The sequence below is a fragment of the Chiloscyllium plagiosum genome, unplaced genomic scaffold, assembly GCF_037043375.1.
Source record: "Chiloscyllium plagiosum isolate Xiang-an unplaced genomic scaffold, Cpla_swu_hap1 HiC_scaffold_45, whole genome shotgun sequence".
Classification (NCBI taxonomy): domain Eukaryota; kingdom Metazoa; phylum Chordata; class Chondrichthyes; order Orectolobiformes; family Hemiscylliidae; genus Chiloscyllium; species Chiloscyllium plagiosum.
In genome coordinates this window covers 10,355,259-10,427,347 of record NW_028270183.1, presented here as the reverse complement: position 1 = coordinate 10,427,347, position 72,089 = coordinate 10,355,259, and the positions used below count along the sequence as shown (strand labels likewise).

The 72,089-nt window shown below is 40.8% G+C and overlaps 3 protein-coding genes across 5 annotated transcripts in view; 2 read left to right on the top strand and 1 right to left on the bottom strand.

Moving 5' to 3' along the window:
* rnf11a (ring finger protein 11a) overlaps positions 1–10,583 on the top strand; it is a 21,459-nt gene extending 10,876 nt beyond the window's left edge. Inside the window, exon 3 of the mRNA XM_043694896.2 lies at positions 5,615–10,583. Within this exon, the coding sequence (XP_043550831.1) occupies positions 5,615–5,786 (172 nt within the window). The 3' untranslated portion in view covers positions 5,787–10,583. The remainder of the gene's footprint in view (positions 1–5,614) is intronic.
* An 8,777-nt stretch (positions 10,584–19,360) lies between these two features.
* trir (telomerase RNA component interacting RNase) lies at positions 19,361–33,092 on the bottom strand. The gene is made up of 3 exons (XM_043695120.2): positions 32,798–33,092; positions 25,878–25,955; positions 19,361–22,766 (listed from the first exon to the last, which is right to left on the bottom strand). Exons 1-3 carry the CDS (start codon positions 33,071–33,073, stop codon positions 22,659–22,661), a joined length of 462 nt encoding a protein of 153 aa, XP_043551055.1. The 5' UTR covers positions 33,074–33,092; the 3' UTR covers positions 19,361–22,658.
* Positions 33,093–33,645: 553 nt separating this feature from the next.
* Positions 33,646–54,000, top strand: get3 (guided entry of tail-anchored proteins factor 3, ATPase). Of its 3 annotated transcripts, XR_006312333.2 has the most exons (8): positions 33,646–33,928; positions 37,424–37,571; positions 38,818–38,966; positions 41,857–42,007; positions 43,337–43,444; positions 44,573–44,773; positions 46,395–50,532; positions 51,001–54,000. XR_006312333.2 is itself a non-coding variant. In XM_087983388.1 (7 exons), exons 1-7 carry the CDS (start codon positions 33,783–33,785, stop codon positions 51,016–51,018), a joined length of 921 nt encoding a protein of 306 aa, XP_087839514.1. In that variant the 5' UTR covers positions 33,646–33,782; the 3' UTR covers positions 51,019–54,000. The 3 variants fall into 3 exon arrangements, 2 of the variants coding, with proteins under 2 accessions (XP_087839514.1, XP_043550833.2); XM_087983388.1 differs by lacking the exon at positions 46,395–50,532; XM_043694898.2 differs by having other exon boundaries at positions 46,395–54,000.
* Positions 54,001–72,089: the final 18,089 nt, after the last annotated feature.

Sequence of the window (72,089 nt, the reverse complement as noted above, 5' to 3'; positions counted from 1 at the left end):
AGCGCAGCAGGTCAGGCAGCATCCAAGGAGCAGGAGAATCGACGTTTCGGGCATGAGCCCTCCTGAAGAATGTCGATTGAGCCCCAAATGTCGATTCTCCTGCTCCTTGGATGCTGCCTGACCTGCTGCACTTTTCCAGCAACACATTTTCAGCTCTACCACCTGGCTGGCAGCATGTTCCAGGTATCTACCAACCTCTATGCCTTTCACATAGAGTCATAGAAATGTACAGCATGGAATCAGACCCTTCGGTCCAACCTGTCCATGCCGACCAGATATCGCAACCCAATCTAGTCCCACCTGTCAGCACCTGGCCCATATCCCTCCAAACCTTTCCTATTCATCTCCTTTAAACTTCCTCCTCTCACCTCACCTCAACTATGCCCCCCTAATATTTGACATTTTCAGCCTGAGAAAAAGGCCCTTGACTATCTACTCTATCCGCACCTCTCATCATTTTATGTACTTGTGTCGGGTCTCCCCTCAATCACTGACACTCTAGTGAAAACAATCAAGTTTGTTCAATCTCTGCTTATAGCTGATATAATCCAAACCAGACAACATTCTGGCAAGTTTGTAAAAAAAAAAGATTGCACCGGCTCCAAAGTTGCTACATTCTTCCTATAGTGTGGTAACCAAAACTGCATACAACATTCCAAATGTGACCTAACTACAAGTTTTATAAAGCCTTAAATTGACTTGCCAACTTGTGTACTTAGTGCCCTAACCGATGAAGGCAAGCATGATGTGTGCTGTCTTTACCACCTTATCCACTTGTGTACCCCCTTTCAGTGAGATAAAGACTTGCACACCAAGTTCCCTCTCTATCAATTTCACTCTGGGTCCTGCCATTTACTGTATACTTTCCTCTTGTATTTGACCTCCCAAAATATATCACCGCATACTTGCCCGGATTAAACTCCATCTGCCATTTCTCTGTCCAACTGATCTATATCCTGCTGTATCCTTTGACAACCTTCCTCATTATACATAATTCCAATTTTTGTGTCATCACCACCCACGTTATCATCCAAATTATAATATATATATATTACGAACAGCAAAGGTTCCAATACTGAGCCGAGCAGAACACTACTAGCCGTGGATCTCAGTCAGAAAAATTTCCCTCCTCAACTACTCTGTCAGCTATGCTGAAGCCAATTTTGTATCCGACTTATTAACTCACCATAGATCCCATGTGATTTAATCTTCTGGACCAGCCTATGAGAGGGATCTTGTCAAGTGCTTTAGTAAAGCCGATGTAGACTATGTCCACTGCCCTGCCCTCACCAATTCACTTCCTCAAAAACCTTATCAGATTTGTGAGACAAGACTTTCCCTGCCCAAAGCCATGCTTGATTAACCCTAGAGGTCCATTCTATCCCAGTCGTAAGTAAATCCTGTCCCTAAGAATCTTCTCCAATAGTTTCCCTACCACTGAGGTAATTTCCTGCATTATCCATGTTGCCCTTAAACAACAGAACAACATTGGCTATTCTCCAGTTTTCTGAGAGCTCACCTGAGGCTAAAGAGGGTACAAAGATCTCTGTTAAGATCCTAGTAATTTCCTCCATGCCTTTGGGTATCTGGGGAGAAATCCCATCAATCTGCCATCATCTTTTTCAGGACACCCAGCACTTACGACTCCATAATATCAACATGCCCGAGAATATCAGCATATCCAACCCTAACCTTACCATCGTGTGTCTGGCTCCACACATTTATATTCAAAAAGGAGAAATTTGTAAGGCTGGAGAAGGAGAGTGGGATTAACCAGTTAGCTCTTCCAGAGAGCTAGCAGGAGCACAGTAGACAGAATGGCCTTCTGTGCTATCCCATTCTGTGGTTCAACTTAGGACCTTCTTCAGCTGGTATTAATAGCTTCTTTGGGATGTGGGAGGGTCTCTTCCCAGTGTGACAGTAACTAAAATAGATTCGGTGGATCCCAGGTTCGATGTTCTCTTTGTATCTGATCTGAAGAGGGCTAGCTTTCAGGAGCGGGGAGGGGTTCTTCAGTGTGACCCCATGATAGGAAGAGAACATTCTACCAAGGTAATCCACAGTGTCGAGTGAGGAAAGGATCAGATCTTAGATGCAATATCCTTCATGGCCACATAGTCTGGGCTCGTTTTATATTGAGCATTGACTTGGGTGAGGTCTCTGCTTATTGTCAAGAATGGGAAACAATCAGTTACGTAAGTCTATGCTCTGTAGTTGTTACTGCTGTTTATGGCAGGCTTACTGCAGTTGTGTAGCATCAGTAATATTCTCAAGTGTGCAGAATGGATAAAATCAAAAGCCAGTCAGGATGCTTGGTGCATTAAGTAAAGATTTTATGTACTTACTGATACTCTCCACTCCCCTTTTTTCACTGTTGAGGAGGGTGGATTTTTCCATGGATGCTCCGTTCCTTGGTACTATGCCCCACTGATAACTATTCACGTGTATGTTAACAGGCTCGCTATCCACTGAGTGAGGTTTACTACATTTCTGCCCTATACTGTAACTAGCATTGCATGAAAACAGAGGAGGTTTGCTTGAGCCTAGCAGTGTTGTTTTGGTCTCCATTCTGAGTAGTTGCTTTCCGTCATGCTATCTAACTCTAACTTTTCACAAGACAGCACAGATATTTCCTTTGGCTGCTAAATCTTTGGTCTGATGGGCAGTCATTACAAGAAACTCCTTTCCAAAATAAATTCAACACAGTCATCTAGTACAGAAGGAGACTATGCAGCTTATCATTCCTATCAGAGGGTTATACAATTAACCATGCTCTCTCAAATTTTCTCTGTAACACTGCACCTTTTTTTAGAACATAGTACTATAAAGCACAGGAACAGGCCCTTTGGGCCACGATATTGTCCAAATTAAACTTAAATCCTTCTGCCTGCCCTTGGTCCATATCCCTCCATCCTTACATATTCATGAGCTTATCTAACATTCTCTTATGCACCGATATCGTATCTGCGTTCCTTTGGCAGCGTGTTCCTTCCATCGCTACCCTCTGCCTTTTATGGGCAAGCCAATTCTGAATCCACGCAGCGAAGCCACCCTGAATTCCATGCATTTTAATCTTCTCCCATGAGAGATCTTGTCGAAAGCCTTACTAAGATCCATGTAGGCACCATCCATTGCTGTACCCTCACCTTTGTCACCTTCTCAAAAAATGCAACCAAGTTAAGACACATCCTGCCCTGCATAAAGCCATGCTGGCTGTTCTAATTAGGCCATGCTTTTCCGAATGCGCATAAATCCTATCCCTAAGAATTCTCTCCAATAGCTTCCCAACCACCGATGTCAGACTCACTGCTCTATAGTTTCCTGAATTATCCCTTTTTCCTTTAAGTATTTATCTACTTCTCTTTTGGAAGTTACAATTGAATCTGACTGTGTGACTTCGTAGTCGACCATTCAAGCCTCCTCCAGCATTCATTGAGATCATGGCTGATATGATCATGCCTTGTTCCCGACTACTCTAATAAACTTTTACCCCCTTGTTATGACTAACGTCTCCACCTCTGCCTTAAAACTATTTAAAAACTCCTCCTACTGCTTCTGCAGAAGACAATTACGAAGATTCTCAAACCTCTGTAAGAAAACAAAATTAATGTGTTTTACATGAGGCTAATTGTTGTTTTGAAAAATTGATTCCCTAGTTCTAGATTTTTCCACAATAGGAAACATTCTCTCCACATCTATCCTATCAAGACCCCTCAGGATCTTTTGTTTCAGTCAAGTTGCCTCTTACTCTTGTAAACTCCAGAGAGTAGGAATATAGCCAACCTTTTCTCATAAGCTGACCCATATTTTCCAGGTGTAGGTCTGAAATGCTTTTTCATCCTTCCTTGAATAAGGTGACTGATACTCTGCACAACTCTCTAGATAAAGTCTTTAAAATACTCTGTATAACTGAAACATAAGGTCCCTGCTGTTGTATTTAACTCCTTCCAATAAACAATACTTTTAATTACTTGCTGTAGTTACATTCTCACCTTGTGATTTGTGCACGGGGAAGCCAAAAACCCTCTATTTTTGAGCTTTACAACATCTGACTATTTTACAATTTCTGACTATTTCCCAATGACATGGACATTTACACATTTTCCCACATTATATTACAGTTGCCAAATTCCAATTCACTTAACCTTCCTTTGTAGCCTCCTAGTATCATCCTAATGCATTTCATCTTGCCAACCAGAAAATAATACATGAGGCTAATTGTTTCCTGTTAGCTAGCCATGTCAATATGTTACTCCTTACAACACGAGCTGACACAGTAACATCAACATAGCCCTTAACAAAGTACATTGATTTCCAGGAGACAGTAGATCCACCTGTTCCCTTTTATTGACAGCATTTACTTAATAGAAGCCTATGTTCACTCTGCCAAATTACCTTGAAATTTCCTAAGTGCTGTGCTTAATAGTATCTTCTAACATCTTCCCTATGAAAGATGTTACACTTACTGGCCTGTAGATGACTGTTTTCTGTCTCCCTATTTTCAATTCTAATGGAACCTTCCCTGAATCTTTGGAACTAAAGTTAAAACCAAAACGTCAACTAACTTTCTAGCTAATTCTTCTAACACCCTAGGATGGAGTACATCAGGGCCTGAGGACTTGTCAGCTCCCAGCTTTGACTATGTGCTCAGTGTCTGGTCAATGTAGTTTTCTTGTTCCTCTCACCATTCCCTATCCTGATTTATTGGACTCTGTATCCCTTTCTACCATAATCTGTTTATTGTTTCTCACATTATTACCTCTTTTGCGTTGATTTACCAAACTTTCCACATTTGGTTTCTTGTCCTCCTTTAAAACCGTCTCCCTAGTTATGCAACTCGGTTAGTGCACTTCGAATGGAGTTTATCTTTATGGTACAGCTCCCATTTTCCCCAGTTTTGTTGCTGGTTCTTCATGAAGCAGGACTCGGTTCTGCTGCGCCAGTCTTTGAACTTTATGCTTATTTCTCTAGTTTTATTTACCCTGACCCAATTTGAATGAGACTCAGTAGTTCTGCTTAATTTGGTGCTTAGCTCCTCATACTGACTCTACACAATCTCTTGCCTGGTCCCACCCATGACATTGATACCTACATGGATCCCCTCCCTCTCAATTTTTCCTCTGTTATCTTGAATTTGTCTCCATTGGTTACCTACTGTCCTACCACTAGAAACAATTTGTCCCTATCTGCCCTCTCAAAACACCTCATGATTTTGAAAACCTCTATTAAGTATCTCAATCTTAAGTGCTCCAAGGTGAACAACCGTAGCATCTCTAGTCTTCTGCACAACCTAAGTCAATCATAACTGGTCCCATTTTAGCAAGTCTCCTTTGCAACTTCTGCAAGGGTTGGACATCCTTCCTAAAATGAATAGAATGCTATACTCCAGCTGAGGCCTAATCAGTGATTTATAAAGTTTTAGCATATCTTGCCACTGTGACTGTATTTATAAAGCTCAGCTTCTGTATCTCCTGTGCTTTTTAATTTTAAAATGGCATCCTTACCATTTTTACCATCTTCAGAAATCGTACGTGAAACACCTGTTCTTGCCTCTCCCACCCTTTGTAAAATTATGCTTTTTAATTAATTTTTTTTGTTTTGTCTCCACTCCTAGGTGTGTGATCTGTATGATGGACTTTGTATATGGTGACCCAATTCGGTTTCTGCCATGCATGCACATATACCACGTGGATTGTATTGACGAGTGGCTCATGAGGTCCTTCACGTGCCCTTCATGTATGGAACCTGTAGACGCGGCTCTGCTTTCATCCTACGAGACCAACTGACTTAACTGGGCTTCAAGTCCAGTTGCACTTTCGAGTGTCTTGCTGCCAAAGGGAGGGAAAAGTAAGGTGGGGAGGGGCGGGGAAAAGAATCATGCACTCACGCAGACCAAAGAAGTATCCTATTGTCTCACCATAGCTTTTAGGTGGGTACCAGACAGTGCATTTTTTTTCAGCTGGGAAAACAATCGATTGGCCAAATCTTCTACTTAACACTAACTGGCTAAAAGGGAAGTGATTAAAACCAAAGTGGGGGCAGTAGTCCCACTCTAACAGCAAGAAAGCCGTTTTTGGTTTGTCTTTCTGTACCTGTGCAGTCTTAGTCTTCTTCCAACTAGTCACATATGCAATGTGCTCTTTACTAGAAGACCAGAGCAAAAGCTTTGGATTTTACTTTTGCATTGCTCACTGCATGAGGACACTCCCTCGTGCTGAGTTCTAGATGATCATAGCTCACTTACACCTCACCACAGTGGTTATGCTTTTTACTCGCCTCCTGTGCTAATGTAACAGAGTACAGCTTTGGAACTGGAGACAGAGTGGGTCAGAGCAGTGCTTGGAAGAGGCAACTTGTATAGACAGAAGACAGTGGAATGATTTGCCTGTGGAGATAAAGAGCTGGAATGGAATGTTGGCCTTTCTCGTGAAACTCTGCAGTACCCCGAAACTGGAAAGTTATTCACCCATGGGGGAGATGAAGCTGCAGCTTATTTAATTAAATTCATTCATGGCCTGTGCGGCATCACTGGTAAGGCCAGCATTTATAGCCAATCCCTAATTGCCCTTGAGAAGGTTGTGGTGAGTTGTGATTTAAGCCGCTGCTTTTCTGTGTTATAGATGTACCCACAGCACCATTTAAGAAGGGGTTGCAGGATTGGACCCATTGAAGAAAATGCCAATAGATTTCCAGTTTGGGATGGTGTGTCACTTGGAGAAAAAGCTTCAAACTGTTGATTGTTTCTGTGCACCTGCTTGCTTTGTCCTTCCACTGAGTGCCCCCCTGATCGGCAGTTGCTGGGCTAAACTTCCTGTGGTACTGAGGGAGTTTGAAGCAGCCCACTATGATTGAAGTCCCCTTCTGAGGTCAGCTAGCTCAGCGCTTAACAAGGACAACTGAGGTTTTGACACAACTTAGTCTGATATCGTAACTTGCTATATTGAATAAGCAGGACAGCCGCGTGGCAATGTCCCTGATTTGATATATTTTTTAAACTGTTTGGAATGTTCAGAATCCACTGGGTTCAGTGTCGAATCAGTGAGATTGAGTGTCAGTATCCAAGGTTGCTCCCATCTTCCGCGACATTGGAATCCTGATATCGGCCAGCTGGAAGTACTATGTGGAGCCCGTGTGAGAGGGGCAGGGGATATAGTGGAGAGGCTGTCCTTTGAGAAGAACCATGTCATTTCCTGGTGGCAGACTTCTGAATGCCAGAGACCTGGTTAAGTCTTTTTGCTAACAACAGTAATGTGTGAAATGGGGAGTGTGATTTGAGAGCGACTAGCCCGCAAAATTTTTATTTTTGTAGCAATCTGTCAGCACTTTAATATTTACTGTAGAGAGCTTGCTCAAGTATCAATTTAGGAGATTTAGTGCAATCTAATGACCCAAAAAAACTGAGAAATAGCAAAAGAGTAAAATAATCAAATGATAGAGCACTGATGGAGGCCATTCAGTCCCTTGTTTGTGCTGGCTTTGTACACTTCAGTTAGCTTGGGAAAAGAGCAAGGACTTCCTTTTATATCCCGTACAGGTATTAGGAGGATTGTTTTGACACACCTTTTGAACAGTTTAAAGACAATCCTCTGGCAACTCCATTGAATTTGGTGCCACCTGTGAGTATGCTTCCCCATTGCTGCTGCTGCACTACCCTTTTATTATCATTGATCCTGTATAAACTAGGGATTAAAACCAAAATCATCTTGGTCTACCTGGCTCCATACTCTGGAGCAGCCTTATTTGTTTACAAAACTTTGGCCTGAGTCATTGGCTCAGGTAATGCCTCCAAGTTGCCTGACAATTTGGGGTCTTTTATGAACATGGTTGTCAGACCATTCAGGAGTGAAATTAGGTAACACTTCTTCACATACAGGGTGGTGAGAGTTTGGAACTCTCTCCCATGAATGATGATTGATGCAAACTCAGTTTGTTAGTTTTAAATCTGAGATTGATGGATGTTTATTTGCCAGAGGTATTGAGCGGTACGAGCCTTACACAGGTATGTGGAGTTTGCTCATCGTTCACCTGTGATCCTGTAGGTTGTTGGAACAGACTCATAAGGTTGGACGGTCGCCTCCTGTTCCTGCATTACCTGGATAAGAGTGGGACTGAGCAAAATCTGTCTGGATTCAAATTGTACTATACAAGATGTTTATTTAATTTTTTTGTTTTTTAAGGCAAGTATTGAGTCAAAATTAAAAACTGCAGACTGTTATCACATGGTAACATTTACTTCCAAAAAGCTCAAATGTTGAAAGTTGTAAATTCTCAGAGCTATTGGTTAGCATTCAGAAGTCACACATCAACGTTGGTTGGAGTTGATTTCAGTTTTGGAAGACCGGCAGTCTCCTCCTCGCTCCTGAAGCTGACTCAGACTGGGTCGCAATTGCACGGATGTTGGCTGCACACTCTTCTCATAGAGATATGTGCTGATACTGCAACTTTTGAAGTGTTGCATAAGCTCCAAGATGAATCCTCACAGCTGTGTCCAGTTTCACTGGGCGTCTCCATTGTGTGGGATAGAGAAATAGAGGATCTGAGCTTTACTGCAGGCTTTAGGACCCAACAAATGGGATTGAAAGATAGGCTTGAAGCCATCATGTACCAGCGGTGGGGCCAGTTCCTAAAATTGGCTGCTTTTGGAGCCCAAGAGAGCCAGTAGCTGTGAAGACATTTGGAAAAGTACTAGCTGCTGAGATATGTCAGTGATCTCAGGGCACCTCCCAAGTAAGTACAGGGGTGTAAATGTAAAGTATCTAAGGACCAGTAAGTGCAGTCTCAGGAACTTGTCGTCCTTTGGTTAATCATTTCACCCTAGCATGTCTCTGAACTGATTCAATACCAACCAGTAATGAAACCTGTGACGACCTGAGCTCTGGATGATACGTATTACACCTTTACCTGGGGGGAGTCTCGGAAGCGTTCTTCAATCCATATGCTGCCACAAGTCTTGTTGCAGACTAACTCGTCTCCCAAATTGCACTAACTTTAGAGGTTTGTGGCTGTTTGATTTTGGGGTTTAGATATACATGTGGAGTGTTGGCAGTTTATTGGTTTTTAAGTATTATTTTTGCTTTTAGTGTTTACTAATTTTAGTCCTCTTAATTTGGGAGGAAGGAATGCTGGGTTGATATGTCTGTTGGTCAGGGAGAATGATGCCTGGCATGCTGTTTGGAGAGGGGCAGAATGGCATGGAATTAACCTTTCAGACTGTGACTGAAATCTATGTGGGTCAGGTGCGATACTTGAGAACTATAATAGCTGGTTAGTGTTAGAAATTGTTTTCATGTGGAAATGTGTTAAACCCTCACAAATGTAGATGTAAAATTTATCAGAGAAATCTAAAAATATGAATGCGAAGTATGATTTTGAAATGGGAAAGGAATGATGGTTCTGTCCTGCAGTCCAGTGACTCTCTCTAGTAATGTCCCTTTACCTGTATTGTGTAATGTCACAGGAGTTTGCTTTGTTGTACAAATCATAGGCAAAGAACCTCCAGTCATGGAAGCCATTTATCACATTTTCCTGGGAACTGGCAGGAAATAAGGTGCAAACATTTAAGATATTTCTATAATATATTGTGCCCACTGAAAAATAACATATTTCAGAAGCCTTTGGGGACTGTGATCTTACTCTGGGTGAGTGGGTTGTTGATTGTGCTGTTAGGTTAAGAGAAGTACATTGAAGCAGCCAATACACCCCTTGTTTCTACTAATAGAGCATGTCCTTTGTTTTTACAGAATTGACCATTGAGGAAAAGGTTATCATAATTTACAAATGTTGCTGTACCCGAGTTAGAGGGAGGAAGTATCAGACCAATAGAAAACTAACTTGTTTGAGCATATACATGTTAGCTGCACTTTTTGGCATTGTAATTAGCAACATTTTGCTGATATTCTCATATGGGTCACAGAATTAATCCCGAGTGTCAGAGGTTCGAGATTGTTTCAGTGTTAGCCCAAGAATTGCAGTTTTCACAAGTAACTGGCCACAGAGATGACAGAAAAAAATATTAAGTGGCAATATTGATAAAAGTGGGTAAGTGTATAAACACAGCTTCCATTTGTGGTTGGATGCACTTTCTCAGAATCCCTCTTCGTTTATTCTTCCAGTTGCAGTCACTGTATATTCCTAGTGTTACAATGGCAGTTTAGTTTACACACAGAACTTTCTATGTTAACGATGCCTTAAAATCTCCAAGTTTTCTTCTATTCAATCTTACACAAGCATCATCTGCTTCAGCTTGGGCAGTGATATCCTGGATCTGTATTTGAGTGTAAAGGTGTCTTTTTTTTGCCAGTAACTGCAGAGAAGTATGGACATACAATCTCTCAATATTGAGAGGCAATCCCACTGACTGCCACTTTCAGCTCAGACCATAATAATGGATATTATTGTTAATTCATTTTTGTAACCCAGATCTACCTGAACATGTCAGTCAAAATGTTGGAAACCAGAGCTGCCCAATACTCCAGTGATTTTGAGTACAAATGATATCTTTTGTTGGTTTATACTAGCTGCTGATAACAAATTATGTAAAAGTATGTATATTTTTTGAAAAAATAAACTATCAACTCCACAGATTTGTTTTCTATGGCATCATTGATATTATTGGATATGAAGTGTACCCAAAAATAAGCATGTTCCTTCCCCTGCCTTCTGGATCAGTATGTATCTCGATAAGTTCGGCTCAGACAAAACCCAAATAGCTCGTCACCTTCCAGGACAAAGCAGCTCACTTAATTGTTACTTCATTCACAGCCTTTAATGTTCATTCCCCATTCTGCAAAGGAACTGAGGGCATTGTTAAGTTTGCAGATGACACAAACATGGAGGGACAGGTGTTGAGCAAGCTGGGAGGCTGCAGAAGGACTTGGACAAGTTGGGAGACTGGGCAAAGAAGTGATAGGTGGGATACAATGTGGGAAAGTGAGGTTATGTACTTTGGTCGGATGACTAGAGGCATATTCTATTTTGTAAATGGGGAAAGGCTTCAGAAATCTAAAGCATAAAGGACTTAAGTGAATACTTAACTAGGACTCCTAGGGTTAATGTGCAGGTTCCATTGATAGGCAAATGCAAGGTTAGCTGAGGCTGTAGAAGGCTCTAGTCATACGATGTGGAATATTGAGAGCACTTTTAGGCTGTATCTAAGGATATGCTGGCCTTGGAGGGGGTCTAGAGGAGGTTTACTAGAATGATTCCAGGGGAGGAAGGGGTTGTCATGAAGAGTGGTTGAGGGCTCTGGACGTGTACAGTTGGTTCTGCTGTTATGCACGTTTCTTCGGTGCAAATTGGCTTTAACATGATTGAAGAATTTAGACCTTTATTTGTAAAACATGAACTTCCATTACCCATATTGGCTATAATGCAATTCCAGCCCCATTAGTGTAAATGGTGTGGTTATTGCAAGATTTTCTTAGAACGTGAGTCTGCATGAGATTGGAACTTCCGCATATATCAGAACAGACTGTACTTGATGGAATTTAGAAGGATTTTGTTGAAACTTAATTTAATAGTGAGTGTGGATGTGGAGAAGATGTTGCCACTAATAGGAACCAAAGACACAGCCTCAGAGTGATGGGTCAGAGACCAAAACAAACTGCAGATGCTGGAATCCAAAGTTGACAAACAGGAGGGCTGGAAGAACACAGCAAGGCAGGCAGCATCAGGAGGTAGAGAAGTCAACATTTCAGGTATAATCCTTCAGGATTGGAGGAGATGTAGTCCTGAAGAAGGGTTATATCTGAAATGTTGACTTCTGCACCTCCTGATGCTGCCTGCCTTGCTGTGTTCTTCCAGCCTCCTGTTTATCTACTTCAGAGTGAAGGATTGACCTTTTTGAATGGATTTAGGAATTCCTTCAGCTGGAGGGGATGAATCTGTGGAACTCTGCCACAGAAGGCGATGGAGTCTCAAATCATTGTGTATTTAAGACAGTGATGGGTTATTTTTCTCTTCTACCCCTAAGTGTTATTGTGCACAACTGAGTGACTTTCCCACCACCAAACTCTGACTGTTTTTTCAACTAGTAGCCAATTGAATATTTACAAGCAAAGTCTAGATTAGAGTGCTGCTGGAAAAGCACAGCAGTTCAGGCAGCATCTGAGGAGCAGCAAAAGCCATATGGACAATGCAAACCATAAAAGGCAGGGAAGGTGGTTGTGATAGGGAAAGCAGGAAGAGACTAAATCAAAATGGAATTGATAAGTAAGGGGATCAAGAATTTTGGGAGAAGGCAGGAGAAGGAGGTTGAGAAGTATTTAGCCATAATTGAATGGCAGAGCGACCCAGTGGACTGAGTCTATTTCTGCTCATATATCTTATGGTTGACTGCATGACTGAGGTGTGTACCATCTACAAGATGCCCTGCAGTAGCTCACTGTTGCTCCTTCAATAGCATGTTCCAAACAGAAATTTCTACCACCTAGAAGAACTGTGGATTTCAAAACATTGCCTACAACTTCCCCTCTTACGTCGTGCATTATCCTGACTCAGATATGTATAGTTATTGCTTTAGTATTGATGGGTCAAAATCCTAAAACCTTATAAGCACCAAAGAAGTATTTAGAGTGTTTGGGTTGACATGATTCAAGAAGGCAGCCTACCACAACTTTTTCAAGGGCATTTGAAATGAATGACATGCGCTCGCCTCATGAGCAACACCGTTGTCCCAGGACTTTTTCTTTTAAACCCCTAGCTTTTTCTTTGTATCTTTGCATACAAACTCCTCGGAATGAAGTGATGAAATCGATGCTGAAATGAGACCCAAGTTAGGAAATTCTATGTGAATAATATTGATTTTATGTTTATAATTCAAGCATAGTGTGTCTATCTCTGGGGTGAACGGAGAAAGTGAGGATTGCAGATGCTGGAGATCAGAGTTGACAGTGTGGTGCTGGAAAAGCACAGCAGGTCGGGCAGCATCCGAGGAGCAGGAGGATCAATGTTTTGGGCAAGACCCCTTCATCAAGGATGATGCTTGTGAGCTGAGGGGGTGGAGGGAATTTAGCTGAGAGTGCAATAGGTAGATGGAAGTGGGGATAATGGTGATAGGGTTGAGTGAATAGGCAGGGAAGGAAGATGGACAGGTCAGGAGGGTCGTGGTGAGTTGTAAGGTTGGGGGAGGGGAAATGAGGAAACTGGATACAGTAGATGACGTATGGAAGTGCAGGTAAAACTTTGATGGATGTAGAAGGCTCCTTTTGGGGCCTTGGACAGAGGTGAGGGGATAAGCGATTTGGTTTGCAATTCCTGCAGTGGCAGGAGAAGGTGCTAGGAGGAGAAGGTGGGTTGGTAGGGGGCGTGAACCTGACAAGAGAGTCATGGAGAGAATCGTCTTTGCAGAAAGCAAATAGGAGGGAAATATATCTCGTGGTAGGGACTGTTTGTAGGCGGCAGAAATGGTGCATGTGTATGGAGGTTGGTGGGGTGGAAGGTGAAGACCGGGGGGTGGGGTTCTGTCCTTGTTGTGGTTGGAGGGGTGGGGTTCAAGGGTGGAGGTGTGGGAAGTGTTTGAGATGCACTGGAGGGCATCATCGACCACATTGAGGGCAATTGCAGTCTTTGAAGAAGGAGGCCATCTGTATATATTGGGGAGATAGGATGCCTATTTGCAGAGCACTTCAGAGAACATCTCCAGGACACCTGCACCAACCAACCCCACCACCTGTGGTCAAACACTTCAACTTCAACTCCACCCCCCCTCCCCCAACTGCGCCAAGGACATGCAGGTCCTGGGCCACCTCCATTGCCACATTCTAACCATCCAACACCTGAAGGAAGAACACCACATTTTCTGCCTTGGGACCCTCCAACCAGATGGCATCAATGTGGATTTCACCAGTTTCCTCATTTCCACCCCCTGGTCCATCTTATCCCAGTTCCAACTCAGCACTGCCCTTATGACCTGTCCATCTTCCTTCCCACCTATCCCCTCCACCCTCCTCTCCGACTTATCACCATTATTCCACCTATCACACTCTCATCTGCCTTCTCCCCCCCAGCCCCACCACCCTACTGTTTATCTCTCCACCCCCTCGGCTCACAAGCCTCATTCTTGATGAAGGGTGTTTGCCCGAAACATCGATTCTCCTGCTCTTCAGATGCTGCCTGAACTGCTGTGCTTTTCCAGCACCACACTATTGACTCTGGGGTGAAAGGCCTGTGTTCAAGTCCCACTTGCCTCTCGTTGTGTAACATAGCTGAACAAGTTAATTAAAATATCACAAATAGGGCTTCCCTTGTATTCCATGATTGAGCATGTTGGATTTCAGGTACCAATTGCCAGCACAAAACACTTACAGCTCATGTTTAGCATCTTGCTGTCTGTATCCAGTAGAACAGTGTTGGGTCAGACAGGATGACCCAATGGTTTGACATTTCCTTTCCCAATCTCCATATTTTGGAAGACCACTCAAAAATTGTGATGACATGCTGTTGTTGAACCCTTATGATGCAACCAAGAAAAATAGCTAAACTCTAGAAAGCAAAACATGTTTTGGTTCGTACTTCAGTGCAGTTTTGAGGAAATAGTTTCAGAAGCATGTTCAACAAAAAGGTAAGGGAGTTTCAATCTAAAGGAGAAGTTACACAAGTGCCAACAAAAATGGATGTTCAGACTAAGACATCAGTAAGAAGCAGAAAAGTAATAAAAAGGTGCAAGACTAACAAATGTTAAAAAAAATGAAGAAAAGGTTATGTAGATGCATTAAAATTGGACAGATGGGAGGATAAATGAATTAGAAAGGGGCATTGATTAAATTATGACAAATGGAATGACATGGGTAACTGATCTCCACTAAAATCTAGGAAAGACCAAGTGAAATTGTATTTGTTTACTGATGAGGGTCTAGGGAGCTGTGGAGGAGTTTAGGGTTCCAATGTAAACCAGTCAATGAAGTTAGTGAACAGATAAAAAGGTAACCAAAAACGCTAACAGAATATTAGACTAGTCAGACAAATACTATGGGTATAAAAGGATAGAGGCTAAGCGTTTTGCAGTAAGCAACTCATCTCTTGCTTTCCCAATGTCTGTTAATTATTGATAAGGCATTAGAAGCTTGATACCATCCAGAATATAGCAGCCTACTTGGTTGACACCACATCCTAATATTCTAATATTCATTCCCTTCACTACTAATGTTTAGTGTGTTCTATCCACAAAAAGCATTGCAGAGATGCAGCAAAGCTTCTTTAATGGCACCTTTCAAACTTAGGAACACTTCCACCTGGAAGGGCGAGGACAACAGCTACATAGGAACACCACCTTCAAGTGCCAAGGTATCCACAAGCCAGATATGGAAATATATCATTCTTCCTTCCTGTTGCTGGATCAAAATCCTGGAACACCCTCTTCAACGACTTTGGTGACATGCCATCACCAAGTGGACTGCAGCAGTTCAAAAAGGCAACTCACCATCACCTTTAAGGGCAAATAGAGATGGGCAATAAATGTAAGCAAGCCAGTGATGCCCACATACCCTGAGTGAATGTTTAAACATTGTTTAGGGTTATAATTGAGGAAATGATGTTCCGGTTGGACATACAAATTAGGATTAGGCTACTCAGTCCATGGAGGGTGCTGCATCATTCAGTAAGACTATGCCTGATTTGACTACTTCACATTCCTGTCTACGCTTGATACGTTTTCACACTATTGCTTATCAGTAATCCATCTACGTCTGCCTTAAAGATACTTAAAAACTATTTCCACCAACGTTTTAGGATGAATGTTCCAGAGATTCAGGAACCTGTGTGAGAAATGCCTCCTTAGCTCTGTTTTAAATGAGAAATACTTTATTTTAAACAGTGACTTCTGGATATGGCCTATTGAACCTATCTGGGGTACTGCATTAAGTGCTGAACGTTTGATCTCAAGAATGAGGCTTTGGAACAGTGCGAATTCATCAGAATGATGTCTCAAGGAGTCAACTATTAGCATTGCATAGGTGTGGCTTGTTTCCCTTTATGACATCTCCTTTTACCATCAGAATTAGTACTGCCAATGGGGTAGACCTCATTTTCTGGAGCTATGCTAGAGCTGTTCTGGTCTCTTTAGCATGGAAGTCAGACATACTGGCAACTCCCTGCAGGAAGTTTGTACACATTGAACAGTAATACAGTAGTCATGTTACTGGGTTTAGCAATCCAGAGGTCAAGTAGCACCACTAATCCAGAATCTGGTTTCCAGCATCTGCAGTCATTGTTTTTACCTACTTAAATGAATTGGAGACAACTCTTCCAGAACTAATCAGATGAGTTTCTAATGGCAATCTAGTAGTTTTACAGTGACAATGCCTTTTATTTCAAATTTAATTAATTGAATGTAAATTCACTGGCTGCTGTAACTGGGATTGAAATACATTTCCAATTCATTAATCCAGTCCTCTGGGTACCAGTCTAGTAACAACCACGCTAATAACATATCCTTCAAGCAAACCATGAGAACTTCTGTCCCCTCTATTGCCAGTGTCCATTTACTAGCATGACACCTTTAGAATTTCCTTGTGAGTAACCTTCCATTTCCATCTTGTTCTGTCTTCTTGCACTCTGGAACACACTGTAATTATGGCGAGGAAGTCATATCAGACTCGAAACGTTAACTACTTCTCTCGCTACAGATTTAGCGATCTCCAGCATTTTGCTTCAATGTAATTATAATGAGCTGGCCCCAGTATAATTCGGGCGATATTTGCATTGCTCTTAATTATTCAGATAAACCAAAGACTGCCGTTGCTAGACATCAGAAACAAAAGCAGAAATTGCTGGAAAATTGTTAGTCTTCAGGACTCAATTTCTAGTTCAATAATTTTAGGGTCTGAGCACCTTCTTCCATATCCTTACCCCGACCCCTACACAGTAGACTTTCTCATCACACAGCTTGCTTTCACAAATCGTGTTGAGAGTGTGGTGTTGGAAAAGCACAGCAGGTCATCCGAGGAGGAGAATCGACGTTTCGGGCGTAGACCTTCATCAGTTTATGCCCGAAATGTCGATTCTCCTGCTCCTCGGGTGCAGCCTGACCTGCTGTGCTTTTCCAGCATCACCACTCCTCACTTTCTCCCTGCTATCACAAATAACCCGTTTTCAGCAATTAGTGGACCCCATTAACAGCTATTGATTCTCCCAGGCTGATCATTACCTATTACTTTGCCTAATCGCTGTTCTCTCTCCAAGAGCTCGATCTATCATTTATTCCTTCCCCTCCCACCTTTAGCAGGTATGCCTACCTTTCTCTAGCTTCAATCAGTTCTGAAGATGGGTCACTGTACCCGCAATATCAACTATATTTTCTCTTCACAGATGCTATCAAACGTGCTGAGATTTCCCCCAATTTCTGTTTTGATTCTTAATTATTCAGAATGGGCGCTTCAACACACGATTATCTGCCTGAGTATCCCATCCTAATCAGTTGATACCAAAGCCAGTAGAGCTCAATGTAACTAAACTATAATTTGTCCCGTTCTCCTCTCACATCACTTCTCTAAATTGTGAATTAGTTTCAGTTACTTTTCATACATTATTCCGAAAAGGTTCAAAGTCAATGTTTAATTCTGCAGCTCTTTCCTCACTCTCCTGGAGTGGTAGTGGTGATTGGATTGAGTGCATGAAACTAGTCTAGTTCTTCAATAAATTTCTGCATGCAAACGGAACAGAACGAATGACAACTGGTTTATCTCAAAGTTAACTCGTATTTTACCGCCTAATTCGGGGCCTTGATAGATGCTGCAAGTTTCTCAGGCCCTTACTGGGATTTCAATAGTTAACAACGAAGATTCTACTGTCAAACTTATGGTTGAGGATCATTCCAGTCTGATTTTGATACCCAACATCCCTAACTACATTCGAGCCAGGAGTTACTTGCCTACAATACTATCAAGAGGAATCTTGCCCTGGTGTAGAATCCGGATGCATTGGAAAGTGATAATAGTAACACTCGAAAGCTCTTTATGATACTTTATTCAGTGAACTGCAAAAAAACTTGATTTATGTTCAGTACCTGAAAAATGACTAAATTGCGGCTGTAGACTGCACAATGAAACGACGTCGAGTGGAAATGACCAGTTTAAGTTCAAGGTAACCTCAACCTGGTCGAGTTATTGCCTTCCGTTCAGTTTTTGACCACTGTACAATTTTAATGTTATATTTTGTTGCTGTAGGAATAAACAATAGTTTAACATAAGTGATTAGTAAGTATGAATTGATGAGCTGTGCCATTGCTGGATCTTGTTCCCATCACTCGGGAATGGTAGAGAGGCCATAATCAATTGCTGTTTCCTTCTCTCTGTGTTGGGTCTATGGAATTATCTTCCTTACACAGTAGTGGAGACTGGATTGGATGGATTCTGGATTATCAAAAGGTCAAAATAAAATTGAAAAGTATAAGGGCAGGTCCTCCCCGCCTCAAAAACACATAGTAGACAGGACCCCACATTGGGCACAACTGAAGGAATTATCACAGCCGTGCTCCCGCTCTTACAGACCCTCATTCTCAGAGGCTGAAAACTTTCAAACCTCAATATGGGGTCACAGCGGAAAATAAAAGTTTCGGAAGGACTGGTACACAGGCTAGACGTGACTAACCCAACCAGTGTAACTGAACATATGTCTCCCAGCTGCTGCTAGTTACCAGGTTTACACCATCTAACTTCTCGACAGGAAATTCCACCAATGATATCTATCCCAGCGAATTCTTGTTGAAAAGTGGAGCTGCTTGGACAGCAGATGATACCAAAGTGAAAAGCTCCTTACTATTAAAAAAATCTGCTCACCTTAGTTGTTAGTTATACAGGTAACATCTAAAGGCTTGTCAACTTCGATGAATGTACAAGAGTCGGTGGAGAATGATCAACAACTAAACACCTGGTTGACTCGCTGCCATGGAGAAAGTGAGGACTGCGGATGCTGGAGATCAGAGTCGAGTGTGTGGTGCTGGAAAAGCACAGCGGGTCATGCAGCATCCGAGGAGCAAGAGAATCGATGTTTCGGGCAGCCTTCATCAGCCTCTCATTCCTGCTGTTCGGATGCTGCATGACTTGCTGACTCGCTGCCATGTTCAATTCACCACATTTAGTTGGGAAGAAAGAAGTCAATCTTCCATCAATTTCTGATCAGCCCTAATGCACAAAAACGGTGCTGTACAAAAATTATGAGAATTGTCAGCAATGAGTTTATCATATCCAAAATGAATTAATGCTAATGCAGAACGGTACCAGGAGTCAAATAACATAGGGTATAGGCACAAAGTGACAAATCATGGTTATAGGTATCTAGGGGGTCAACGTTTGTACATTGGTGAGGGGACATTGCAGATTGGGAAAATGCTTGTGATATCAGGTTTTCAGGCAGAAGAATCCAGTGTGAAGTGACTGGCTTTTCCTTTTATTTTGAAAGGCTACTTTGCATGCAAAACATAGCATGGCACTGAGAAGTGTCACCAATACATTAGATATTAGACACGTACACCAATGGTTATCAGACACAACCACCGTTAACTTGCTTTATATATCATCATATGCTACTTGACTTTAGAAAGCAAATACTTAAAACATCAGTAAAAAAAAACCATTCGTCAAACTAATGAGCTGGCTACTGCGGTTTTATTTTACCTTCTAGTCAAACCAAATTAGCGGTTGAGAATACACCCTTTCTCCACTCCAACTCTTACACCCAATGTCTGGCACGACCAATACCATTTAATGGAGTAACTGTGACTATTTAATTCCAAATGAACTTCCAGAACCCCTTATTGATTCAATTAATCACAGATATTTATACATAATGAGGAAGTTAAGATTCAATCCCCTTGCCCTAAATTTGACTTTGAAAGAACTATTTTCTTTTCCTATACATTTACATTGGGACTTACAGCTCAGTATGTGCTAACTCAATTCACTGCCAATTTGCAAACTGCCAGGTCCTCTAATAAGATAAACAACCAAATAATCAGTTTCTTCTATTGGTTTGGGTGAATGTTAGTCAAAACACCAGAGCTTCATTGCTCTTCTTTTCAAAAAGTGGTCACCCAACACAGCAGGGCCTTGGTTTAATCTCATCCAAAAGACAGCATCTCTGACAGTGCAGCAATTCCTCAATCTAAACGGTCAAGTATGTATGTACAGTTCTGGAGTGAGGGTTTGAGCTAGACCCTAACTCAGCAGTGCAAGTGTCTCATGGAGTTAGGACTGACACTCAAGATTGGTTACGATTCCATTGGGTTTGGCGCACTCTAGTAACTAACCCAAATAACTATTCACAAAATCAGTCTGATAGCAGCAGGCCATTCAACTAGCAGAACATCAGTTAAATCTCAACCTCCACACATGTAATGGAAGTGGGAACTATACCAGATTTCATTCTCTGTAACTCAGGAAGAGCTGAAGACAACTCTATCACGGCCAGGATGAACTAACTCAGCGAAGCCATAAGATTGCTCAACTCTTCATTGCTGCGCTATTTAGAGTGAATGACTACGGTTTAATTTGATCTTAAGTGCATCTTGGTCCCTATACCTCAAGTAAGTTTGAAAAACAAAAATCTCAAAATCCTTCAAACAAAAGTGCTCGTGTTTGTCTATTTGCCCTTCCTCCAGAAAGTGGCAACTTTTATAAACACTAGTGAGACATCCAATATATCATCCATGTTTCATAAGTGTACACAGCAGTTCTGGCTACTTGATGAAATGTATTGCTAACATTCTTGGCAACATCCGAATCTTTCAGTGGAGGCAGCTAAGACAGTGACCAGGAGCAGGAACCTGCAGATGAATTTTTGATTTCCCAGCTCCACATACTCACCAATACACCTGAAAGAAGCTAACACACCAAAGTCCAGGATGAACTTCCTGGCTTGGGTCGCTGAATCCCCATCCAAGTCATCAGGGAACTTTTGCTTTTAGTGTCAGATATTTAAACTAGCAGCACATTGCACAGAAAAGATGAATGACAACTCAAATCTCCAAATCAGTCAGTCTTTGTTGCCCCCCAATCCATAATACAAACTATTTCAATAAGTGAGCCTATAAGATTTGGAAAATATCAAGTTGGGTTACAATGTGCCTGGGAATCTCTCTCACTGCGTAATGACTGGCCATAAAAGGTGGTGAAATCTGGAAATAACAAAAGGCACATCCAGAAAGACTGAGGAACAAGAGGCATTACTTAAAGGGAAATTTAAATATCAAAATTACTAATTTGTTAAAGGCAATGCCATCAAGTATTCTATGATCTAGTTCTACTTTACCTCATCTACCTTTGCCCCATTTAACTTCCTTCTCATTCCATTTCTAGAAAGTATCATTCAAATGACAGATAAATCCTATACAAAACAGACATTTGCAGTAACAGTCCTGTGGAAATCCAGCAGAGATTTGTGCTTCAGGCAAAGTGAGAGCTCTGCATTACTCTAAAGGAAAGACAGGGACCATATAGCAGACCTTTTTTGCAACACTTAAGATGCAGGCTGCGTTGAGCTTCTAGTTCTGCTCCTGCTGTTGTCAGCAGATAGCAACCACCACTGTGGCCCAGATGTTCTATTTTATCAAATCTTCTGCTTTTCCAATCTGACCTTATTCTGCTCATGGAGGAAGAAATGCTCTCTTCACTGCTCACTAATAGGAAAGGGAAATTCAAACAGCAGACAAGAAGCTACATCTCACTAGCACTGCCGAAAGAGAAACATTACAAACTAAGTGAAAACTCAACTGGGTAGATTGTAACAAGAGCTTTGTAATAATGTTTCACTGATACATCTGAGGTAGTTTTGTGAACTTGAGAAACATTTTCTCATCCCATCCAAGTTTCTGGGCTCACTGATTGCATCCTCATTGCCCACTCCCACTTTAAGTTCTTTATGGGGAATCCCACACATTGGCTGCCCCATCCAAATACTCATTTGAGGCACAGCAGTGATCACAACTGCAACTTTTGTCCTTCTGGATAAGCTAATTCTCATGAAGAAACACAGGAAATCATTGGTCTTCAGCAATGTAAATGCTGTAGCAAACAGACTATGAGAAACAAGTCCCACTACTGCTTCTTACAGTTCAGCTCTTAATGCTAGTAATGTCATAATTCTGATCAAAAATGTAAATACCTCACCAGCACCAATCAGGCAATGGGCTCCTTCCAACACAGATGTATTGAGGTGCCTGACCAGTCATTGATCAAACCAGCCCTACAATTCTAGCCAACTTAGCAACAAGGGCCAGTAAGATGTACAATATTGTGTACAAGTTTCAAAAACTTGCTACAGTTTTGTAATTAATAACTGCAGGCGCATAAGAGTAAATATGCATGGACTTTTTTTTACTGACAACTGAAGCTTTATCGTGCATTTTATAAAAAATAAAGATTAAAAGTGTCTGGAAACTATGTTCTATATTGAAACAGGGTGTGAGACATAACTATATGAAAACTGTACACTATCAATCACATTTTGAAAGCGGACAGGATTTCAATGTTGAAAATTAAACATTGCGTTGGAGTTTTGTTTGCAAGTGTTGTCTTCAAACCACAAATCCAAATAAATACATATTCCAGGCAGTCAAAAGAAAAAATCTTATACTGGCTGTACAGTGAGGGCATTGGGTGGAGGACTTGATCTTAACGGTTGTAAAATATAATACAGTTCTTGGCTGCATAAGCTTGCAAATCTGGCTATTTAACAAGAGGCCGGGTTTTGTCATCATCACTGCACTGATGTGCTTTGTATTTCTTCACTTCTGCCATGTATTTGGCCCACGCATCTCCACCTCGTGCTTCAGCCTGAAGATAAAATGGAGAGAAAAAAGATAGGTTGAATTGGGCATTTAATATAACATGGAAACAACAAATTGCATTGTGGCAACTACAGGATTGAACTTTCACTATTACTGACAAAAGCTCTGGATTCAAAATCAGTTTAGTTGCCAGAAGGAATTCACTGGCTACTTAATAAGCCAAATTGTACTTATTTTTGTCTTCCCTGCTTTCTTGAATGCACCAACTTGCTGTAGTGAAGTGAAGAAGCAGCTACCATCTAAGATGTTGGTACACTATGATCCCAAGTCAGATCTGGTGCTGAAATGAGATGCCTCCCTGTATGGTATCAGGTGATGGCCCAATAGACAGGAGTGACTAATAGCATATGTTTCCTGGATTTTGGCTGATGCAGAGTGCAAATACACCCAGATAGAGAAGGTAGGTTTGGTGGTCATCCTTGATGTGAGGTAGTCCCATCAATACCAATACAAATGTAAATTTGTAATAATAACGGACCACAAACCCTTGGGCTACTCAAAGAGGACAAGACCGTGCCGCCCATACTTTCAGGTTGCATTCAGTAGTGGGATCTCTTTCTAAGTGCATACAATTACCAGTTGGAACACTGTCTGGGAGGCCAAGTAGCAAAGGCAGGTGCCTTGAGCTGCCTCCTGCTGGCAGATACATCACTAGTGGTGCTGCCACTGGAAGAGTCTGTTCTGGTTTTAAACTTTCTGGATGCTTCTGGTCACTGCTGACATCAGGCGGTGGGCACAAAAAGATCCCATCTTGCCAAAACTAAAACAGCTGGTGGTGTTGGGAGAAACAAAAGGGCCATCACAACCAGAACTGAAACTTTCCTGGACTTGGCAAAGTCAGATCACCATAGAGGTTGGCATTTTATTATAGGGAGCAAGAATGATTGTCCCAAGCAAAGGTTGGATCCAGATACTTGGCTAAACTCCACCAGGTTCATACAGGATTGTCAAAAATGAAGATGTTGGTGAGAAGTTATGTCTGGTGGCGAGAATTGGATGCAGACATTGCCGCATTGGTGGGTCAATGTCCACAATGTGAACAAGGACAAAAATTACCACTAGTAGCTCCCCCATACTGGCTGGATAAACCCTGAACTCGGTTACATGTTGATTATGCTAGGCCTTTTCATGGGCTCAACATTCTTAGCATTGTGAATGCCCACTCAAAATGGGTGGATATGCCTAGTGTTGATTTGTCAAACACGGGGACAACAACAGAAAAGCTGCAAGCATCTTTTGCAATACAGGCTGTTGAGAGTGTTGATCATAGACAACGGACCAATATTTACCAGCAGGAAATTCAAACATTGCGAGCATGTGGAAAGAACGGTTCAAGCTTTGAAGCCAGGCTTAAAGAAACAGCCTACAGCTTCACTCGATACTGAACTTTCCTGGTTCCTATTTGATTATTGGACTACTCATCATGCAACTACGGGATAGCTCCAGCAAAGTTGCTAATACAAGGATTCCGCACCAGGTTATATCGGATCTTCCTAGACAGTGGGGGTGAGACACACATGGCATCAGGAACGCCAATGCCAGACACAGGACACCTCTAAGTGACAAAGACAGTTTACTTCAGGGGATGAAGACTGGTGCCGAAACCATGGAAATGGCCCCACGAGTGAGGGGCATGGTCTATGTGAGGTCAGGTGCCATAACATACTAAGTTTGGGTGGGTGAGCCAATCCTGAACAAGCATGTAGACCGCATGAAAGTGGCAAACTCACAAACGGGGCAGGAGGAAAACATACCCAGCCCCCCAGAACAGACAGAAAGGCTGTCAGAATCCATAGGTTCTCCACTCTGTCTAGCATCGACGAAACCTCAAAGTTAGATACGGACACAGTGGATGTCACAACCTTGACAGCTTTACCACCCAAAAAGGGTGAATTTCTTCAGAGATGTTCCAAACGCAAGAGGTGGGCTACATTCCGGTACATAGCACCTGTATCCGAGGCTAAGTTAGAGGAACTGGACCCGGTGTGAAAATGCCCCAAGAGAGCCTACGCCCCTGGACTCAGTGGGAGGAGAATGTAGTGATTGTAACAATGTCAGCCAGGTGTACCTCGTAGAATGAGTTCCCTGACTGAAGCCTGGTCTAATCTGGGAGCCCTGGATGACAGATATAAACAGGACTGACAGAGATTCTGCTCACTCAGAGCGAGCTCTGAGGAAGCCAGGCCAGTGTCAAGTACACATGTAAATAAAGGGTGACTTGGTAATGGGATATCAGTCTCTGTGAAGTTATTTCAGATACCACATCCAAGATGGCACTTTTTTTGTTCTTACCTTTGATCTTGCAACATTGAAAGGGATTTAATAAAGGAACACTAATTGTTGATCTGTCCACATCCAGAGTTGCCCAGGTTAACTGCAGTAATCCTTGGCTGAGATTGGAAAACTCAGTAGGAAATGGACAGAAAATAAAAGGGCTGTGGGACTTCAATTATATGCATAGAGGGAAGAAACTTGTATTGTTCTTAGAATACAGGAGGTAAGAGAACAGTACACGTGCTCAAATTATAAGTTTGGATATAGTAAATAAGGAGAAGCTGTTTCCACTGTAATAATCAGCAAGCAGAGGAAAAATATTTGACATTAGCAAAAGAATTATGGTGACATCAGAACTTTTGAAAAAGGTGAATTGCTATGATTTACAATACATTACTTGAAAAGCTGGTGAAAACAAATTCAAAAGAAATTGGTTAACTAGTTAAGGGTAAAAGTTTGCTATGGGGAAACAGAAAAGTGCTGAGTTCAGTTGGATAACACTATCAAAGAGCCAGCACGGGTAAAATAGGCAAATACTGTCACTGTACTGTATAATTCTATGAAGTATAAGAGTTTGATTTGGTCAGTACAGGGTTGTGAAGAGCCTAATGACCATTAAATTTACATAAAGGGCAGTCGCAAAGGTTGCAGAGGATAACTGTGTTCTTTTAAGTAATAATCCCAATGAGAAGATTGGCTGGCTCAAAATGAAGTGAATATATTCAAATGCTTTATGGATATGAGCAGTACATATGCACAGAAGTTTAGACAATTCAAGACAGACTGCAGAGAGGATTCTCGTCAAAGGGCTACTGAATCTTACCTCCTCTTCAGTCTTGTGTTTCTTGGCTACCATTCCCGTCTTGAGGGCTAGCTTTGCCCCACCTCGCCGCTTTCCCACCTGGGGTAAGGGACAGAAGACTGCAACCATTACACGAGCGCTTGGAGCTGCAATGTCAATGCTGCCCACTATGTAATAAAACAGGGATCCTGAAATTAGATCTCATTCCACAACAGAATGCATCTCCCACGTCAACATCTCAAAGCATTTCTAACATACAGTACACAAGCTACTGTCAGCGGAAGTAGGCAATTCTTTATACTTCCCTATAAGGCAAAAGTGACAGTGCGGGTGTTACCAATTGATAAACCAACAATAGTTACTTAAATCTTTTCGGCATTGAATTAGCCAGACATCTAAAATGAGATCTTGCAAACCCATCAACAGATCCTTAGCAGGTTTCTTGCATCAATACACTGTAAGTCTAATTCACTGCTGAAATATAAAATATTTCTCAGATACAAGTGTTAGCCAGTTATGCGGCATTGCTTATTCATAATGACACAAGTAAAATCTAAACCTAAAATATTGGGATTAAACCCCCATTTAACAACATTATACCTACTTGAAAGCCTTTTCCATTGGATGAGTTATTTCAACTTTAGAAAAACAAATCATAAGTTTGTTTCAGTACAGAAGCATATAATTACCTTGCATGTGTCTTCTGACAGTGCAAGTGGAATTGAATTCGCCAGTGCAGAATTTAAAAAAAAAATTATGCTGTTCTGCGGTGTGGCCATTGCTTTGGAGCTTGTGAATGCAATTCCTAATTGACAAGCTGGTCCAAAATATTTCAATTTGATTATTTCATGGACTTTGGCTTACTGGGTTAGTTTGCAATCCAATATCTCTTGTTTACTGCATTAATTAGTGGACGGCACGGTGGCACAGTGGTTAGCACTGCTGCCTCACAGCACCAGAGACCCGGGTTCAATTCCCGCCTCAGGCAACTGACTGTGTGGAGTTTGTACGTTCTCCCCGTGTCTGCGTGGGTTTCCTCCGGGTGCTCCGGTTTCCTCCTACAGTCCAAAGATGTGCAGGTTAGGTGAATTGGCCATGCTAAATTGCCCATAATGTTAGGTAAGGGGTAAATGTCGGGGTAAATGTAGGGGTTACGCTTCGGCGGGTCGGTGTGGACTTGTTGGGCCGAAGGGCCTGTTTCCACACTGTAATGTAATGTAATCTAATCTAATCTAATTCTGCTTTGCTTTCTTGATTAAAGTACCCACATTAAAAATCTAAAATTGCAAATACAGTCAAATGATCAAGCTGGCTGCTCAACAAATAACATATGACAACTGCAATATTTAACAAAAACTGATCAAAGAACATCTCAGTTAGCTGACTGATGTTTCTGCTTCCCCCACTCTACTTTAAGAGTGATCCTGGAAACTTCAATACAAAATAATCCCAAATGCTTTCAAAGTTACAGAAGTTCAAATCTACACTCAAAAATTGAGAGAAGCATTGCCCAAGCAGTTCTGTATTTAAATTAACAGAATATAAAATCAGTGACAGGTCTGCTCTGCCGCTACATATTGTGACGATATTGTCACTTTAAAAAAGATTATTTTATCCTTTTCTTTGAAAAGAAAAATTGTAAAGGCAGAGGTACCAAAAGGTCTAGGGTGCTGGAAAGCTAAACAGCTTAACAATAGGAGAGTGGCCATTTCTCCCAGTTTTCTATTGTTTTGAAGGTGCAGCAGTCACAAGATGCAGGAGGCCAGAAGGGTTGCAAGCTTCAGTAATGATTCCTAACTGACTTTCTCTGAAATCTCTCTGGATGTTGTTTCTTCCTGTCTGTAAGAATCTGTGTTTGAATTTAGCTTTTTGCCAAGGGATGTGTTTATGTGATGTAACTAAACTGGAACAGTTAATTAGTTCAGTTGCTATATTGGGTCAGTTACGTTTTCCAATAGTTAAGTTATTCTAAATTCTGCTTTTTTTTGTTCATGTTTCAACGATAGGGTTTACATAAATTCTGTTTTGCTTAAAGCAAAGTGGGGTTTGCCCAGTTGAATCACACCTGGAATACCCACTTCCAATCTACTATTAAAAGAAAACATTAGGGTCTAGACTACCTTGTTGAAATATTTTGAGGGGGTCTGGCCTGATCCATCGCAATATATTCCAGCTACTCACCGTTTTTTGGGTTTGAAATTAAGGCAGAAGTAAAACTAGCAGCAGGATTAACAGAGAGAAACCTTTGATCTGCCAACATGGTAGGATAGTGAAATAATATTTAAATTGCTCATTTATAAATATGATCAAATATTTTACAAAGCTCATAGAAAGCAGAAGGATGGACCTATTAGTTATTACAGCTAAACTTTCATGTCAAAGAGAGAATAAAAGAGGCAAAAAAGTTATAAAGTACCAACTTGGTCAGAAGACAGATACACCCTGACTAAAATAATAAAAGTTTATTCTAATGCTAACTGAACTGCTGGCTGTCCCTAATATTTATTTCAGATTTTCAGTTACTTTCTTACATGATTACACTTTACTCAAGTGAAACAGGAACATTTGGAAAATAACATTTATGGCAAACTATGTGAAACCACGCTCATTAAAAGGGACATGACACATTGTGTAGTCTGCTGAAAATTAAGTATCAATAAACACAGATCTAATGCAACTTTGAGTTACTGATTCAACATCACCTACAGCACCAGTGCCATTTCTAACCAGTGCCACTTCTAGGTGTTCAAAATTAGACCCATGGTCTGTTTACAGATACATTTGTAAACTGAAATCCAACTAAACTGGGAAATAAAATGACCCAAGTATCATATTATACAATATCACGTGACTTGGCTTATCTAACAAACACCAAAATAATTTCATATCAGGGTACAACAGAACTCCTTGAAGATGTAATTTTTAAAACTGAACATCGGAATATTGTTACCTAAGACAGCACCAATAGTAATTTTCAAACTAGCTTTGGTCTGAAAAGTCTTCTTGTAGTTGTACAACTTGTTGGGATAAGATAGTCAGATTTAATTATGCTAACACTGAGCTAATATTACTATCACTCACCCACAATCAAACAACTAGAAATTGAATGTTTACTCCACAAGAGAATTTCTCTGTCAATGTGAAAAGGACATTTAAGCTCTGAAGATATAATTGTTCAGGAAAGTAATTTAAACCAAAATTTCTGGAAATGAACCTATGCAGGAATCTATTTTAATAAAATATTAAGAGAAACGCATTATACAAGCGACCAAAAGGGCGACCTGAAGAACTGAGAATACAAAACTCATTTCCTCACATACACCAGTTCCCTCAATGAAATCAGAATTGGGATCAAGCAGTCTTCCTGTACAAGATTTTCAGAGACATGTTTTTAACCTTCAACTAATGAGAGGTCATCTGCTACAGAAACTAATTCCTCTTCTCATTTGTTCCTCAATCAACTGTAGTACTGTTGTTTATTCTCAAATTGATAAAGTCCCAGAGTCTGACACTGCTCTTAGAGTCATACAGCATGTGCTTCTGTGAAAACAAAAATGAGCGCTGCATTCACACTTCAGTATGAATTGGTTGTGACTCCCAAGCTGAAATGAAGCTGTGCTGGGTCAATTGGGCACTGAATTTGGACTTCAAAAACAAGAGAGTAGATGCACTCTTAATTGTAGCACTAACATTCTGATGTTACTATTCTCTTCCTCACCCATCCCAGCATCACACTAACAAGAATGGAGTGGCAGAACATACATTCTTTATTATTTTTACAAGAGCTTTTGAGTCATTACATGAAGTATTAGTGCTGGAGAATGGAACTGTGTTTCAGGAATTTAGTGTCAGCATCAAATGCTCCCAGATCCAGTGTTGGAGAGGTTTGACCAAAAAGGTCTCTTTCCAGCCTGGATTAATCTATCGCAGGTCAAAGATTAGAAGACATGCTGCGAGACTGATATGACATCTCTACTTCTTACACCGATCTCTCAGAGTCATGTTGCCAATTAGTATCATTTGGAACTGGTTGAGACTGCCTGACGCGTTTCTCATATGATTCTGACCATATCCAGTGGGAAAAAGATATTTTTGTCTCAACAATATGGGCCAGACCCCAAAAAGCCCAACACATTCTTTTTGCAGTAGAAATAAATATCTTGTCCAAGTGCTTACATTTCTAATATAAAATATCAGAATGTCATTGGACCACGTGAACCAGGATATCAAACATGCATTTTTACAACCAGAAGATTTTTTTTTCATTAAGTAAAATAAACTGAGAAGTCTCTCAAAGAGCACAAAAGGGAACTTTCAGATTTGCAACGAACAAAATCCATGGAACGGTGTAACATTCTCAATATCATCATGACAACAAAGGTAATAGAAGCAGTTCTGAGAGAAAAGTGGTTACGAGCTCCTCTACCAGCAACTATAATTATTTTATTTAAAAATTTAGGAAGCTTTACCAGGTTGTGGATGAGAGGTGTTGAGGATGTTGTCAGAGGCCCCTCTGCAGTAAATATTTAAGGCAATCTGACAAAGCACTAGTGTTGCAGTCTTTACATTGGAACGACAACTTGTAGTATGAAATTTCACTCTGTTTCTTAATGGTGAGAGAAGCAATGGGAAAATGGCATTTAAATGTTCATATACAGGAACCACAAAGTTGGTGTACAAGTACAAAAGAGGAAATGGAAATACTAATACACTGTTTGCCTTTACATTATTCCGAATTCAGAAGTGAAGAAGTGGTACAGAGGGTAGACCAAACTTAGCTTCTTTATCTTGAAGACTGACCTATAATCTAAGTGTTTTAACATGAGATTCAATAAAACATATATGAACAATTGTTTCTATTAATCACATCCAGGCCAAGTGGACACAATTCTTTTTGCCATATGGCTGTGGTTGCTCAGTTATCAAGTTCATTTATGACAGATCAATGGAGTTTTGAATAGGAATTAAGAACTACTAGGACACTGAATAAGGTCAGTTGTAAGCTTTTAGAATTATAAAGCAGACTTAAAGGAGGTTGGCTTAGAGTGGTGCTGGAAAAGCACAGCAGTTCAGGCAGCATCCGAGGAGTAGGAAAATCAAGGTTTTGGGCAAAAGCCCTTCATCAGGAACACAGGCAGAGTGTAGACAGTAGTTTTCGAAAAATTGCTGAACTCTGAGGGGAGGGTTGAAATCTGAATTCCCAAGCTTTGTTAATGCCTGGGTTTAAAAAAAACCTTCTATCTCCTGAGCTTCGTTGATCTCTGAAGTAAAACAAAATTGATCTCCCGAGATTTGTTAATTTACGTTTTTTAAAAACAATTTCGGCTGCTCGAACTTAGTTAATTTTCGGGTTTTTTAAAAGGAGTATATGACTTACTCCTTTACTACCACTACTTATGTTCTTCAACCTCATTAACTTTATATTTAGTATCATTAATTTAAATTTAATGGATGTATTTTAAGAGATTTAGCATCCTTAGCAATAAAAAAGGTTCTTAAGAACACAAGGTCATACGGAAAATGACCAATTGTCCCTAAAGTAAGTCTGCCAGAGACACAATATTTGCAAACATATGAGAATTGCTTTAAAATTCTTATGATTGAATGAGAGTAAGCAAAGATTTAATTTAAATAATGCTTCATGCTTAAATTCAAACAATTCTGGAAATGTACAGGTCAGCCAATATTTCAGAAGAAAAATGTGTATGTATTATGTTTCAAAATATCTTTGATTTTGATATCTTTGCGATGGCGTATATTCAGGAATTGGAGGCAACACACAAAGTCAGTAGTGAACCAATGATTCCAGTGTCCAATTAGAAAGTCCAGGTTACATTAAATTTCATCAATCTGTCCTCCAATTTTCAGAGATTTGAAAGTGCAAATCCCAAAATTTTACTTTTCCCAAGCTCCCCGTAATTAGAGGCCACTTAATTTACAGTGTCTCTGCTTATTCAGTAAGGTTTAACATTTAATCTCAAGATTGGAACATCATGTTAGAATACATAAAGTTACTATAATGAGGCTCAAAGTCTTGAATGCCCGACCCAACAGAGGAAACCCTACCCACTGGAATATCAGTGGCACAAGATGTCAGTCCATCAATCCTTGCTGAGGGAGTCACATCTGCAAATCAAAAAACTTTGCCTTTTCAGATGATGACAGGGCTCTGTATTTTCAGATAAATAATTCTTAGCTGAGTTTTCTCTAAAAGCAAAAATTCAGAGCTCAGAATTTAATGACAAAAATTATACTTTGTTTCTTTTGTTTTAAAAATGTCCCACATCACACTTATAGCCAGTGAATGAATCAATCAATCTATAAATTCAGACAAGACAGGGGCAGCATACTTTTATGTAAAATAAAACTATACATATTGCCCCTAACATTGATGAATGATGGAAGGAGTCAATCAGCAAATTCAAGCAAAAGAACTAGTCGTATTGTTTTGTAAAATTAAAGGGATGTACATACTGCACCTAACATAATAATGATGCAAGGAACCAATCTGTAAATTCAAGCAAGAGTGGGAGGAGTGGCAGGAGTATGATTTTTTTTAAAGTGTAAAATAGTGCATTGCCTCTAACATTGTTGAATGAATGAAATAATCAAATCTGTAAACTTAGGCAAAAGAGCAGGTAGCATTATTTTGTAAAAGACTGTTGGCATTTCTCCTGACATTGTTGAAGGAAGGAAGGAATAAGTGTATAAACTCAGGCAACAGAACAGGGAGCATTGCTTTGTGAGAGTTATGACTGTACATATTGCTGCCAATACTGTTGAACGAAGGAAACAATCTAATTTATGTCAAGATAGTGGATAACATTTCTTTTTCGTGGTGATGGGAGGGGAGGGCAATGAACTAACGGCATCTTTCACCAATTCCCCAGCCCTGCTCATTAACCAGGAGGCAAATTGAGAGCAAAATCTCTCGCTCTTACAATATTCAGCACGCTTTTCTTCCTGTCGCTCTGGGCCTCAGCACTTTGCTCCTGGCCAGCGGCCACACTCCTCTTGCCTCCATTGTCTATGTCCCCGCCGCTCGGCGCGGCTCCCCCTTCGCTCCTCAGCCTCTCCTCCTCCATCTTCTTCTTGAAAAGTGCCATGAAGCTGCCATCGTTGGCGAAGGCGTTCACCCCTTTGCTCTCCGAGCCACCGTCCGCTTCGCTCGGCTCGGAGCTTCCAGAAACTTCGCGGTTCCTCCGCCTCTCCGCCATCTTGGGGGGGGGGGGGGGAAGGATGGGAGACCGCCGAGGCTTCTGGGGCGGAGCGGGCCTGGGTCGGGGGGGGGGGGCTGGTATGCGTGTGTGTGTGCGTGTGTGGAAATGGGAGGGGAGAGGGTAAAAGACAGCCGCCAGAACGAATCTACACCCTCAAACACAAACAAATCACTGGCTCAACAAAAAAACGGGGCCAGCCGCCTCATTTTCCTCTCCAAAGAAGGTGTGGTCGAGGAACCCCCCCCCCGCCGCCGATATCTTGGATTAGGCGACAACTGCGCATGACCGAACTTTAAACCGCCCCAAATATTTCCCTTTCCTTCCCCCCCTCAGCCGAAACAAAAACAAATTTCAATGACCACGAATCGTAACATTTCAAATTTCATGATCAGTGAACGTGCAGCTGCCCGTTCTAAAAAAGGATATCGATTGAAATGTGGTACCGAACCAATCTGAACGCGTTTTACTAAAACGGCGCTGGACCAATCAGTGTCGAAGATGGAAGGTGGTGTGAAGGGGGCAATACGTGGAGTTTCGAGGCGCGGAATATCTCGAATGTGAGAAAAAACCCCGCTTTCGATGGCGTTAAAATAGCCCGCTCGTCAGATGATCGTGTTTTTAATTATTAACTACAAATAAGTTGAGAAGTTCGAGGTCGGGTGATTCATTCTCTCTATCAATCCTCGGTCACGTGGTACCTTCCGAGATGGCGGCGGCGACGATGGATGAGGAGTTCGAGGATGCCATAGACGTGGAGCCCCTGGAACCAACCCTGTCCAATATTATCGAGCAGAAGTCCCTCAAGTGGATCTTTGTGGGTGGGAAAGGAGGCGTGGGCAAAACCACGTGCAGGTAATAAACGAGGAGAGACCACCTTTACCCACTAACTTCAGCATGTTAGACCTTGTCTGTATTAACCTAAAAAGAGCTGCCTCTGGAGAAGGTGGGAAATGAACACGGGTCCTGGCTCAGTAAGCAGGGATACTACCACTGTGCCATGAGTGCCCCAACTCCAATGAATTATACTTGTTACTGTGTTTACGAAGGTCTCCCTTTTTTTTCTGCTGATGAGTGCAGTCAATGGCCACGTTAACACGACACATTTAAAATCAGCAGGTGTTCCTCAGCACGGTGTCCGAGTTAAGTTTCATAGAGTCATTGATTCAGAAAGCATGGAAACAGGTTCAAAACTCTGTTAATCCCAGAGGATTAGCCAGGGAAGCACTATGCAGAGAACTGAGGGTGCTGAAGGTCTGAAACAAAAACAGAAATTGTTGAAGAAACTTAACAAGTCTGGTAGTATCTGTGAAGAGAAGTAGAGTTAAAGGTTTGAATCCAGTGACCCTCCTTCAGCAAACACATTGTGGTGTGTACAGTTAAATTGGAGCTTTGGACAGTTGGGCTTAATATGCTGCTCTGGAATATTTAATTATTCAGGTTTTTTTTAGAGACCTAAGGGGCAACCTTTTCACACAGAGAGTGGTGCAGGTATGGAATGAGCTGCCAGAGGAAGTGGTACAATTGCAACATTTAAGAGGCATTTGGATGGGTATATGAATAGGAAGGGTTTGGAGGGATATGGGTCAGGTGCTGGCTGGTGGGACTAGATTAGTCGGGATATCTGGGTCGGCTTGGATGGAAGGATCTGTTTCCATGCTATACGTCTCTCTGACTCTAATATACTTGCCAACATCACATCTGTCTATGCATAACTTTCATTTCACATAGGCAAAAGGAACTAGAGAAGACTATTCCCCTCAGACTTATTCCACCATTCAACCAGGTTACAGTTGATCTTCTGCATCAGTCTCACTTTCTTGCATTATCTTCATGTCTTTTATGATCACGGATTGAAAATGAAGCAAAGGGAACAGGTTTAGACCATTCACTTTCTTTTTGTGCTTTCTCAATCTTTCAAAGTGAATGTGGCTGATCTTCTATGCTGACTCAACTGTGTGACAATCTGTCAATCTCCGTTTTGAATATAGTCAAGGTGACTATATTCATGTTGAAGGCATGTTGAATTCCAAAAGTCAAGTTCCCCACAAGTGAAGAGCTTTCTCTGTCTAAAGTGGTTGCCTCCTTATTGTGAGGTTATGCTACCTAGTTTTTGACTTTCCAACCAAGGATTGTAGAATGTTCACAGCATAGAAGGACATCGTTCCCACATCATGGTTACATTAGTTCTCTGAAGCACTAGTTGAATTAGTGTCCCTCTTCCACCCCCACCTTTTGTCCTTTAGCCCTGCGCATTCTTCCTTTTTTTTAATTAGGTAACCAATTACCTTTTTGTATGTCTTAATTGAACCTCTCTTCACCATATTAAGACAGTACATTGTAGATACTTGTCACTCACTATTAATGAGGCACAACTTCAGTATCCAATGCATAGAGTCCTGTGTGAGTAAATTTTTCTATTTTAATGAGATCATATCACTAAATGCAAAAGCAATACTGGCTTGTTCTAATGAAATCATTCAGTTGTGGCAACCTAAATATCAGCAATCAGTTTGTTGAGCCTTAGTTTCACTTCTTTGAAAGCAAGTGTGTCCTTCAAAGGGTACAGATGCCAAAGCTGTATTGAGTATTCCTGGTGTGCTCTCTCTGGATCCCTTGAAAATAGCAGTAAAATACTTTTTTTGTAAAAGTAAAATGCAGTGGATGTTGGAGTTCTGAAAAATGAAGTGATGGAGAAATTCAGGTCTGGTAACACTTGTGGTGTAAGGAATGGTGTCAATGTTTTGAGATCAATTCCTTCTTCCGTGGAAGAGTCCGATTGGGTTGCAAATTTTAACAGTTTCTCTCACCTGAGATTCTGTCCGATCTGTGTTTCTTCAGTATTTTCTGTTTTTACATTCCTTTTTCTTGTACCGCCTTGCACTTAATATTCTAAGTGCCTTCCAAACTGCCGAAACTTGTGACCAAATTTAATTGATTATTTTTTAATGTCATTCAATAGGGCATATTACTGGAAAAAAACTTTTATCCTTACAGATTTTGCTATCAGAGGGGTTTCTGTCAAATCTGGATTGGAAAAATTTTGTCTTTCTTTTATTAATAGTATACTTCTGAAAGAAATTTATGGGGTTGTGTAAAAGTAGACTTTAGTGTTTGTCCTACAGAAGGATGTGACCAGCTTTAAGGAATACCGGTTTCATCTTTTGTGTGGTGATTTGACAATAAAAGGACACTATAGTCATTTTTTCAAGGTTGCCCATAGAGAGTCATAGAAATGTACAGCATGGAAACAGACCGTTCGGTCCAAACCATCCGTGCCGACCAGATCTCCCAACCCAATCTGGTCCCACCTGCCAGCATCCGGCCCATATCCCTCCAAACCCTTCCTGTTCATATACCCATCCAAATGCCTCTTAAATGTTGCAATCGTACCAGCCTCCTCCACATCCTCTGGTAGCTCATTCCATACACGTACCACCCTCTGCTTGAAAAAATTGCCCCTTTGGTCTCTTTTATATCTTTCCCCTCTCACCCTAAACCTATGCCCTCTAGTTCTGGACTCTCCGACCCCATGAAAAAAGACTTTGTCTATTTATCCTATCCATGCCCCTCATAATTTTGTAAACCTCTATACGGTCACCCCTCAACCTCCGCTCCAGAGAAAACAGCCCCATTCTGTTCAGCCTCTCCCTGTAGCTCAGATCCTTCAACCCTGGCAACATCCTTTTAAATCTTTTCTGAACCCTTTCAAGTTTCACAACATCTTTCCGATAGGAAGGAGACCAGAATTGCACGCAATATTCCAACAGTGGCCTAACCAATGTCCTGTACAGCTGCAACATGACCTCCCAACTCCTGTACTCAATACTCTGACCAATAAAGGAAAGCATACGAAACGCCGCCTTCACTATCCTATCTACCTGCGATTCCACTTTCAAGGAGCTATGAACCTGCACTCCAAGATCTCTTTTGTTCAGCAACACTCCCTAGGACCTTTCCATTAAGTGTATAAGTCCTGCTAAGATTTGTTTTCCCAAAATGCTGCACCTCGCATTTATCTGAATTAAACTCCATCTGCCACTTCTCAGTCCATTGGCCGAGAATTAGAGGTCATGACGGTACGGTTTCAAGAAATATCAGCAGTGGAGTTAAGAAAAATCTCTCCAAATCCAATACACTTATGAACGTTGCAACTTGTACTGTTCTCATGTTCCATTTTGTTTTCCATATCACTGAGTATTGTGTTGTCTCAAACTGCAAGCTACATGTGCCATGGGTGGGGGCAGAAGAAAGGTCGAGGTGGGAATGTCTCTTTCAAATTTTTGCCCTACTGACCACTTGTCATGTTTCAGAAGGTGGCATCTAATTTGTAATTTTTTTTCCAAACAGCTGTAGTTTGGCTGTGCAGTTGGCGGATGTTCGGGAGAGTGTGCTGATAATTTCCACAGACCCAGCTCATAACATCTCTGATGCATTTGATCAGAAATTCTCAAAAGTACCAACAAAAGTGAAAGGCTATGATAATCTGTTTGCTATGGTGAGTAAAAATACAAGCTGCGGAGAAGATAAATATGCAAATTAAATGTTTGTATATGTGGCTCAAATAATTTGCTTCTCACAGTGAGGTGTGTCAATAACTGATAATACAAATGTTGGTGGAATTGGGAATCCCATATGTAGCAGCAAGGAATGGTAAAAGGTTCTGCAGCGATTTCTAATGAGAGTGCAGTTAAATCTGTTGCAGAAGTTTAGATTGGTATATTTTGTGCTCTGTGCTGAGATGAGCCTGATGAAGCAATCCTTAACATTGCAGCCATCAAACCTATAAACATGATGTTTCAGGTTGGGAGGAGTTTAAAAATAAGAATTTTTAATGTAGACATTTTTTTCTGATTTTCTCTTTAAGCTTTAAATAGTGACTTTACAATCTCCCAATTGAGGGGTGTTGGCCTTATTTCTATGTATTTGCTTGTCATTAATAGTTCAGCTCATCTTATTTATATGCCATTTCCAGTTGTTATAGCCTTTGCCAAGAAAACCTAGTTAATATTTCAAATCTTGGCAGAACTCGAAATGTTAACTCTGTTTTCTCTCCACATATGCTGTCAGACCTGCTAATTTCTCCAACAGTTTCTGGTTTTGCTTGTGTCAGATCTCCAACATCCGCAGTGCTTTATTTTATTAAATTATGTTCAAGATCCAGTTAGACATATGTGGCTAGACAAAGTATACTATTTTGGAGAAGGCTAGCAAACTGCAGTCAAGAAACTGAACAGAATTTATATTTCTATATGTTAATTAGGGGATGTAAGTATAACTTATTACCCATCCCTAATTATCCTTCAGAAAGTGGTGGTGAGCTGCTGCCTTGAACTGTTAAAATTCAGGTGTAGGTAAATCCACAATGCTTGTTAGTGAGCAAGTTACAAGATTATTGATGATGGCAGTTACCCCAATCTATCTTTCAAGTCAAAATCTTATCTTTTTTTATAAAGTGCCTTGGTGTATTTCTTGATGTTTAAAAATGCTGAAGAAGTTCAGATCATTGCCTTATGTTCAAACTACTCCTGCTTCATGCAACAATGAAAGGAAGTTATTGCAACTGTCAAAGGGGTAGATTGCTAATGGAATGAGAAAATAAGGTTAGAATTCTGGGAATAAAACATTTTCATTTACCTGCTGTATGAACAAGGGCCAAATTCAGTAGTTTCAAATCCTGCAGGAGCATGGATTTAAAGATTAAACATGCAGAAACGTTGTGGCTTCTTCCTTTCCTCATGCAGGAAATTGACCCAAGTCTGGGAGTGGCGGAATTACCTGATGAATTTTTTGAGGAAGATAATATGCTGAGCATGGGTAAGAAGATGATGCAGGAAGCAATGAGCGCATTCCCTGGCATCGATGAAGCTATGAGCTATGCTGAAGTAATGAGGTAATGTGGGAGGGAACAGAATTTATTGTTGTCGCATATGCCTAAGTACTGTGGAAAGTTCTGTTTTGCGTGCAGTACAGGCAGATTATAATATGCAAGGACATATTGATCAAAGGGTGTTTAGAGTGGGGCATACAAGGTTATGACTGCACAGGAGCTGCACGGAAGCAAGATCATCGTTTCAGTTTGAAATTAGAAAGTTCCATTCAGCAGTCTAATAACGGTGGGGAAGAAGCTGTTCTTGAACCTGTTAGGATGTGTGTTTAATCTTCTGTTTGAGACTGATAGTAGAGGTTGGAAGAGAGTATAACTGGTGTGGTAGGGGTCTTTGATGATGTTGGCCACCTTTCTGCAGCAACGAGAAGTGTATATGGAGTCCGAGGATGGGAGTTTGGCTTTCGTGATGGTCTAGGCTGTGTTCACAACTTTTTGTAGTTCTTACGGTCCTCAGCAGAGCAATTGCTGTAACAAGCCCTGATGCATCTGGACAGAATGCTTTCTATGGCGCATCTGTAAATGTTGGTGAGGTTCCTTGTGGAAATTCTGAATCTCCTTAGTCTCCTGAGGAGGAAGAGGTGTTGCTGTGGAGGACCAGGGCAGTTGTTGATTATTGTCACTCCTAGGAACTTGATGCTTTCAACAGAAGGGCATCATTTAGCCCCTCAAGCCTGACCTGCCATTTAGTGAGATCGTAACGATTCGGTGAGCTAGCGTTATTTATGCACCTTTGCCTCATATCCCTTAATACTTTCACTTCAGCAAAATCAATCAGTCTTGGTTTTTAAACAAGCACTTAATCTAGCATTGATTACTATTTCCAGAAGGGTGTTCTATCATTTTTGTATGTATGATTTTATTTCTGAAATGTCTGGCTCTAGTTATAAAACTGTGCCCCCTCATTCTGTACTCTCCAAATCAGGCAGTTCAGTTCTTTCTGCTATTCGATTTTATTTTATATTTTGTACTTTCATCAAATCACCCCTTAATCTAAATTAAAGGAATTACTTGCACCCAAAAGTAAAGTTGTACAGCATTATTTTAATCAAAATGTATTCTTTGTGAAATGCTGCACCAATAGGAAAGACAACGGACACTTCGTTGTCTGATTGGATGATTCTTGGTTGTCAGCCAAACAACTTTGTTTACTAATTTCTAATATGTCTATGATTAATCACTGTGTTCAATGGCAATAAAACTGCACAATTTCCATAAAGTTGCTTTGTCTGGTTTTCGCAGAGCAGTGTTGCAAGAACAGGCAGGCACAGATTTAAAGCGATTGGGATTGAGTGGTTGGGGTTAATCCACAGCCTGAGAGCACAGTGAAAGCTTGTTGAGTCGAGGCTTTAAGATGCAATTGATTATTATCTGAAAACAGAGTGTATAGGGGCGAAAGGTTGGAAATGGCAATAAGTGCATCATTTCAGAAAGCCAGTACAGACATGATAGGCTGAATTGCTGCCTCCTATGCTGCACCTATTCTTTAATTCTAGGCTCTCTAGTCTTGTTTAAATCTGTAACATATAATCCATATGATATGTTTAGTGTTTTTTATTTTTGAAAGGTGAAGTTGATTAGTGTACATGACTTCCCCATGTAGCTTTGATTGGGCCCAGCATGGAGAACCTGCACCCTGGCTTTCAAGCAGAACTGAGGTGGAACTGCTACATTTATCTTTTGTCCCTTGTGAATGCTTTTGAGCCTGATGAACTGCAATAATTATAGAATAATCTCATTGGATATGGTAAAATCTTTGTGGGAATTTAAAAGGTTCCTATGCAGTTTGCCCATTGGTGTATTGGGAGCACATTAGCAGAAGCTGTTGTCAAGAAGACCTTCGGGAGTGATTAATGATTGAAATGGATTTCCTAATCAAGTAATGGAGAAGAAAACCTTGGAACTGTTTAAGATGGCTCGTGGGAGTGATTGGGAGACTGTATGAGATAACTGTGACAACATAGCTAAGATAATATCCTTACCTAGAGAGTAGTTACAATCTGGACTCATTATCTCATGGAGCAGTTGTGATTTTTGGGAAAGCTTTAAGGAATAGAAGCTTGCGAGACAGGGAAAAAGGGTTATGCTGAAAGCGTTAGATGTTGGGAGGGGATTCATGTTGAATATAAATACCACTTGGGATGAATAACCTGTTTCTGCACAATAAATTTATGTAATGTTTCAAACTCTTACCAGTTGTGAAATCTATACTTTGATGGATTTGAAAATATTACCTTTTTAATAATTTTTATATTTGGAGGATCTGAATTAATCCAAATCTAATTTGAAAATGCATTGTTTGGCGTAGGGGTTTTAATACTGAGGTACTTGCTGATCTGATTGCAAAGTGAAACAGTAGAAAGTAAATCCTATTGCACACTGAATCTCCGACCCATTATTTATTTTAATAGATCCAGGTCACAGCCTCTATGAAAAATTTAAAAGATGTATAATCATAATGTAATATTACATCAATTAAGATCCCATTCTCAACATTCTTGCCTATCAGTGACACAGTGAATTATTGTGGCTTTACTTGCTTGTTGATCTACACTAATAGAGTCAAACAGCATGGAAACAGACCCTTCAGTCCAACTCATCCATGCCAACCAAGTTTCCCAAACTAAACTAATCCCATTTGCCTGGTTCATATGTAATTTATGTAAAGTGCTTGATACAAACTTAAGCATTGCAACATTGAGTCTTCACGTGTTGATGCTCTTTAAAAACATGCTTTTATGGAATTCTAATATTGGTGAGGTTCCAAAACCTCTGTCAAATTAAGTTGTTCAAGCATATAAAATTGGTGGGCACTGGTTTGCAGGGGAACAAGGTTCCAAGAATGCATTTGTTGTAGGTAGTTTTTAATATCCTTTTGTTAAATTGTGTTTTACAGGTTGGTGAAAGGCATGAATTTCTCAGTAGTAGTGTTTGACACAGCACCAACAGGGCATACGTTACGACTTCTGAACTTTCCGACTATCGTTGAGAGGGGACTTGGGCGACTGATGCAAATTAAAAACCAGATCAGCCCTTTCATCTCCCAGGTAGCATAAGCCAATTACTTAATTTGCTCTGGAAAAGTTTAGACAATATATTAACAGTAAATTGGTGCTAAGATTGAGATTCTAATTGCTCTGTCAGTGGTGCAAAATGTGCCTTTTGTAGTACTTTTGAATGCCAATGGACTAAGAAGAGATTGAAAGTAAAATTGGACAGCATTTCTACTCCTTGTGCTATCCAGTGTTGGCAACATTGTAATGCTTGCAAGTGTAGAATATTTTTCCTATGATCAAATAGCCTACCAACAATTACTTCATGTTTACATGTCGGGAACTGCCACTTCAAAATAATAGGAGGTTACTGCACAAGTGGAAGTGGTAAAGCACAAAGAAAGGAATAAGATCAGAAGGAAGGAAATAGAGCAACATTTATTCATTGTTTATGTATTTTAAGCATAATTTCAAATCAGTCCCTGAGGCACTGTTTGATTACGGGGTCGCCCAAAAGTTTGTTTGAAGTTGTATGTGTTCATGCTGTAAAACGTGGCCATTGCTTTTGCTTTGAAATCTGCATATGTTTGACAAATGAGCATAGGAATTAGGAGCAGGAATAGACACTTTGGCCCTTTGAGCCAGCTCTGCAATTCAATAAGATAACATAGATCTGGTTGCTCCACATTCCTGCCTAACCCGTCAGTCCCATGCTTTTCAAGAATCTATATAAATCTGCCTTAAAGATATTCAAAGACCCTGCTTTCACCCCCTTTTGAGGGCGAGTGAATCAAAGATTCATGGTCCTCTGAGAGAGTTTCTCCTGTGCCTGTTTTAAATTGGTAGTCGCTTATTTTTAAATGGTAACCCCAAGCTCTAGATTCCCCCACAAGAGCATACATCTCTTCCACATCAATCCTGTCAACACCCCTCTGGTTACTATCTGCTTCAATCAAGTTGTATATTGCTCTTCTAAATTGCACAACCTAAACAGGGGATACTCCATTATACAGCAGGTGGGTTAGGTCTTCTCCCAGTTGACAAACAGCCAGTCTATTCCAGTTAAGCTGTGCAATTGCTACATATGGAAAGTCTTGATATGCATGTTGGTGAATCACTGGTGTGATAAATCTTCATATTGTTCATAGGTCTTCCATACATAGTGTGCATTTGGATTATTAGCATTTTAATGTTAAAGCATGTAGTTTTGGAATAGAATGAACTAAGGTACTTTCCATATAAGTGCATTGACCTTTTAAATTAAAAAAAAAATGACTGAGATGTTCCGCAAACATTTAACTTTAAATAATTGGTCGGTCTGTGTCATCTTTCTACTGGTTGTGCGGTCAAACTGTATTTATTTAATCATTGCTAACATTTCAGATGTGCAGTATGCTTGGACTCGGTGACATGAATGCAGATCAACTTGCTTCAAAGCTAGAAGAAACCTTACCTGTCATTCGTTCAGTCAGTGAACAGTTTAAAGACCCGGTAATTATCACTTAATTTTTTTGTTCCCCTTTGTCTAAAGACCAGTACTGACATGAGGATTAATGGTTTAACTGAAGTTGGCATTGACTTGGGAGTATTGAGATTAAACTGTAGTGTGAAAGATCATAGCAGTCACTGAACCCTCTTTTCTTTTCAATGAATCTCATGCTAGTCCACCGATTCTGGAATTTGTGAACTCTGGATTGCTGGTCCAGTACTACAGAGGAACCTCGATTATCCGAATACCAATTATCCAAAAATCGGATTATCCGAAGGAGATCTAGAGGTCCCGATGGAAACATTACATTAATGATGCGTTTCCAACACTGATCGCGATTAAACAGGCATCGTCTCCAAATGACTGACTGACCGCTCTCGCTCTCTCTGCCCCCCCCCCCCCCCCCCCCCCGAGTCCTACACAGGGGTGTACTCTTAAACCCCCCTTCCCCAGATAATCTCTCCAACATTGTCCTGTACAGGGCAAAGGTGGAACCTGTCAAAAAGGTGTGTGTGTGCGCGCAATTTGGAGACTTACTCTACAAAGGCAACTGCAGCAGTCTTACTGTTGGGTGTCCAGTCCAGTCCAGCTGCCCCGGGGGGAGGAGGAGGGAGCAGCGGGGCTTTTTGTGCTTTTGCAGTCTCATGAACGGGGAGCAGACTTTTAAAAAGCTCCGAACCCCAGAGGAAAGGCATTTAATCGATTAACTGAATAATTGATTATTCGAGCGAAATAGTGCCTGCCATCACATTTGGATAATCGAGGTTCCCCTGTATACCTCCAAAGCAGCGATATTCTAATAATTGGCATTACCTGGACAAATTGAATGAATTGCTAATTTGTGCTTTAAATTTATCATTCTGGGAGGCAATCACTTCTGATGGTGCAAAAGTCTCCCAGTACTGCACAGAAGCAAAGGCTGTTCTGAAATCCTGGTATGGAGCCATAGCCACCTTGAGTCATGGATACTTTTGCTACTGAATGAGACAACAAGAGGAATACTGGAGAAAGTTAGGACAAAGTGAAAGGAAGTGTGAAATCAAAGCTGACGTTTTTGCTGCAGTTGCCACTGTTGGATGAGTTCCAAGATGACAGTTATCTACTAAATCTGTTTTCTGGCCTTTTCACAGGAACAGACCACCTTCATCTGTGTTTGCATTGCTGAGTTTCTGTCCTTATATGAGACTGAACGACTAATTCAAGAGTTGGCCAAGTGTAAGATTGACAGCCACAACATAATAGTAAACCAGCTAGTATTTCCAGACCCTGGGGAGAAACCATGTAAGATGTGTGAGGCTCGACACAAAATCCAATCCAAATATCTAGACCAGGTAATGTTATAATGGCATAAACTTTCTATTTTGTTTGTATTTTGCACAGAAAATGTGACCAGCACCATATGACCAGCAATATTAGCCTCAGGCTTGAATTGGATCAGCTATTTGTTTAATGCACTCTGGGTTTGAGCTCATTTTGGATTATCCATTTGAAATTAAGAGATAGGAACACTAATGTTAGCTTACCGCTATGCCAGCATCTTCCTATGTTCCTTTCTAATTTTCACTGCTGCTGTCTGCACCTCCAAGGTCAGTGCATGCCAGCGATTTCTGGAACTGAAAGTCATTGATTCCTCACACTGGATGTGTGCCAGACCCTCTGAGTAGCTGTCCAAGCACACCGCTTCAAGGAACCATTCATGATCATGTCAGTAGTAATTCACAGGTTCAGGCTAATGTCTTGAGGGCAAAAACAGAAATTGCTGGAGAAGCTCAGCAGGTCTGATTGCATGTATGGAGACAAAGCAAAGTTCATGTTTTGAGTTCTGTGACCCTCTTATTTGAATGTTTTGATGCCATGGGTTCAGATCCCACCACTGTTGCTGGTGAGATTAACAAACCGATTCATTAATAAATTTGGAATAGAAAGCTGGTGTCTGTAATGGTGATCATGAAAGTTATCAGCAGTTTTTAATAAAGCACCTTGTTCACTTAAGGAAATCTGCTATTCTTATCTGGTTTGGTCTACATGTGCCTTGAGATGCAGAAATGTAGATGGCTCTTCCTTGTATTCAGATCAAGGCCATCAGGGATGAGCAATAAATCCTGGGCTTGCCAACACTACCCACATCAAATACTTTTTAGAAAAAGGAGTTGGCTGTTCAGTTTCTTCAGTGTGTTTGATTATTTAGTCAGATTGTAGCTGTTTTGTAGTTCAACTCTATTAATCCCTTCTTTGACCTATTCATCTGATGTCCTTGCTTTCAAAATCCCTTTTGAAAATTTCAAATAACTCAGAGAAGGAGTTTCAAGTTACCTCACCCATCTGTTGCAAACAAATGCCCCAAGATCTTTGAAGGTGGTTCCTCAGACTTGTTTTGAGATTGTGGGTGATTTGTGTCAGAATGTGGTCTCTTTAAATTTTTTTGCATGGCTATATGTGTAAGGTGCTGAAAATGTGTTGCTGGAAAAGCGCAGCAGGTCAGGCAGCATCCAAGGAACAGGAGAATCGACATTTCGGGCATAAGCCCTTCTTCAGGAATGTCTTCAGGAAGTCTTTCCTCATTCCTGAAGAAGGGCTTATGCCCGAAACGTCGATTCTCCTGTTCCTTGGATGCTGCCTGACCTGCTGCGCTTTTCCAGCAAGACATTTTCAGCTCTGATCTCCAGCATCTGCAGTCCTCACTTTCTCCTCCTATATGTGTAAGGTAACTTAAAGGCACCGACATGTTTGCGGTCTGCATGGAGGCTTTCTGGTTTCTGAGCGGCTGCACAGCTGAGAGAGAACAGTAATTGTGTTTTCTTCTTATGAATTTATAATAGTTTCTCAGTAACTATTGCTCACCTGGCGAGCGCATATCCAATTTTCCCGCTAAGGGGTAGCTCATCATTTGCACCTCAAGTGCTCTTTTTGTGAATAAGATTACTTTAGCTTGTCTGTCTGTTTTTCTTTCAGATGGAGGATTTGTATGAAGATTTTCACATTGTGAAGCTCCCATTGTTACCTCATGAAGTCAGGGGCACTGACAAAGTCAATACTTTCTCTAAACTCCTGCTTGAGCCCTACAAGGCACCTAGTAAATGAACAGACTTCCCTCATTCCGTTTCAAAACTGAGGCAAAGAGATCCAAGATTTGTAATTTATTAACACTGTTTGTAGGAAGGAGTTGGGGAGGGGATGCCTGGATGTTATTTATTGTTTTTGATCAATTTTTGATTTCTGGTTATTGTAACTTTTAAGGAGGTGATTTTGCATTGCCTATATGTGATCTCAAGACGTTGTGTCAAAGTTGTAGAATAGAGCATTATGTATCTACAGCTTTATTCTGTGATTAACCACTTTAAAAGAAAATGGCTTTTGAGCTTCAAACTCTTCCCCTCCTCTTAATGATTTTCTGTCCTCTCTCACGTGACCCTATAGTCTTGAGGACTCAATGCATTTTCTGTAATCCTCCTTCCAGTAGTGGTTCAGTTGCGGTTGCTGCTTCTCCAGTTGAACACCTCAAAATGGAAGTGATACTATAGGAGCAACGATTATATTAGGAAGCAACAGTGACCCCTTTCCTACTCCCCACCTCTGCCCCATTCCTTTCCACAGATGCTGCTACCTAAAAATAGTGTTACGAAACTGGCTCATTAAACACTTTGACACAAGCAAGCTACTCTCATAACTCCAGGTTTCATCTCAGCAGCAATTGAAGTTGTTAATTATTTATGTGAATGGGAGCCAGCTGCCCAATATTAGGCAATAAGTTCACATTTTTGAGACCAATTTAACATTTCATATATCCTACAAGTGTTTCTTTAGAGTCTTCCTTATTTCACTCACCTATCCATTAGGTGAGCACACCAAATACATCTTCTGTCTCTTTCAGAACATGGGTTATATGAGAAAGCTACTCTCATCCTGACCACTGACAAAATACTTAAAACGGTGCATTAGGTTTAAAAACTTATCTGGCATTGCTTGTTCTGGTGTTGTCAGGCATCAGATTTGATTTAACACTTACATAAGAGTTTACCTGTGTTGATATGCTGCTTTGAATGCGCTCCGTGCTTTATGGGATCTTTTTCCAATTTGGAAAATATCTTTATGAAGAGAATGGGCTATGAAGAACCTATGCACACTTGGTATTTTTGAAACCTGTCCCTTTTGTTGCATGGTCTGTTTGCAGATTCCCTTGTAGCCGTTGTTTTTTTTAACACTGTTCATGGTCAGACTCTGGACCAGATGGGAGTTGGTCTGGAGCCTCTTCTCTGAATTTGGGGTGAGGAGTGGGATTGGACTGTTTATACTTTCTGACTGAATCTTTGCATCTGTTAAATGGCTCACCTAGTTTAACATAATGAGCCATTATGGAGCAGGAAGATCAAATGGTGGGCAAAGTACAGAGGTCAAAGTGGTGACGTTTGCCAGGGCAGGAGTTGACAAGACTAGCTATGGTTCCTGCTGCTTGTCCTTGTCTGTATTCTCCTGGGCTGATGAGTATTTGGAAATTGCTTGTTGGCCTGACACCTGAAAGTGCCCACTTAGTACAGAAGGCTGTCTAAACTGCGCATGGTGTCCATCTGACAATCAACACCTTTTATTTGAATGGGGGCATTTATAATGTGGGGGAAGAAATTCAATAAATACCTAATTATTCATGGTGGTTTCACCACACACAAGTACTGCAATTGTTTTTTAATAGTTTGTGAAGACTGTGATGAGTTGTCTTGAATGCATAATTCTGAGACTGTCGTTGAAGTCAAAATGCAGACTAAATACTACAGATGCCATACACCACTTGGTGACTGCAAATAGTGTGTGTTTTATTTCCCTCCCACATCGAGGACTGCATGTTGAATTACAGGTCCACTCTGCTCCAGTCAGTGTTCTGAAAAGAGTGCTTCCCAAATGGTACAATAGATCGAATTTGTGTTTTAATGTTCGGGAAACTGTGGGAAAGACAAGCTTATTTAAAAGGACTAGGGCAATCATCCCCTGCTTTCTGTTCACTTTAGACAATTATCTACTCTGCAACAGACACTTCCCATTGACTAAACAGACAGTTCCTCGAGTTTTAACTAACCAACTCTCATTCAAGAAAGATGGGCAGAGAGATGGAGGGAAGAATACATAACCCGGAATGCTTTTTTTTAGATAAGAAAAACAACCTGCTAGCAAACAACAAAGATAACTCATAGAATTTAAATTAATCTTATATTTTAATTTAAAGCCCATCCCCAAAGTGCTTTTCTGCAGAGTGACCTTTTTGGTGGCCTCCAATAGCTCATTTGATTCCAAATGGATGCCATGTGGCTGAGTAGTATATGTCAATAATTCCCAATCTATATTGACTAGACAGAATCCATCCCATTTAAGGGAGGTGGTCCAACATTTGGCATCTGAAGGTAGGGCTGGTAAAGAGAAATTTACCTGGGATTCCTACTCCTGAACTGTTTGTAGGGTGTCTGAGCATGGTTGGAAGATACACATTTGTGGGTGACGAGTGAGCAGAATGTACCTCAGTGAATTGATAGCTTGTGACACTGCAAAAAGCAGTGATAAGGGCAAGATACTGGAAGTAACTGACTGTATGACCAGACCCTAACTATCAGCAGAAGAAAGAAAATTATAGAGAAAAGTTATCTTTTTAAAGTAGTAACACTAATTGCTATTAATATTGTTTGAGTTCAGTTTAAATTGTACAAGGGCAAACTTTAAGTATTGTATTGTTTACAATAATTTCTGGGATGGAGATGGGGACTAAATGAATTAAAACTCTTGAAATATATAATTATTTCAGGCTACTGTGTTTTTAAAAAAAAAAATGCAAGAAGGGCACTTGGAGCTTGCAACTTGGTTTGTTATATTGTGTATTAGAGACGCTTCTGAGAGCAACCATTACAGTTCACAGAAGAATGTGGGAGCAGTGATGATTCCTTGGTTTCTAATGTTTTGAAGTTGCTCACCTTTACTGGCATAGGCCAAACATAGCAGTTGCAAATCAGAATCTTCCATTATTGGACCAAGCCTGTCTCCTGAAAGAAAGGATCACCACATTTTCCATTTGCATCTGCCTCTGTGGGAAGTCATACAAACTCAATCAAAGGTAAATATTTAACTTAGCTCGCTGAGCTTGTTTTCAGATGTTTCGTCACCATACTAGGTAACATCAGTGAGAGTCTCTGGTGAAGCGCCTCTCTATTCAAGCTCAGCGAGCTAATTTACTTACTATCAACCTGAGCTACTAATCTTCTCAATCAAAGGTGGTGACTGGATGTTATGCTAGACATAAGCAGCGTTACAGAATTTTACAGCATGGAAGACAACAGTTTGGTTAAAGATACCTATTATTAATCCCCTGAAAATTATCAAATTTGATTTCCATCTTAGCGCTCTTTCTCCATTCCTGACTGTGGCCTTCCGAATTTCTAAATCTAAAACATCTGTTTCATAATCCTCAGATTGTGCTTCCACCTCTAGTTTTAGTAGGGTGTTCCACTTTTTACCAAGCTTTTAAATCAATTCTGCTTCAGCAATTCAGTTTCTGTTGACTACTAATCCACTGACCATTGCAAATGGATTTACAGCGCTGTGTGTATACCTACATCTCAAGAATGGTAGCATTTCAAGATAGTAGCTCACCACCACTTTCTCTAGGATAATTAAGCACTAAATGTTAGCCTAGTCAGTGACACCTGTGTCCAATGAACAAATAAACAATTTAGTGCAGGTCATAGATTGGGACCCACCATGCTCAGATCTAATGTGAATATACTTGCTGAAACCACAAAGGTAATTGTTGCCCCTCACCATTGTTGCCCCTGAATATTTGGGATCCTGTTGTTAATTCCTGCATGTACATGCTGGGTAAATCAGCATTTCTGCGCAATCCTTAATTGCTGTGGAGAATGTAATGGTGAGCTGCCTTCTTGAAATGCTATAGTCGATATGTTGGACTACAAGTACATTTCCACAACTTTGACCCAGCGACAGAGAAGGAACAAAGATTTAGATCCAAGTCGGGATGTTGTATGACTTAGAGGTGCCCTTGACCCTCCAGATGGTAGGAGTCATGGATTTGGAAGATGCTGTCATTGAAGCATTGGTGAGTTACTACAGATACACTGCTGCCCTCTGTGCATTGGTGCTGATAGGAATGGATAATGACCATGTTGGATGGGATGCCAGTCAAATAGGCTACTTTTTACTGGATGGTTTTGTATTTGTGTGTTGTTGAAGTTGCACACATCAAGGCAATTATGTTATCATACTCCTGATTTGTGCCTTGCAAATAGTGGACAATCTCTAGGGAGTTAGAAGTACCACAGAACCTTTAGCCTGTGAGCTACTTTTGTAGCCACAGTGTTTATATGGCTGGTCCATTTCAGTTTCTGCTCAATAGTAACCTCCAGGATGTTGATCGTGGGGTAATTAGTGACATAGTGCCATTGAAGGTTATGGAAAAATAATTTGTTTCTCTGTTATTAGAGATGGTCATTGCCTGACATTTGTGTGTATGTTACTTGTCACTTACCACCTCAAGTCTGAATATTGTCCACATCTTGCTATATAGATTGACAGATGGCTTTAATATCTGAGGAGTCACGAATGGTGCAGAACAATAATGGTTGCATAATGAGCATCCCCACTTCAGACCTTTCACGGAGGAAAGTTTATTCATGAAGCAGCTGAAGATGGTTGGACCTAGGGACACTACCCTGAGGAACTCTTGCAGAAATGATGGACTGAGATGAATAACACCCAATAATCGCTGCCATTGTAGGTACTGCATAAGTTACAGATTTAGGTTTTAATGTCTAATTGGAGGCCAGTAGTGTCTCTGCTGGCTCAGAAATAATAGCTCACAGTGCCATGCCCATTTTCTCCCCACACTACTTGCATTCTTCCTTTTCAGATAGTAATCCAATTCCCACCTGAATGTCTCAATTGAACTTGCCTCCATCATATTTTCAGGCAGTTAATTCCAGATTTGAATCACTCACTTAATGAAAAAGTATTGCTTGTCACTGGTGAGGTAATCTCTTTTTAGTAGTGATAATTGGTATTCTTTAACATATTACCCAAGACAGCTGGAGATGTGGAGTGGGTGGCACCGCTGCCTCACAGCACCAGAGATCTGGGTTTAATTCCAACTTTGGGTGACTGTATGGAGTTTGTGTAGGTTACCTTCGGGAGCTCTGGTTTTCTTCCACCTACCAAAGGTGTGCAGGCTAGGTGGATTGGCCATGGTCAATGCCGGTTTATGGGGATAGCGTAGTCTGAATGGGATGCTCTTCAGAGGGTCAGTGCACACTGGGGCAAATGGCCTCTCTTCACACTGTAGGGTTTCTGATTCTAACTTCCTTATTCCTCCTCATTCCATCATCATACACTTCAACTAAGGCAACTAAAGATGAGCAATAAATGCTGGCTCTGCCAGTGACACCCACATCCCATGAATAAATTAGAAAACAAGAGTCACAGTTTAGATATCCTGTCTATCCACCCACATTTTTGATAATTCAGAACCATGCTGGAAGTATCAGATGATGTGCTCAATTCTGTAGGTGGGGCTTGAATCCAAAACCTTCTGATTGGTTCAACCTTTTCTCTTCGCAAACACAAATTCACACTTTCCCTGCAGTGATTAAAATAAACTCTGCAGCTTCTGATCACTGACTATTCCCAAAAGAATCCACAGAAGTCTAACATTTTAATAATAAATAATCTTGTCACAGTTGCCATTATGAAGTTGAAATTTCAGTAGAATGCAGGGCATTCAGTGAGTGCTGAGCAGTCACTACCTCAGGCACTTCCTTTCAAAACAAAATATCCCATAACAGTCAAAATTTATCCAAAAATGTCTTTTTTTTTGCTTACGAATTTGCTTTTTAATTGTCCGAATGTTGGAATTAAAAAGAAACCGTAATTAACAACTTATTGCAAGGTGTATTCAGTAAAGCCTTTAACACTAAATTTGTTTATTGTTCTCTTGTTTGTGATGAATTTCTGACAGAGCTTAGTTATATTGCACGCTTCACAACAAACCCGAGGAAGCAAAAAATCTAAAAATCTTTTAACAATGGTAACTGGAGTACCAAAAACCACCACCTCAAGTTTAAAACCACAATCCCCCTGCAGGAACATTTCTGACACACTCTGTCCTGATTTTGTGGCCATATAATATTTATATGACTGGTGTCGTTCCATTTTCCAGTCAATAATGGGAGAATCCGTGACAGTAATACTGTTTAATATAAAGGGGAGATGGTTAGATTCTGTCCAGAAAGATGGTCATTGCCAGGTATTTGTGTGGTGCAAATGTTACTTGTCCCTTGAGAGCCAAAGCCTGGGTATTGACCGGGTCTTGTTGCATTTGGAGATAGGCTGCTTTGGTATCTTTTGTGAATGGTACTAAACATAGTGAAATCGTCAACCAATATTTACCACATAGCTGCTTGTGAGAGCCTGCTGTTGGCAAATTGGCTGCTGTTACGACCACTGGGTAAACTCTCCTGCTTAATTCAACCCAGCAACACAAGAAAAGAGTTATCCCATGCAGTGATCTGTGAAAATTTGAGAGGCCAAGAACTATTTAGAGTAAAAATTAACAACGTTATTTCTTAAAGTATAACCGAGATTAACTAACAACTATTTGTAGCTCTTTCTTCTAACCTACTTTTCACCTTCCCCTTCGACAATACTAGTCCAATAAAACTCCCGATAAGATTTATGCAACAAAACTACTTATATCAAAACCAAGCAGCTTTTGGTTCTTCTCTGTATTTTTGTAGTCTTTTATTCTTGGGGGTTCTGCTTCATAGGTTACTGATCAATAGAGGTAACTTTAAGAGAGCTAATCTCTGGGTATTTTGTAGATGCTGGCTTGGCAGCTCTCCTCCCAACTGTTCAATTTTTTCTGGTCTTATACCCCCCAAAGCATCATGGGCTTTTAAGATTGCCAATATACTTAATTCAAACTTGACTGGAATTTGGTAATTTTCCTGGTATAGTTTAAGCTAATTGGCCAAATTCAAATTTGTTTTTTGTCTCCTAGCAACTCAGCCAGTGCTATCTGTTCTGAACCAAATGTTACTTTGTGAATTCTCCAGCACTGTGTGTGCTTGCCAAGTCCTTCACACTCTTAAAAGTGCAGTACACTTCTACATCTTCATAACACCAACCCCTTAAGAAAAAAAATGAGCCATCATAATGAAAAGATGGCTTCATTTTTCTTTCTATTCTTTAAACACATTAAGATACAGATAACTTTAATAAGTTCAACTTCTTCCCATATACCTCTGTGTGTGTATGTATGTATATGTGTGTATAAATAAATAATTAAATAAATACAAAGCTCATCTAAATTTTCAGTTAAATCTACAATTATGTTCTTACGACCTGCAACATGTATAATTTTTAAATTAAAAATCTGTAACATAAGATTCGAGCAAAATAGTCTCATGTTCTTGTCCTTAAAGCATTCTAAGAATGTAAGAGGATTGTAATCCATGTACGCAACTGTCTCCGACACGTTGTTTGTGACATACACATTAAAATATTGTAAGCCCAGTACCAAACTCAATCATTCTTTTTCGATCAGCGAGTATTTCCTCTGGTGGATATTGATCTTCAAAAAGTAACCAACTGGCAGTTCAATCCCATCCTCATTTTCCTGTAGGAGTACAGCTCCAACTCCAACATCACTAGCATCGATGGCGACTTTAAAAGGTTTTGAAAAGTTTGGTGTAGCTAAAACTGGTTTGGTGATTAATATTGATTTCAAATGGTCGAATGCCTCCGGGCATAGTTCTGTCTACTGAAATTTTGTGTGCTTCTTCAGCAAATTGGTTAACGGCGCCACTACACTGCTGAAGTTTGGAGCAAACTTTTGATAGAATCTGCTGAATCCTAAAAATCAAAACACCTCTTTCTTCAAGGTTGCTCGCGGAAATTCGTTGATGGCCTTCGTCTTTGCGTACTGTGGGGTCAACCTTCCATGACCGATGTTATGTCCCAAGAATGTCACCTCTGCTTTTGCGAATTCAGTTTTATTTAAGTTTATCACCAGTTTTGCTTCTTGTAGTCATTCAAAGAGCTCTGCCAACAGTACCATGTGATCATTCCAGGACTTAATAAAGATTACTACATCGTCGAAACAGACTGCACAGTTTGTTAAGGGCTGAAGAAGGGCTTATGCCCAAAACGTCGATTCTCCTGTTCCTTGGATGTTGCCTGACCTGCGCTTTTCCAGCAACACATTTTCAGCTCTGATCTCCAGCATCTGCAGCCCTCACTTTCTCCTGACAGTTTGTTAACCCAGCCACAACTCTGTTCGTGAGTCTTTGGAATGTCGCGGGTGCGTTCTTCATTTCAAAGGGCGTCACTTTAAACTGATATAGTCTATTTGGGGTTACAAGTGCAGAAATTTCTTTTGCTGTCTCTGATAATGCGTGGTTACTGATAGTTACCTTTTAAGTCCAACTTGGTGATGTAACTGGCTTGTCTGACTTTCTCAATACAGTCCTCCAATCTAGGAATTGGATATGAGTCCGATTTTGTAACGGCGTTGACCCTCCAATAGTCCATGCAGAATCATTGAGTCCCATCTAGTTTGGGAACTAAGATGATCGGCAAACTCCACTCGCTTTGGCTTGGTTCGATAATGTCCTCGGGCATGGCCTCCACCTCCATCTGGACCTGTCTGATTTTGAAAGGATTAAGCTGATTGGGGTGTTGTTTTATTGGAGCAGTATTCCCTAAGTCTACTTCATGTACAATAACATTAGTCATCCCCCTCTGATTCTTACATATGTCCTTATACTGAGTAACAAATCTTTCAATTGTGTTTTATGCTCCTGAGACAGCCTACTGACCTATCCCACTCCTCAAGGACGACTTCATTTTTTAATCTATTTTGAGGCCCACCAAAATCCATATCAGTTGGATTTGATTCCTCACTCTGCAGGGCAGTAACTAACACCCGTTTCTCCAGCTCTTTCTCTTGAGTGTAAGACGGTTTCAAAATGTTCACATGACACACTCGATACCTTTTCCCAGCTGGCATCTTTACTAGATAGTTCACCTGACTCACCGTTTTCTCAATTTGATAGTGATCCACTAAACCTGACTTTGAAGGGATCTGTTATCACTTGTAACAGTGCTAACACGTCATCTCCTCGGAAAACGTCTTGAGTCTCAGCTTTAATCTGCCACCTGCTTCATTCTACACTGTGCCCTCTTTAGGTACTGTTTAGCTAACTCACCTACTCAATTTAGTCTCTTCCCTCAACGCCAATACATAATCTAAGTGTGAGCTCTCCGACTTTGGTCCTGTCAATTTTTCTTTAATTAATTTCAAAGGGCCTCTCGCTTCATGACCGAATATTAACTCAAAAGAAGTGAACTGAGTAGATGCGTTTAGGGCATCTCTAGTGGCAAACAATACAAATGGATACCTTAATCCTAATCATTCAGGTAATGCTGTCAATGTGGTCTTCAAGGTTTGATGACACCTTTCCAAAGCTCCCTGGGATTCAGCATGATATGCACTGCATTTTAAGTGCTGTATACCTAAGCTATCCATAACCTCCTAGCAGTAAAATTTGAAATTCCGACTGAATCTCTCTGGGTAGCCCATACTGTGTGAAGAAAGCTCCTAACTCCCCTCCTACCCTTTTTGCCTTTGTCTCTGGAAATCTGGTAGATGCATCCATTCTGGTTAACAAATACTGGTTCCCACTTTTAGTTCTCTGGAGGGGACCCTACACAATCAATTGTAACCTATGTGAAAGGTTCTTCAAATGTGGGAATTGGCAACAATGGGGCTGGTTTTATTGCGCTTGTGGCTTACCCACCATTTGGCATATATGACACGTTTGGCAAAAGTTAACCACATCCTTGTGCATTCCAGGCCAATAAAAATGTTTTTGGATCTTAGCCTGAGTCTTTGGTACCCTAGGTGACCTCCTACAGGTAGTTCATGTGCTACCCATAACACCATCTGCCTGTATGCTACCGGCAACACAATCTGGTGCACTTTAGCCCATTTCTCCTCTGCACTAACCTGCCGTGGTCTGCATTTCCATTTTAGGATTATATCTTTCAGGTAATAACCCTCTGAAATATTCTCTGCCTCCTTTTCAGAGTATGCATCCACATATATATTTTATTAAAATAAAAGCAAATTACTGCGGATGCTGGAATCTGAAACCAAAAGAGAGAATGCTGGAAAATTTCAGCAGGTCTGGCAACATGTGTAAGGAGAGAAAAGAGCTGATGTTTTGAGTCTAACTGACCCTTTGTCAAAGCTTTGACAAAGGGTCAGTTAGACTCAAAATGTCAGCTCTTTTCTCTCTTTACAGATGCTGCCTGACCTGCTGAGATTTTCCAGCATATATCTTTTATTGTCTTGTCTTGCTGTTGCAAGTACCTTAGCTTTTCAGGACTAAACACTTCTGTGACCCTCGGCCTGTTCAGGTTTTTCCTGCACCATTACGTCAAACAGTGTGCCCACTAACCGAATCCCAACTCCTTCATCTTTCTCTTTACTTTTCGCTTCGTGCAGTGACTTATGACAGTGAGATCTGGTTACCACACAGTCTGGGGAAAAACAGGATATTTCTGTTTTAACCTCTCATTTCTTGGTCTTCCTTGGGCTTCTCCACAACATAGGGTGTCACTCCCACCTTGGATCCTGCCAAATCATTCCTAAGAACAAATTGAATTCCTGGAATTGACACTCTGTCAATCACTCCCACTGTAACTTCCCCAGTCTTGAATTGGCACTCCAACCTATTCTTACATAGAGGAAAGCTAAATTCCTGTCCATCTATCCCACAAATTACCACAGTCTTGGGTAACAGATCAGAAAGAGTGCATACTCGCTCAATCCTTACTATCAGTGACTGGTTAGATCCTGTATCTCTCAAAACTAAAACTCCTTGTCCTTCTCCCCTGTTCTTTCTGAGTAAACTTTACCCACAGAGGCAAATTCTTTGCAGAAATCAGGTGCTAACTCCATACCCAGCCCCTGCCTAGGCTGTGCACTCTTACTGCAGCTCCTCTGCTCTTCTTGGGGTCTCCTTTACTATCTTCACTAATGCCACTGGCTTAACTATTTTTACCACATCTTTTCCCACAGCACCTTTCTTTAACGAACAGCACTGTGACTTTACATGTCCCACTTTACTACAGTAGAAACACCGGAGGCCTTTCACCTCCTTTCCACCCTTTTTATCTTGTGGTAAATTCTTACCAGTGCTCTCTACTCTTAGTTTAGTAGTGTAGGATGAAATTCTGGCCGGAAGTTTGTCTTATGCACCACATGAATTCATCTGCTAATTCTGCTGCCCTTCTCAGTTCCTGAACTTTCTGTTCCTCCATGTGATTTTTTTACCATCTCAAGAAGTGAGTTTTTAAACTCCTCCAACAGAATAATCTTAGAGCCTCAAAGGTCTTATCTATTTTCAAAGCACATACTCATTGATCAAAATGACTATGTTTAATTATTTCAAACTCAACATAAGTCTGACCTGGTTCCTTCTTTGTGCTTCTGAACTGCTGTCTATATGCTTCTGGCACCAATTCATAAGCACTTAAAGCCTGTTTAACCTCTTCATAATCTCTTGATACCTCATCTGAAAGTGTGGCACATACATCACTAGCTCTGCCTACCAGTTTAGTCTGAACTAGCATTACCCATAAATCCTCAGACCACTCCAACTGCCTAGCCAATTTTTCAAATGAAATAAAGAAAGCTTCAATATCTTTCTCATCAAAATGTGGCAGAGTTGTGACACATATATCTATCACTACCTTCTCTTTTAATCTGCATCTTGTTAACTTGACTTTGCTGACGAAGTCGCAACTTCTCAAGTTCAAATTCTCTCTCTCTTTCTCCTTTCTTTCTCCCTTCTCTCTCTTCGCTCAGCTAAAAACCTTCTCTGTCTCCCCCCCTCCCCCCCCGTTTCTCTTTCTCTCTCCCTTTGTTTATCTTCTAACTCAATTTTCCTCAATTGTAATTTAAAATTTTCTACCTCTACTGCAGTAATCTGTTTCTCTGACACACCTGAGTGCTTGAGTAACTCCCTTACAATTTCAGCTTTACTTTTGTCCTTGGTTAAACCCACATCCAACTGACTTGCTAATTCTAAAAGTATGGTCTTTTTCTTTCCTTCTAAACTTTCTTGGCAACTTTGAGAATCATCTTCAAATCCCAGAACCTCTTTAGCAGTTTTAAGAGCCATTTCTCTCACTTTAAATTTAATCAACCACAAGTCACCAAAATTAAACAAATTGTCTCACCTGTATTTTATTTAAAGATCTAGGACACTAACCTGCAAGTGTTTAAATCTGTTGGGATTTTTCATACCCCAAATCTATTCAAACTGTGTAAACCAGTTCAAATCCTGGCCGAGCCCCTAAACTGTTACGACACGGGGTAAACACTGTTGCTTAATTCAAACCAGCAACACAGAAAAGAGTTATTCTATGCAGTAATCTGTGAAAATTCAAGGGGACAAGAACTATTTAAAGTGAAAATTAACAACATTATTTCTTAAAGTATAACAGAGAATGATTAACTAACAACTATTTGTAACTCCACCCTCTAACCTATCTTTTACCTTCCTTTCTATAATACTAATCCGATAAAACTCCCGTTTAAGATTTACAAACTAAAACTTCTTATCTCAAAGCCAGACAGCTTTCGGTTCTTCTCTGTATTCCTGCCTTCTTTTCTCCTTCTTGGGGGTTCTGCATCACAGGTTACTGACTGATAAAGGTACCTTAAGAGACCTATTTTTTCAGGCATTCTTTATGTGCTGGTAGGTTGGCAGTTCTTCTCCCAACTCTTCAATTTTCCCAGGTCTTATACCCCCAAAGCATCGGATTGTGTCATGGGCTTTTAAGATTGTCAATATACTCAATTTAAACTTGATTGGAATTTGGTATTTTTCGGGATATAATTTAAACTGATTGGCTGAATTCAAATTTGTTTTTTGTTTCATAGCAACTCAGCCAGTGCTATTCCTTCTGAACCAAATGTTACTTTGTAAATTCTCCAGCACTCAGTGTGCTTGCCAAGTCCTCCACTCCCTTAAAGGTACAATTGTACACCTTCATAACGCTGCCTTATTTCCTATATTACAGTTACAGATCAAAAATGCTTTCATTGGCTGCATGGACAATGGGATGTCCTGAATCATCCTGGACAAAAGCAAAATGCTGCAGGTGTTGGAAATCTGAAATTTAAAAGAAAAATTGAAAAGCTTAGCAAGTCTGGCAGCATCTGTAAAGAAAGAAAGAATTAATGGTGATGGATCACAACACAACATGCAAGGATAACTCTATTCCCTTCTCCACAGATGCTGACAGACTTATGAAGTTACTTCTAACATTCTCTTTGTCTTTATAAATACAATTTCCTTTTTATTTCAATCATTATTCAATAGTACTACCTGGAGGCCACTGATGCTGGGCTATGGATAGGTTTTTGAATTCGCAAATTGCTGACAACAGTAGCATTTATTGCCTGGTATTAAAGCTCCTTTTATTCCAGGTTCATGTTGAATTCAAATTATAGCATCTGCTGTGACAGATCTGAAACCATGTCGCCAAACATTATTGTTTGATTATTGTCCTTGATTATTAGCCGATTGACATTATCCTACACCACTGCCTCCTGATGCTTGTTCTCCTGTCGTTAAAAACAGAAATTGCTGGAGAAACTCAGCAGGTCTGGCAGCATCTGTGGAAAGAAAACAGAGTCAATGTTTCTGGTCCAGTGACCCTTCATCAGAACAGTCCTGACGAAGGGTGTCTGGACTCAAAACATCGCTTTCTCTCCACAGAGACTACCACACCTTCTGAGTTTCTCCAGCAATTTCTGTTCTTGTTTCACATTTCCGGCATCCACAGTTCTTGGTTTTATTTTAGCACTTGTTCTCTGGTACTTGGTGTTGCTAGAACAAGCTCTGATGCCAACAGGAAGCACTTGGGAGAGGAAGTGTAAGGTAACAACTGAAGGGTAACAGCAGCTGTCTTGGGAAATTAACCAAATGAAAGAAAAAACTTCAATTATTATGTTCGGCATGGGCTGGTTTGACCGAAGGGTCTGTTTCCGTGCTGCATGAGTCTATAACTATTCTATAAATAAATTTTCAATTAACATTTCTAGATAAAAATGGAAACAAAGTCTTATCATTAAAATGAAGAATTATAGAATGATGTTCCTGCATACATGCTGCAGTATGATGTCTAAGCCTAATGGGGGCAGTGTGCAGTATTTAAAATGCCTGTATTTATGTCATTGATCTAATGGAAGTTTCCTGCTTTGATTAACAATTTTAACCCTGATTAAATATACGCGTCTAGCTCAGTCACATAAATGATAGAATCGCTCAGCTTCAGTTCGAAATCTGCAACAGTGGAAATGCTAAATGGATCTGAAAACATTCACCTCCTTGCAGTAATGGGAAGTGAGAAGATCCAGGATTAACACTCCTGATCACTCGTCCTACTATCATCTCTGGAATTCTATCCCAACATCTTCAAGAGAGAATGGGGAAACAGTTGATAGAAAGAAAATTCATGTGTTATGGAGAGTTAAACAATACCAATGGGGAACAGGAAAATCAGAAAGATTTTTATCTCCAACAATAAAAAATTGTCAGAATGGTGAATGGAGTACCAACAAGAAAAACATCACAGCTAAGACCAGTATGATCTCCTAGTTGCCGAGGACTCAGAGGGTGGTGTATGGAATGAGCTGCCAGACGAAGTGGTGGAGGCTGGTACAATTGCAACATTTAAAAGGCATCTGGATGGGTATATGAACAGGAAAGGTTTGGAGGGATATGGGCTGGCAGGTGGGGACTAGATTGGGCTGGGCTATCTGGTCAGCATGGACGAGTTGGACCGAAGGATCTGTTTCCGTGCTGTACATCTCTATGACTCTATGACTCTGATTACGTTTTGGAGAGTTAAAAAATAAAATTTGCAGTGATTTTAGTTTTGACTTAGCGTTTGTATGAGGTCCCAGGTGATTTTGTAGGTGTGGTGGACAGGGTATATGAAGTCAAGGGAGATGAGTCACAAAACGATAGAATGGTTACAACACAGAAGGAGGTCATTCAGCCCCGATGTCTGTGCCAACTCTCTACAAGCAACTCCGCGCATCCCACATTTTTCCCCATAAGACTGCAAGTTTTATTTTTCTTTTCAACCATCCAATTTCCTTTTGCAAAGTTATGATTGAGTCTGTCTCTACCAAACTGGAGGCAGCTTCCGCAGTAAGTGTGAAAAGGAAAGTGTAGACACATGAGAATGTTCACTGCTGATGAAGTGTAATAATATCACAAATGTCACATGTTTATAGAAAAATGATCCAGAATCCCTATATGGTGGAAGCAGGCCATTTGGCCCACACCAACCCTGCAAAGAGCATCCCACTCAGATCCAATCTCCTACCCCTGCATTTCCTTTGGCTAGTCCACCTAGTCTACACATCCTTGATACAATGGGGAGTCCTGAAGAAGGGCTTATGCCCGAAACGTCGATTCTCCTATTCCATGGATGCTGCCTGACCTGCTGCGCTTTTCCAGCAACACATTTTCAGCTCTGATCTCCAGCATCTGCAGTCCTCACTTTCTCCTCGGAGGTTTAGTATGGCCAATCCACCTAACCTGCACATCTTTGTACTGGAGGAAGAAACCCACACAGATACGGGGGGGGGGGGGGGAGGGGAGAATGTGCAAACTCCACACAGACAGTCGCCTAAGGCTGGAATCAAACCAAACCAAATCAATGCTAACCACTGTGCCACCCTAAACCTTCTCTGAACTGCCTCCAACGCATGTTCATTCTATGTGTTGGAGGGTCCCTAGCATTGTGAGGTAGCCACTATGCCACCATGTCACCCCAGAAAGAGACCACAGTTCCACTAGGGTCTAAGGCAATCTGTGTATCTACTACTTTGCAAGTAAAGCATTTTAAGGAAAGCACCTAGAAGTAATAGTTGGGAGAATAAAATTAATTAAACTCCGTATAAACAATGAAACAGGGAATTAGATAAATACTTGAGGGAACAAAATTAGGGCTACAGATAAAAAGAAGTGGAGAGTGAGAATTATTTGGACATCTCTTGGAAAACGTTAGCACAGTCATGATGGTGTTGAGGGCCTCCTGTATTGTGTGATTGTATAAGGCACATAGAGTTCTGATTTCCAATGAAAGGTGATACAACTGGATTCACGTATTGAGAAAAGCCGCAGATCTATGTAGGATTTGTGAACTGCTTAAGATTGTTCTGTCTATCAGTTTAGGAATGTCAGCGCTGTGAAATGAAACATCCTGCCCATTTCATCCCCCCAGCATAGCATCAACCACATTATTAGTCACCTTATTTAACAAAGAATGAACATTTGTTGGAGACAGTTCAGAGAAGGTTTAGGGTGGCACAGTGGTTAGCATTGATTTGATTTGGTTTGATTTATTACTGTCACATGTATCGAGATACAGTGGAAAGTATTGTACTGTGTGCTATCCCATCTCACATAAGTACATCAGGGTAGTAGAACAAAATGCAGGATATAGTATTACAACTACAGAGAAGGTGCAGAGAAAGAGCAACTCTAATATATGAGAGGTCCATTGGAAGGTCTGAATAACAGCAGGGAAGAAGCAGTTCTGGTACGTGTTTTCAAACTTTTGTATCTTCTGCCCAATAGAAGAGGGTGAAAGAGAGAATAACTGGTGTGGGAGGGTTCTTTGATTATGTTGGTTGCTTTCCGGAGGAGCTGAAAGGAGTTGAACATCCATCAGGGGCAAGCAAGGATTCAGATTTAAGCTTATAATCAGATTGCCCATGATCTTACTGAAGGGTAGAAAGTCTTGAACGGTTGAATAGATTACTCCTGTTTCAGATTCATGTGATCATATTTTTAGGGCTATAGTATGGAGGGAAGGAAGAGCTCCAAGTGTTCCCAGGATTTTAGCTTGGATTGCTAGTCCACCATTGGACTGTTTCACCATGATTTCGCTTTCTAATGATCTGTTAACCCAGCACCCAACAGAATTGAAACTTTGAGCTTGCTGGGCATGGTTAACTGTTTATCAATCACACCTCCCAAACATTTGTCCTCCTCTAACTATATTTTTAAAAACTGGCATGGTGGTTCAGTGGTTAGCACTGCTGCCGCACAGCGCCAGGGACCTATGTTCAATTCCAGCCTCGGGTGACAGTCTGTGTGGAGTGTGCACATTCTCCCCTTGTATGCATGTGTTTCCTCCGGGTGCTCCGATTTCCTCTCACAGTCCAAAAGCTGTGCAGGTTAGGGTGAATTAGCCAAGCTAAATTGCCCATAATGATCAGGGATGTGTAGGCTAGGTGCATTAGTCAGGGGAAATGTAGAGCAAGAGGGTAGGGGAATGGGTCTGGGTGGGTTACTCTTTGGAAGTTCGGTGTGGACTTGTTGTGACAGGAGAATTTTACTGTTAATCAAGTCCCATTCCTCCACTAGTCACACCATTAGTATAATGTGTCAATTCAATCACTAAAATTACCAGCTGATTCTTTTTTTTAAACCATTATCCAGAATTTTCACTTGGAATATATTATAACACAAAAATTATTCTTAAAACAAATAGCAAGCACTGGCTAACATCTAAGCTTTAAACAGGAATTGGAGTTACATCCTCTTAATTTCAACAGACACAGAAACAATGAAAGCAATGGAGACAATGTGATAACTTCTCATGGTCCACCCACTTTCTTGTTGATGAATTCGAATTGTTCAAAAAATGTGCTGGTAAAGCACAGCAGGTCAGGCAGGAGAGTCGACGTTTCAGGCATAAGCCCTTATCAGCACCATACGTTTCGACTCTGGTCTCCAGCATCTGCAGTCCTCACTTTCTCTAATTTCTAATTGTTGACAGCCGTAGACCGATGGAAGACCTTTAGTTCAGATTGAAATCAAGCTGGTCTTTGGAAAGTGCTCGTAATTTGGCTTCTCAGGGTTTGTAAGGTAGTTGAAAGTACTGATATTTGGAAACTTTATCAGGTCCAGAAAGAGTTGCTAGGCCACTGCCAGCAAAGGATCACTGGTAGTCTTTTCCAAAGACAGATTTTTCAACAATTAATGACCATACACCCCATCTGTTATCTCCTGAGAAACTTTACTTGTCTTTTTCTTCAAAGTAATTTGACTTTTTATAAACAACAGGTAAACACAATCCCTATTAAACTTTGGCTTTATTTTTCAAGAAACCACATGGTGAGGCAAGACCAGTTTCAATGCAGCAAGTGTCTTAACTGTACCATTTCTTCCAATTTCTCAGATACCCAATAAATGTTAAGTAAGTATACTCAATAATCCTTATGTGTAATTGAATCATTGACAGCGCTGTTGATGACCCTTTCAATGCTTTCCTAATCATCACGAGTAGATTGATAGGCACTGGTTCGGATTTGAGGTATTTTCCCACACCGTCAGGTAGCTAGCAGTGTTGCTAGTTTGGCTAGAAGCACGGTGATCTCTCAAAGGTGAGTATTCAGAACTAGAGCTGGGATATTATCAGGACGCACAGCCATTGGTGTATCCAGCCATTTGATGTCATAACCTGGAACGAATCAAATTGACTAAAGATTTGCATCTGTGATCCTCTTCACCGTGTCACTAGTTCTCAATTCCAACAATTCTCCATAAACTCTGTAAATGAGGTAATGCAGAGATATTCTTTGTGTTGTGTGGGAGTATTATGTTGATTTGAAAATGCTGAGTAACAATCCCAGATCAACACTCAGTATTTTGGGAACTCTGTTGTTAAGTGGTTACAAAACACATAAACAAAGTCAACTCATTCTTTCCTTTGGTCAAACCTATTTTGCCTTTTATTTGTATTCAACACAACTCAGTCTGATTACTGTACACATCTCCACTTTATGCCAGCCTCTGGTTACCAGGCTGAAGGTCAAAAGTGAAGTTAGGATGGGAAATTATAAATTTTTGGAGTACTTTTATTTGGTTTAAAGCAAGGATAGGTTTGATAGGTTGAAGAACACTTTTTCTTCCATACTGCCTTTGTGATGAAACTCATTGGACTCACAGTCAGTGGACAGAGAAATCAATTGTCCCCATCAGTTATTGTTTGCTTAGAAAGATATGGAGAGACCTGAATCAATATCAACACTCAAACACATGCATTTTCATTTTGGATAGGGTCTCTATTGTCTTCCTTTTACTCTTTTTCTATCTTCTTAATTAGACCCCAACCCTTTGCTAGATAGAATTAAATATTTGCATTTTTAAATTATTTATTCATATGAGATATGAGCACCGTGGGCCGGACATTATTTCCCTTGAGAAAGTAATGGTGAGCCACCATCTTGAATCAGGAGGACGTCCGTCTTGAAGGACAAGGGGCAGCAGATACATGGGAGAACTGCTTCCTGCAAGCTCCCCTCCATCCCGATTGGAAATATATCGCCACTCCTTCACAGTTGTTGGGTCAAAATCCCAGAATTCCCTCCCTACCGGCATTGTGGTTCTACCTACAGCACATGGACTGCAACGGTTCAAGATGGGAGCTCACACCACCTTCTCGAGGCCAAAGAGGGTGGGTCCCCACTTACTCTGCCTCAGCCTGTCAGCATCTATTCATTCCTCCCTTCATGAGTTTATTTAGCTTTCCCTTAAATGTATCGACGTTATTCATTTCAACAATACTTAGTGGGAGCTCCACATCCTCACCATTCTCTGAGAAAAGATAGCTTTCCCTGAATTCCTGATCAGATTTACGAGTAACTACCTTGTGGTAGTGACTTGAGTTTTGGAATCCCCCCCCCCCCACCCCCTGTCAAGCCCCTTCCATAATTTTATAAACCCATGATCAGGTTATCCCTCAGTCTTGTCTTTTCCAGAGACAAGTGTTCCAGGTTCTTTAGAATTTCCTCATCAATATAACAACTCAAATCTTGAATTGCAAGATATCTTTCAAAAAGTTATTGGTATTATATTGTGCTGGTCGTTTTGTTTTTTACATGTTCAGAACCAGTGCCTTTGTAAATTATTATAATGTGGTCATTTTGAAGAAGGGAGTTGACTCGCAACTGCACACAGAAGATGTTTATTAAGCAGAGTGCAGCGGGAGAATTCTACCCTTGCCCGATAGCTATGTTCAACTGTACCCAATGAGATTTATTACCTGTACCCAGTAAGCCCATGCCTGTACGATATTGCCAACATGTACTCAGGATTTACTAACACATTCAGATGATGACAAAAGACAATTTAAAAACGTTGCAGCTTTTTTTGTTCAGAATTAACGTCGAGGGACACAACACCCTTCTGTTGTTTCCTGTGGCAAACACTAGAGAAAACTTTCTTCCTAACCCCCTCCCCCATCCCTGAGTTGTCACGTGCATCCGAAAATGATTGAGATCTCATTGCCCTTGTTATAAGATTATACTAAAGAACGCCATCTTCTCCCCCTCTCTATTTGTCTGCAGTTTGTTTTCTCTGATTACGCAAACACCTTTCCACATCTTTGCATTATTTTACTTTTCATGTGATGAAATTCATCAGCCATGTTCTTGCATTGCTGAGTGTTTTGCAGTTGTGCTTTGAACAAATGGTCTCCTGTTGCAGTTCTAGAGTCACAAGAACCTGTCCCTGTTGCTTTGACAGAGAGATAGGGAAAGAACATAAAAGACCCACATCGGTCATGCTTACAATTGCTAAACAGACCTGTGTACAAGCAATCAATGTAGATTTGGGCAAGGCATGGAGCGAAGAATTATGGAAACAAACTGGATGTTTAGTCAAAATATCCATTAGACACAAGTCACTTTACCCCTTTACTGAGAACAACAGTATTAGTTCATTAAAGTAAAGCAAAGAACAGCAGATGCTGGAAATCTGAAACAAAACCAGTAATTGTTAGAGGAATTCAGCAGGTCTGGCAGCATCTGTGGAGAGAGAAACAGAGTTAACATTTCAAAACCCTGTTCTGAAGAAGGGTCACTGGATCCAAGACATTATTTCTCTCTCACCACGATGCTGCCAGACCTGCTGAGTTTCTCCTTTCTGTTTTTCTTAGCATTAGCTCAGTGTTGCACTCATACTGAGAAGCAGAGGGGCTCACATACTCTGTGTCAAGTGAGACAACTTGGTTAAGGCCAACTTTACATTGTTTTCTGATTGGATCAAACAGACACTTTTACCTTAAAACAGCTACTGCATCCAAGTAAAACCATGTGCTCGGTTCCAAAGCAATGAGATTTGGAATTTTGCTGCCGTTGAGAATTTTTAGCTTCCCATGAGGATGGTGACATGATGGAAATAATTTGGATTCTGAACAGTTTTGACAGAGTAAAGGTAGAGAAGGTTGGCCCATGTGTAAATGCTTGGGCTTCGAATGGTTTGATGTTTATTTTTTGGGGGTCAGATCAGAACTAGAGGTTATAAATAAGAACATAGGACACAGGAATAAGAATGGATTATCTGGATGGGTATATGAATATGAATAGGAAGGGTTTGGAGGATATGGGCTGGATGCTGGTAGATGGGACTAGATTGGGTTAGGACATTTGGTTGGCATGGATGTGTTGGACCAAAGGGTCTGTTTCCGTGCTGTACATCTCTATGACTTTATGACTCTATTTGATCCTTCAAGCCTGCTCCAACATTGAATAAGAACATGACTGATCTGTTTGTGTTCTCAATTCTACTTTCCTACCTGCTTGTTCATAACCTTTGACTCCCATGTCTATCAAACATCAGTTTTGAATAAATTAAATGACCCAGGCTCCATTACTTTTGAAAAGCCTTGGACAGAAAAATTCTCATAACCTTCATCTTGAAGAGGGTGAGGATACCCATATCCCTCTGTCCCACTGTGTTTTGGACTCTCTCCCAATTTACATTTTCTGCTCATCCTACCAAAGTTCACATTTTCCCCATGTGAAATCTAACTGCCTAAATATTTGCTCAATCTTTTAACATGTCAATATCTCTTTGCCATCTCTATACCTTCTCTTGACTAGTTACTTTCTGACTTAACTTGGTGTCATCCACAAATGTAGTCACCAGACATTTGGTTCCTTCATCCTATTCATTGATAATCCATTGTAAATAGTTACAGTTCCAGCATCCATCCCTGATTCCACTCATTAAAACTAGTCAACTCAAAAAGGACCCAAGTATCCTGATTCTCAGCTTCCTGTTAGGGAACTGATTCTTTTTCACGCAAATATGTCATCTCCCTACACTGTATGTTCTTAACTGTGAGGTAGCACCTTGTCCTTTGAAAATTCAAGTGCACTACCTCGAATCACTGCAGTGTGGAAGCGGGTCATTCAGTCCCCACTGACTCTCCAAAGAGCATCCTACCCAGACCCAACCCCATCACCCTGCATTTCCCATGGCTAATCCACCTCACCTGCACATCTCTGAACAATTTAGCATGTCCAATCCACCCTAACCTGGACATCTTTGTAGTGTGGGAGGAAACCAGAGCAACGGGAGGAAATCCACGCAGACACAAGGAGAATATGTAAACTCCACACAGGCAGTCGTCCGAATTGAACCTAGGCCCCTGGCGCTGTAAGGCAGCCGTGCTAACCACTGAGCCACCGTGCTGCCATCTGCAAAGATACACTTACTCCTAATACATCCAACAAGGAATTCAGGAGAAACCTCTCTACCCAGAGAGTGGTGAGAATGGGAAACTTTCTGCCACAAGGAATATTTGAAGTGAATAGTACAGATTCATGTATGGGGAAGCTGGATAAACATGAGGGAGAAAAGAGTAGAAAGATTTGCAAATAGGGTGAGATAACGTCAATGTGAGTGTCAAACCAGATCCAAACAAGTCAGCGAGCAGAAACCAAGGATCTTTTATTAACAACTTAGTCTTACACTTACTCCACAGACCAGTCGCAACTGCTCTCCCTCATTTTGTTTTAAGTAAACCTGTCTAGATACACCTCTGGAATAGATGGAACTTGAATCTGGGTTTTCTGGTGCAGAGGTAAAGATGCTACCACTGTGCCACAAGAACACCTAACTGTTCACCCTTATATCTAATCAGTCAATTGTTTAATAATTTAACCCCAGTCAGGTACTTAACAACCAGCTATATTCACAAGAAATGATTCAGAAGAAGAGTCATATTTGACTTGGAACATCAATTCTGTAACACTAATCCACAGTGTTTTGATTTTATATTGTGAGGGAAGCTGTTTGTGTGGAGTTTAAACAGCACTCAGACCAGTTGAATTGAATGGTTTCTTTGTGTTCTATAGACTCTATGTACTTTAGTACAAGAGGTTAGTAGCTGTAATTGATGACTGAAATCCAATTAATCAGAACATCAAAGGCAGAATGAGATGAAATAATGAGCAGATGAAGTATTCCAGGATTAACTGGCTCTGTTATTCTTACTTATATAAATGAAAACAATATTTCTTCCATGAAGATCATAAAAATTGTCTCTTAAATTCATTGTATCTCATGTAGAACAACAGTTATAATTTCTTAATTTGATTGAAATGGGTGTATTTAGATAAAACTTATAGAGTCATACAGTTGTACAGCACGGAAACAGATGCTTCAGTCCAACTTGTCCATGCTGACCAGATATCCCAACGTCTCTTTCCATATATCTTCCCTCTCTCTTAACTCCAGTGCAATACTGAGGGAGTGCCAAACGGTTTGAGGTGCAATATTAAACTGTGACCTCATTTACCTTTCAGATAGATCACATGGTTCTGTTATGAAGAAGAATGAGGCAGGGTCCAGGCTAATGTCTATCCCTCAATCAATATGACAAAAGCACATTCTATGGTTATTAACCAATGGCTGTTAATGGAGAATTTGTTGTCCACTTACTGGCCTTTCCTACATTATTGTGACTACACTTTGATAAGTACTTCATTGACTGTAAAATGCTTTGAGTCTCCCAACACTAGTGAAAACTGCTTTCACAGAATAATAGAATCCCTACAGTGTGGAAACAGGCCATTTGGCCCAATAAGTCCACTCCGAGCCTCCGAAGAATAACCCTCCAGACCCAAACCCCTACCCTATTACTCTACATTTGCCCCTGACTAATGCACCTAACCTACACATCCCTAAGCACTATGGGCAATTTAGCATGGCCAATTCACCTAACCTGCACATCTTTGGATTGTGGGAGGAAACTGGAGCATCCAAGGAAACCCATGCAGACACAGGGAGAGCATGCAATCTCCACACAGACAGTTGCCCAAGGCTGGAATCAAACCTGAGTCCCTGACACAGGCAGCAGTGCTAACCACTGAGCGACTATGCGGTGTAACTGCAAATTTTTCTTCCGTCTTCCCTTTTGTCATTCCTCCTTTTGCTTTCCTTCTTTCAGCTGTTCCAATCTCCCCCATTCTTGCCTTCAGTTCTTCTTGACTTCCCTCATTTCTTCCTCCATTCTGTTCCGGCCTTCCTCCGTTTTTCTTCTTCCCATTAGCTTTTTCTTTCAATAAACTTCACACTTTCTTCATAAAATTCACACGACCACTCAAAAGTGTAAAGTGTAATCCCAATCAATTTCTGCTAATGCTGTACATTTACAATTCGCTACAAGATTGAATACATGTCCAACACATAACTCAAGAAGTTTCACCCAGTCTCCCTTGTTTATTGTAGCTGAAAGGCCTTAGTTTATTTTACTTGGTTCCAAAAAATACATATTTCATAAAATTTGCAAAAGTACATACCAAAACATTTCAAATTGAGCGTTACTGGAAATGCAATTGAATTCACTTACCCCCTTACTGCATCTTCCATTCTGTGGCTCCTCACTGCCAATCCAGTGCTCTTGATCTTCACAATGTATGTTCCATGACAGACACGGAGCCTAAATAGTTCTATATTGTTCAAGAATGTTTTCAGCCTTTCGGTGTATTTAGGTAGTGACCTTTCCCCATTGCACCTCTATACCATCTTCCCCAAACTTTAGTCTGTCGTTCTTGACATTGTCCTGGATCTTGGTATGTGTCAGTCTGCAACACCCACTTGTGGACAACAGCACTAGAAGACCAATACATTGTGGAGAAAGTAAGGACTGCAGTTGCTGGTGAGTTAGAGTCAAAATTGTGACGCTGGAAAAGCACAGCAGGTCAGGCAGCATCTGAGGGGCAGGAGAGTCGATGTTTCAGGCATAAGCCCTTCAACAGGAATGTGTGCAGGCTAACAAGCATCTTTCACAGAGTTTGACGGTCTTCCTGGTGCAATTGATGTTTGTCTTATTGTGCACTCCTTTGGAGCAGCCAATGGACCACAGAGTCCTGTGTCACAGGGCTGCTTAGGATAAATCCCGTCAATAAATCCTCACAGCACATCGCTCCAGTGCTACTTTGCAAAGGGGCATTTCCCTATTAGCTTTATTGCATCCAGAGAGCATTGTGCTTAATAGGTTAGCAAATATCTGATGAAGGGCTTTTGACCTGAAAATGATTTCCTGATGAAGGGCTTTTGCCCAAAACGTTGATTCTCCTGCTCTTCGGATGCTGCCTGATCTGCTGTGCTTTTCCAGCACCACACTCTCGACTCTAATCTCCAGTATCTGCAGTCCTCAGTTTTGCCTAGGTTAGAAAATATTCTAGCTTTCATTGAAGGAGAGCCCATT

Coding starts and splice junctions, on each gene's coding strand:
- trir (XM_043695120.2), bottom strand. CDS start 33,073: ATGGCGGAGAGGCGGAGGAACCGCGAAGTTTCTGGAAGCTCCGAGCCG. Junction 25,956..32,797: donor AGAAAAGCGTGCTGAATATT/GTAAGAGCGAGA, acceptor CCCTTACCCCAG/GTGGGAAAGCGGCGAGGTGG. Junction 22,767..25,877: donor AACACAAGACTGAAGAGGAG/GTAAGATTCAGT, acceptor TTTTATCTTCAG/GCTGAAGCACGAGGTGGAGA.
- get3 (XM_043694898.2), top strand. CDS start 33,783: ATGGCGGCGGCGACGATGGATGAGGAGTTCGAGGATGCCATAGACGTG. Junction 42,008..43,336: donor TCAGCCCTTTCATCTCCCAG/GTAGCATAAGCC, acceptor CTAACATTTCAG/ATGTGCAGTATGCTTGGACT. Junction 43,445..44,572: donor GTGAACAGTTTAAAGACCCG/GTAATTATCACT, acceptor GCCTTTTCACAG/GAACAGACCACCTTCATCTG.